General features: G+C 40.2%; 1 long non-coding RNA gene across 1 annotated transcript; it reads left to right on the top strand.

Moving 5' to 3' along the window:
• Positions 1-48,909: 48,909 nt before the first annotated feature.
• Positions 48,910-50,361, top strand: LOC131229213 (uncharacterized). Its single transcript, XR_009163216.1, has 2 exons — positions 48,910-48,986; positions 50,122-50,361. It is a non-coding gene; the product is annotated as an uncharacterized LOC131229213 (long non-coding RNA).
• Positions 50,362-72,089: the final 21,728 nt, after the last annotated feature.

Below are 72,089 nucleotides of genomic sequence, written 5' to 3'. Positions count from 1 at the left end.
TGGGGATGGCTTTTTTTTTGTAATCTTTTTTCGAATGGATGAGATTATATATGTAAATGAAATGAATTTTTTTGTGTCATATATGTTTGTGTGTGCTTGTGTCTGAACTTATGCTTGGATGGTGGAATCAGAACATTGAACTCAACCCATGTCGAATCCGGTATTCTGAGTTGTTTACCAGGTATCTCTGTTCCCTGAGAGTAGTACATATTAGGATCATGCCCCTTGGATTTGGGTAGAGTCTGACAGAATTCTAATCCAAGACTTATCTCTTCCTTATGCTTCTTCACTTTGCTCGTTGCCTTGGCTTCTTCTATACCTACACTTTTTTTTATTTCTTTTCTAGACATTTTTGCCCATAGTGCCTTTCAGGTTTTCACCACGACCGACTTTCTCATCATTTTTGCCCATGACGCCCTTTTGGATTTTCACCATGTCCCGAGTTTTTGTTCTTGCCTGCCCCTTGGCAGTTGTGCTCTTTTTACCCTTTGTGCCTTTTTAGGTTTTCATCAAGTCTGCTACATGCCCGCTGTTTTTACTCGAGGCGCCCTTTCAGGTTTTCACCTTGCCCGTTTTGCTTAGACATGTTATTTTTCTTTTGATTTTTCTTTTTCTTTTAAAGTAGCAGAGGTGGGAGGCTAGACTCCATTCATTGTCGGCCGATTGGTGAGCTACCTGACTTTGTCTTCAATTATGATCATAAATCTGTTGACATTAGGTTAAACTATCTTGAGGGGAAATGGGTTGGTGACTTGTGTTCTTACTCATTGGGTTCGACTCTTCTTTCTTTTTCTTTTTCCTTTTTTTTCTTTTTTTTAGACTGCGCACTTTATTCATCCATTTTTTAATTTCTTTATCTTTTTTTTGAACCCTTTATTTTCTGGAACACTTATTGGAGGGAAGGAATGATGATGGAGTGTACCTTAGGATGCTAACCTTTTGTTGTTTGACTTTAGCTTTACGATTGTGGTTGTTGACATAGTTAGGTAGGATTACCCATGATAGATATTCATGTTGTCGGCATTGATGGGATCTGGAAGATCTTTGCCCCTAGTGATGGTGAGATGAAGGGAACCACCCAGAAGAATCTTTATAAATGATTAGTGAATCATCCAGGATGACTTGGACTTGCCCCTAGATCTAGTAGGTGCAATGATAAGATGTGCATTGTTACCATGTTGCTAACCTTTCTTTCAGACTTGCTTGTCATTGGTTCTAACGATCGCCATGTGCTTTATGTCTACAAGATGTAGTTGGTTGTATCGAGATTACCACCAATCATTTTCCTTAACTTCTCTCTTCATTTGTACCAATGATGTAGGATGTTATCGCCGCTCGCTTTTGTCGGCCACGAGAATATACTCATGACCATTAGATGCCTTTGGGTTCATTCTTTCGATGATGTCCACTCCTCATAATGAACAAGGGCTAGAGTGTTGTCAGGTTATAAAGACTCGAAGCATGCACATGGATCCTTTATGTAAACTTTGAATACTTAAAGCATTTCTTGACACGCTACAATAGCTTATCTCCATCATTCATCACAAGTTCTTCTTGGACTTTCAATGTTCCTTTACGCGCAAGTTGTGGACTCCATTGTAGACTTCACACATGATCTTGATAGCTTTACTTGATGGGCTTGACTTTAGGCTTCATAACAGATGGTGTATGATTGCTTCTTCATTTGATCTGAGTAAGGCTCCATAGGAGAACCTAAAGTTAGATAGCCCTGGGCCTTAGGAATTCTGTCATTATCTGCTTATATTTAGGAGGCAAGGATCTCTTGATGTGTACTATTCTAGCGATCTCAAGGGATCCGAAGTTCACAATTTCAAAATCATCCGTGATGACATTGGCCAAGCGAATCCTCTAGCTCGAGAGTCAGATCATCATTTTCCCCATCCTGGGCTTCGTCCAAATCCTTGACTTTGAAGTCTAACTCTAGATCGAAATCATATAAGTCGACTTTAAACTCGGGTGTTGTAACAGATGCATTTGGCACATTATTGCTTGTGAGTTTTAAAAGATTTTCTATTATTTTTGTGTTTTGAGAAATTTTCATCGTTTTTGGATTTTGGCAAATATATGATTTTTGGCATTTTGACAAGTATATGAATTTTTTTAGCATTTTGAAAATATTTAAAGTTTTTACCTTTTAAGAATTTTCTGTTTTTTTTTTTTTGGATTATGATAAGTATCTGAATTTTTTGGCCTTTCAAAAATATTTAATGTTTTTGGCTTTTGGGAATTTTCTGATTTATTTTTAAAGATTTTGATAAGTATATGATTTTTTTGGTCTTTCAAAAATATCTAGTGTTTTTGAGATGTGAATTAGGGATTACCTTATTCGACTTAAGGAGTCAAATACTATTTTCTTTTATTGTGTCATCTTAGGGATTGCGAACCAACTATCACCCTGCACTCCCTCCCCTCAGGAGGCAGGGCTAGACGGATCAATAGGTGGGCCCTCATGGTCGTGCCCAAATGTCGTGATGAATTCATGATTGAACTTTGAGTTGGTCTTGGATTTCACTTTTCTCAGCTCATCCCCGATGCATTGTGACTCTTTGAATTCTTCTAACTCGGGTGGGATCCAGATTGTAATCCAGTCAATCAGGGGAAATTCTTACCCCTTACCTGAGTCATTTTTAAGTAGGTTAGTTAGGCTCATTCTGCTGATTTGATCCCCTGCGGTGGATCTCGGCCTGCTAACCAGATAGATGATCCATTCTCTGATGGATTTGATTGATGTGTGGCTGAAGGGATCATCCTCCTCTTGCCTATTTTGCCCTCCTCCAGTACATTTGTGCTTTAGTACCTCACCCTTAAGAGGCTGATATCCCAGTCCTGTCATACCTGCATTTTCTTGATATTCGAGTTGATAATAAAAATGTTGATGCCCAACTGAAGGGAAGACATATTTTGATCTGATGGGACATGCAAGAAGCATGCAATTCACAGTCTCGAACTCAAGACTATGGTATGGGATATCCTCATTGGAGCATTTTATGTCTATGATCAGGATATCTAGCTCTTGATGGTTGGCTGCTTTTATTAGAAAGGTTTGTTCGGGATCATCCAAAATGGCCAGTGCCTTGTCTCTGAACATGTACTTTGCTTTTTGGTGAAGAGTCGGAGAGAGATCCTTGACTTCATGGATCTAAGACCGATCAAGGAGGAGATGAAATGAAGCTGTGATGTTAAAGACATGAAAGGTGACTATTGATGTTTTGGGACTAACTAGAATCTCGACATTAATCCCTCCCTCGACCTGTTTCGTAAAGGCGGGAATCACTCATCCTAGGCTCTTCTCTAGAAGGATCGAAGACTGAGTAGAGCTAGGAAAATCACTTTGAGTATTAGAATGGCCTTCTTGGAAAGTTACCACATAATTGAAGTTAGGCCCTAATTTTGCTAGGGCATGCGATATGTTGATCGAGGAAGGAGCTTTTCCTTGGATCATGAGGATTGGAGTAGGGGCTGGATAGGCAGGTGGTGCCCCTTGCGAGACAAATGATGTATGGACTAGATTGATCGGTGGTGGCTCCTGTAAACTTAAGGGCATGAAGATTAGACTAGATGGAGATGCCCCTTGCATATTTAAGAGCGAAGAGATTGGACTAGCAGGGTGTGCCCCTCGTAGACTTCGGGGCATGGAGACTGGACCGACTGGAGAAGCCCCTTGCATATTTAAGAGCGAAGAGATTGTATTGGCAGGGTGTGCCCCTTATAAAGTTGTGGGTATTGTTGTTGGGCTAGCAGTAATTGAATGGATGCATTGGACTGGATTGACTGGGGGTGGCTTTCCTTAACTGATATTATTAGTAGAGGTTCATGATGAGCTAGGGCATACTTGATACGGTGGCAGAGAATTCTGGAGGATGTTAGCTTAAGCTGTAGTGTTAGCCTGCGGGGTGATTGCAATCTTCTGGCTTTCAATCAAATCCTGAACCATGTGTTTCGAGGCGAAACAACAGTCAGTTAGATGGCCAGGAGACTGATGATATGCGCAATACTTGTTTTCATTGTAGCTTGCGGGTATGGGATTTGGCGGAAGTTGAGGTTGGAGTGGTGTCAGAAGTTGCTTTTGCACCAACATTGTCATGATCTGACTGTATGTTTGTGCCAAAGGAGTGAACTTCATGTCCAGCATTACTTGCTTGTATGGGTTTTACGCATTTCCCTTAGGTTGTTGTTGTTGTTGTAACCATTGTCCCTCTTGAGGAGCGAATTGAGCACCTTAGGTAGAGGCGACGAGATTGTCTTCTCTTGTTGGATGGAGGTCGAGAACATTTCTGTTATCGTTCTCGTATCCAGTAGACATTCCTCCCACTATCCGTTGTACTGCAGAGGCCTGATGTGGCCACCAAGGGAAGATTGTCCCAGCCCTTATTTCGGCTTCGACTTGTTCCCCAGCACGAATGAGTTGGGTAAAGTTGGCATATGGATAGGAGACGAGGTATCCAAAGATACTCGGGTTTGCCGAGTGGATGATCATGTACATTTGCTCCTTGTCATCAATGGGTGTTTTCATTCTGGCGGCTATTACCCGTCATCGTCTAACATAAGTTGATAATGACTCGTCATTCCTCTGCCTTAAGGCAATAAGATCCGCCCTTTTGGGCACTACATTAAGATTGTATACAAAATGATTAATGAAAGCTTAGGAAAGTTGTTCCCAAGTTTTAATTCGATGGTAGTTTAATGATGTGTAATCCAACACATCGCCTTTCAAGGATTTTTTAAACAAATGGATCAACGCTCCATCATTACCTGCCATATTATTAAGCTCTCCACAAAATACACTTAAATGGTCCATATGGCACCCCATACCATCATACCTTTTGAATTTTGGTACCTCGAAGTTTTGAGGTACCATTGGATCAGGGAAGGGACAAAGATCCTTGAACTTGGTGGATGGGAGATCCACCCCCTGCTGCTTTCGTAGCTTCCTCTGCATATCTTGCAATTGCTCTCAGAGCTCTTCACTTTCGGAGGGACCAGTTAAGAGGTGTTTTACCTCATGAATTTGATTGGATCTCCTATTAGGAGGAAGATGTGCGGGAGGGTTGCTCCCATTTGTATGTTAGGCTGATTCTGCAGGAAGAGGGAGAACATGATTTACTGGAGGAATGATGGAGAAAGTAAAAGGAGTTTGTGGGATTAAGCTATTTTGTACACTAGGCTATGTTGCCGGCATGTTTGGTATGACACCTGGCACTAGGTGAAGCAACATCTCTTGCAATGCATGGAAACTTTGGGCCATCTCATTCATGGCTGCAGTAGTTGGTGAGTCTGTTAGAGCTGTGGGAGGTGTCAGTGCCGGTGTCAGTGCTGATGCTGATGCTTCAGGAGTTGGCAGAGATGTCGGCTCTTCTTCATGGGTAGACATAGCTGAATGGGATCGTGTAGTCGTGACTAAGATTGATGCCCAAACAAGTGTAAGCCAAAGATTGATGTTTTTTTTAGTTAGTTTGTTTCTTTGTCTCATGACTGTTATGTATTTATTTTATGAATGTAATGATCAATGTCCCTTGAGATTGGAATACCACATACATTCGAGTCGGGTCTTAAGTAGTGCGCTCTAGCATGTCCCCAGTGGAGTTGTTATTCTGTGAATGCTAGAAATTGGTGCCCATGCTGACTTGTATGTTTGTTTTGGTGGTGTGAGTGATTAGGCTGATTCGTGGATGTTAGAGTCACCACTAGACAATTAATCTTAGAATCATGTAATCGACTAGAACCCATGGAATATTCAAGGTTAGAGAAATCTAAAGACTCTCCTACCTTAAATTGACTCTTGGTCTGCAATCTGCAATTCCGGGTAAGGGACCTTAGTTATAAAGAGGGAAGGTGTCAGGCACCCTCTCTGCCCATACAAATGTACGGTCTCTACTTAGTATGATAAAAAATCTCAAGGGACGAATGATATGGTTGGATTAGGACTAGGTACACACGGATTTTTTATGTGGCAAGATTTGGGATTTCGGCAAGCCACAGAGCATATGTCCAATGATGTGTCTAGAGGATGGATGTGATGATGCTTATGTAAAAAGGTAAAGAAAAGTGAATTAGATCACTAGGAATTTCCGATGTACGACAAGTAACAAATCATACGTTCACTAGAGATCTAGAGAAGCAAGGGGGTTGAGAAGGGAATAGATGTCATGATGAATGCTTGTATGTAAAATGAAAAGATCTTTGGCTTGAAACTGAATAGGCTAAGACATGGGTTGCACCATGATCAATTTAGGCTAGACTTGGGGTTTGAGATGGTTGGGAGGAGGCTAAGGGGTAGCTGAAAAATTTGAACTTTAAGGCTTGGGAGCTCCTTCTCACCCTCACTCTCTTCCTCTCTCTCTCTCTCCCTCTCTCTCTCTCTCTCTCTCTCTCTCCCTCACTTGGATTTTGGAAATGAGAAGTGGTTGTGAAATGTGAAGAGGAGGGCTATTTATAGCTTTCTCCAATGACAATGTGGTTATTGTTGGGTTTGAGAGGGGTAAATGCTGACATGACAGCTTGAGATTGGTTGAGGGGAGAGGAATGCCACATGACATGCTCTTATTGGCTCTTTGTGGTTGGTGAGGTTGGTAAAAATGGTAAATAGAGTGACCTACAGGGGTAAATCCATATGAAAGTTGACTTTGGCTTGGTAGGATGGTAAATAAAGTGAACTACAGGGGTAATTTGATATGAAAGTTAACTTTTGGCTTTGTAGGATGGTAAATAGGGTGAACTACAGGGGTAATTTCATATGAAAGTTGACATGTGGCTTGTGTGATGGTTTAGGGTTTGGATTAGGGTTTAAGTTGGAGTTAGGCTGGGTTTAGGGTTTAGGCTGGGTTTAAGGTTAAGGTTAGGGTTTAGGTTAGGGTTAGCTGATTTTTGGTTTACGGTTCGGATTAGGGTTTAAGCTGGGATTAGGGTTTCGTTTAGGAAATGATCATGTTTCCCGGATTGTCTTAGATTTCTCAAGATACTAGCCTGGGTGGGTGTCTATAGGCTTGTATCTGCACCGTCCATCCATGGACGGTGCAACCCACTTGTAGATTGTGTTGTATATCCTTGTTGTCCACACATGGATAGTGTGACCCACCACAATGTATTATCTACAACGTCCACCTATGGGGCCCATTCGTGATGTGCATGCTTCACCCATGTTGTCCACACATGGACAGTGGGACCTACATGATGTAGGTGTTGTATTCACACCGTCTGTCCATCTACTGGACTTGGGGCACCCACCGAGGGCTGCCTTGTGAGGCTCACCATGGTGTGTGTCATATACACACTGTTCAACCATTTTTTAAGGTTATGGGCCCCATTGCCTTATGCGGCCCACCGTGATGTGTGTGTTTTATACACACTATCCACCTGATTCTCTGGACCATGCGCTGCCCCATCAAGCCCACTATGCATGCGTGAGGCCCACTTGTCGTTTATGAGGCCCATTGTGATGTATTTGAGGCCCATGGATATGGCCCATTATGAGGCCCGATGTGATGTATTCGAGGCCCATGTGTTGTGGCCCATTGTGGTATATTTGAGGCCCATGGGATGTGGCCCATTATGATATATTTGAGGCACATGGGTTGTGGCCCATTGTGATGTATTTGAGACCCATGCGTTGTGGCCCATTATGATGTATTTGAGGCCCATGGGATGTGGCCCATTTCGATGTATGTGAGGCTCATGAGTGAGGCCCAATGTGATGTATATGAGGCCATTGTATGAGGCCCAATGTGATGCATGTGAGGCCCCTATATGAGGCCCAATGTTTTGTATATGAGGCTTAATGTGATGCATGTGAGGCCCTTGTGATGTGTGACCCAATGTGATGTATACGAGGCCCATTGTGATGTGTGATTCCACCATGATGTATGTAATGATGTTTATGATGCCCATCTATCTTCCTAGTTGGTTCTAAAGGGGCCATGCCTTGGAAGCAATGATGGTTTAATGTCCACATTGTAAGAGCAATGATGGCTAAATATCCACATTGTAATTCTCCCTAGGGCCTATTATTTGGCCCATTCTCATCTCCCCTTAGTGGGCTAACCCAAACCGTTGTGCCCCCATAATTGTTAGGCCCATTCTTGATATGAGTAAGTCATCTAAGCCCATCCTTGATATGAGGAGAGTACATCATCATCGTAGAGCGTGCTTAGTATAGCTCCATGATACATACCCATACACATCATATGTACACTTGTTATGGGGAGTGATTGATCATATCATATGCCATTGGGTTGGTTTAGTATGGGACTCCTTGTGAGACAGAGTTGCTCCACATGATCGCACAGTATGTGCAGGATTGTTGCATGACTGGATAGTATAATTCATGCATCTCGCATTGTGTGACATCACTACTGTACGCCCTGGCAATATCAGGGCCGTAACCTCCACAGGCATATCGTGGATGTAGGATTGAGAATCGGAAATCTTTTTCTACATGGGGTGCTATAGATGTCCCTGGGTGAAATTCCTTAAACCCTCTTGGTACCAGAGGATGCTCCAACGTCTAGACCAAATGGATACATGAGTGTCGAGTGCCGAATACCAATAGGCCACATGTCCCACTGTGTCATGGTCGGTTGTGAGAGGGGTATGGCCTTACCTGCCCAAGGGAGTAGGCAATGACTAGGCTGAGTCTGACCCAACTTGAGGAATGGTTCCACTATTGGTGAGCCGGGCTGATATTGGCAGGTGGATAGTGGTCTCTTCCACTTACCTAGTTATGCGCTTGTTGGGTCGGCAAGCTAGCGTAGAGTGACTAGACCCCAGTGATGATCCTAAAGATGTACGGTACTGATATGTGGACTTATTGAGTTGGAGTTACGTACTCAGTATTTGATTGCTTCATTCATTCATTCACTATCCACTCGAGCTGGTGGTGCGCAACTAATTCATTATGTGTACCTTCACAATGGCCAAGATTTCAGTTGGGGCGTGCGACTAACCTGAGATCTGGAGTTTACCATATTGAGTCTGGCTATCAAAATTTAGGTATGAGGCTAGTTTGGATAGAAGTTCCTTGTGATGAACCCCACAGCTTGAGATACCACATACTATCATCCCGATTACACACTCTAACTTTATCATTTCTTTCGCATTTGCATATTACATTGCACCTCTTAGCTTATGACATTTAACTTACTATGACTTAGATATGACTGATAGGAACTTTTGTCCTTTTCTATAGACCATGTCGCTTAGCCAAGGCACCTGAAGCACCTGAGCGGCTCCTGCTCGACCACCTGCAGCTCCCGTTCCCCCACCCGAGACTCCTGCAGATCCTTCGCCCTCGTCTGAGACTAGAGTAGCCCCTACTGTATCAGTTAGCACCGATCAGTTATAGCAGATGCTCCAGGCTATGATAGCCGCCCTCCCTGGGCAGGGCAAGCACCCCGTTGAGACCTTGGAGCAGGCAGAGCAGGAGTGCATAAGCGCCCTGTTGCGAGACTTCCTTCGGCTCAATCCCCTACGATTCTGAGGAGAGCCCGATCTGACTATAGCCGAGAGCTGGTGCTCCCGAGTGGAGAAGATGTTTGAGATCATGAGGTGCACGACCAAGCGGTGGGTCCCTTTAGCCACGTATTTGCTCGAGGGTGAGGCCGAGCATTGGTGGACTTCCATCACCCGTGCTGCAGGAGTTAACTTTGTAGGACATGGGAGGATTTCATTCACCGATTTGATCGGAGTACTTCCTCGAGCACATTCGATGGTAGCAAGCATTGGAGTTTGAGACCCTTATGCAGGGAGATATGTCCATGGCGTAGTACGCAGCTCGTTTTGTTGGGCTACCGAGGTTTGTGTCGTACTTGATTGATGATGAGGGGCGGAAGGCCCCCATTTCCAGAACGGACTGCGTTACAGTCTATGAGGCCGTGTTGTTGGGAACGAGCTCCTGACATTTAAGGTGGTAGTACGGAGAGGCCAAATTTGTGAGGTTAAGTGGGTCGGCAAGCAGAGTGACCATGATCAGAGGAGAGATCGGAAGAGGCAGCCCCCTCAGATGACTCCCAGTGGCATTAGTATTGACCACATAGTATTGACCGCATAGAGAAGCACGGACCGCCCAGCCTTCTAAGCACCAGCAACACCCCCAGCACCAGCTCTGAGGTTATTTGCCGGTGTCTGTCATGGATGCGATGAGATGGGACATAGTTGGCGGGAGTGTCCCCGCCTTCAACTCCAGTAGCAGTAGTCGAGAATACCATAGTAGCTGAGGTAGCAGTTCCTGCCGTAGCCACAACAACAGTAGCAGGGACCTCAGAGGGGACAGGCACCTCCCCAGCTGGCTCAAGCTAGATTCTATGTAGCTCGATAGGACCCGCAGTCTTTAGGTGGAGTCACTGACAATTCGCACAACCAGGCCTTAAGACCGTCTTGTTAGATTAGTTGTTGATGAGATTCTAAGGTTGCAAGGTATCCCAGTTTTGATCATTTTAGACCGGGATCTGAGGTACAGTAGGGTCACCATTCAGTTGAGGAGGTGTCTTGGGAGTGCGAGGCTGAGATTCGCGAGCGTTATCCCCCATCTCTTTGATGATAGATTATATATTATATCCTGTGCGTTGTTTTCGATTTTATATGATGATTCTATGTTTCCTCTTCCCTTATGAGTTATGTCTAGTTGTTATGTTAGTGTAAATTTCAAGGATAAAATTTTTATTAGGAGGGGAGAGTTGTAAGGCATGTTTCCTAATTTGTACCACTCCTTAGAACCCGTGATCCTCCTTGTTGAATTTCGACAAGCCGCGACCTATAATCGGTAATTACCTATAGATCTGAGTCGACTCAAGTCGAGACTTGTACCATTACGACCGCGTCGTCGCCGTGGTTCTAGTGTCATGTCTTGCACACCGATGCGATACCCAGGCCAGGAGTTGTGGGCCCACGTCTATTTTGAGGAAAATACTGCGCATTGCAAATCCCAACAGAATCTCTACCCAAACATCACATTAATTAATCAATCACTAGTCAAGTACACAACCCATCACTCCACCCATCAAACCTATCCCTCTCTTACACAAGCCATCCCCTCAGTCAACTCTTCCTTACAACAACCCATCCCTCTCTCCTTACATCTCATCTGTCTCTCATTTTCTCCTCCATTTTCGAAGCACCAAAGAGAGTGGACATCCAAGCTTCCCAAGAAGAGAAGTGTGACCCACTTCCTATCCCCTCATCTCTCATCCCAACCCTTTAATCTTCATCATCCTCCATTAAAGTTAAAGCCAAGAAGCTTAGCATTTAAAGGAGCCTAGAAGATTAGCTATCGGTGGGTGATTTGTAGGATTAGATTGTGTTTTGATGATGGGCCAAGTGGGGCCTACCGATTAATGGAATGGATCTCACTTTGGACCCTATGTGTGGCCGATGGCCCATCATGATTCATATGATCATCTCATGATGGAGCCATCCTCCATGGACCCCATCACGATGTTTACTTTTCCATTATGCATAGGTCATCTAGACCTTGCATTTTTAGTGGGAAAGGGATCTCCACCATTGATTTTTTTGGATTAAGGCCCACATGATTTGGGACCCATTTTGATGTATGTATTGTATTTACATGGCCCACCTAGGGAGGGCTCATAGTGGCGGAGCCCCTCCCCTCCATTGTCGTCGTCTCTCTCTCTCTCTCTCTCTCTCTCCCCTCTGTTGTGGCCCACCTTGATGAATGGATTAGATCCAGACCATCCGTGCATAGAACATGTGGCCCACACACACATGGGACACTACCATGATTTAAGTGTTTCATCCATCCGTCAAGTGACCTGGACTGACCGTCCAGTGGACGGGCCTGGATGTAGGGAGAACACAAATATTAGTTAATCCAAACCGGGTGGGCCACGCTGACGTGGACCCCACCGGGACGTATGTTATATCCAGACCATCCGTCAGGCGAACGTCCAAGGCCTGGACATTAGCTACAAGCCAAAGAAAATAAAAAAATAATATAATAGATAATAATAATATATAATATTATGGTGGGCCCCACGTGGGACCCACCTACCATGGTAGTCGATTGGCTGGTGTACCTTAACAGCTATATAGCTGTTGTATGGATGTCAGCAAGTTTTGTGGGCTTGATCATGAGGTACGTGTTATATCCAAACCGTCCATCCTCTTTTTGGGCGTGGGACCCACCCACATGTGCTTCACGTGTGGGGTGGGGCCCACCTTGTAGTATGGGTTATATCTGCACTGTCCATCTGTGGACGATGTAACCCACTTATAGATTGTGTTATATATCCTCATTGTCCACACGTGGACAGTGCGACCCACCACGATGTATTATCTACACCGTCCACCTATGGGGCCCATTTGTGATGTGCGTGCTCCACCCACATTGTCCACACATGGACAGTGGGACCTGCATGATGTAGGTGTTGTATTCACACCGTCCGTCCATCTGCTGGACTTGGGGCGCCCACTGATGGTTGCCTTGTGAGGCCCACCATGATGTGTGTCATATACACACGATTTAACCATTTTTTCAGGGCTGTGGGCCACATTACCTTATGCAGCCCACCGTGATGTGTGTGTTATGTACACATTGTCCACCTGATTTTCTAGAACATGGACTGCCCTATCAGGCCCACTATGAGGCCCACTGTGATGTATTTAAGGCCCATGGATGTGGCCCATTATGAGGCCTGATGTGATGTATTTGATGCCCATGGATGTGGCCTATTGTGATGTATTTGAGGCCCAGGTATTAGGCCCAACATGATGTATTTGAGGCCTAGGCATGAGGCACTTTGTGATGTATTTGAGGCCCATGGGTTGTGGCCCATTGTGATATATTTGAGGCCCATGGGATGTGGCCCATTGTGATATATTTTAGGCCCATGGGTTATGGCCCATTGTGATGTATTTGAGGCCCATAGGTTGTGACCCATTGCGATATATTTGAGGCCCATGAGTTGTGGCCCATTGTGATGTATTTGAGGCCCATGGGATGTGGCCCATTGTGATGTATGTGAGGCCCATTAGTGAGGCCTAATGTGATGTATATATGGCCCTTATATGAGGCCCAATGTGATGTATATGATGTCCAATGTCATGCATGTGAGGCCCTTGTGTGAGGCCCAATGTGATGTATACGAGGCCCATTGTGATGTGTGATTCCACCATGATGTATGTAATGATGTTTATGATGCCCATCCATCTTCCTAGTTAGTTCTAAACGGGCCATGCCTTGGAAGCAATGATGGTTTAATGTCCACATTGAAAGAGCAGTGATAGTTAAAAGTCCACATTGTAACTCTCCCTAGGGCCCATTTTTAGGCCCATTCTTATATCCCCTTAGTGGGCTAACCCAAACTATTGGGCTCCCATAATTGTTAGGTCCATTCTTGATGTGAGTAGGTCGTCTAGGCCCATCCTTGATATGAGGAGAGTACATCATCATCGCAGAGCATGTTTAGTATAGCTCCATGATACATGCCTATATGCATCATTTTTATGCTTATTATGAGGAGTGATTGATCATAGCATATGTCATTGGGTTGGTTTATTATGAGACTCCTTGTGAGACAGAGTTGACCCATATGATCGCGTGGTACACGCAGGATTATTACATGACTGGATAATGTAATTAATGCATCTCGCATTGTGTGACATGATTATTGTATGCCTTGGTGATATCAGGGTCGTAGCCTCCACAGGCGTATCGTGGATGGCAGGATTGGGCACTGAAAATATTTTTCTACAAGGGGTGCTATAGATGTCGACTGGTCGAGGCCAGAAAACTGAGCTCGCTAGACTTTGAGTCGAGTGAACCTCGACTAGTCGAGCGGCTCCCTCGACTGGTCTAACAGAGCAGCGCAGTGAAACACTCTGATTTTCAACTGGCTGTACTATCTTTCCTTTGAATTGAGGAGGAAAATCCCATCACATCTCCCCCTTTCCGACTCAGGAGGAATTCTCTTTCTTCAAGCCATCCAGGTTTCTACAAACCTCAAACTTGACCTTGAGCAAAGACTTGGTCGTCATGTCTGACATGTTATCGTCCGTGTCGACCTTCTCAAGCTGTAACACCTTCTGTTCCAAAGTATCCCTGATCCAGTGATAGCAAATCTCTATATGCTTCGACTTGGAGTGCTGACTTGGATTCTTACTCAAGTGTATAACACTTTGATTATCGCAATAGACCACGTGTTACTCCTGCTTCAGGCTAAGTTCCTGTAGGAACCTCTTCATCCAAAGCATCTCTTTACATGCCTCTGTAACCGCAATGTACTTGGCCTCTGTCGTTGACAATCCTACGACCTTCTGTAGCTTGCTCTGCCAAGAGACCGCTCCCCCCACAAACGTGAACAAGAACTCCGATATAGACTCTTGAAGTCTATGTCACCTGCCATATCTGCATCTGTGTAGCCCTCTAACACAGGTTTTCCATCACCATAGCATAGGCTCAACCTAGATGAGCTTCTTAAATACCGCAGAATCCATTTTACCGCTGTCTAATGTTCTTTGCTAGGATTGGCAAGATATCGGCTGACAACACCAACCACATATGCTATGTCTGGGCACGTACACACCATATGTCGCACCCCAGACCTAGGAATCGGGGACACAAACTTCCCAATCGTCAAATCTGGCGGCGACAGCCTCCGTAGTACCCCATTCTTGGCTTTTGGTGCCCATACACCAAGTTTCGATCTTGGCATCCTACAAGGAGGATGTCAATAATACAAGTCTGATTCAAAATGAGCATACCCAAGATCATAGCATCATAACCACAGATAAATAACCGTAGGAATATCATCATAAAATCCACTAGAAATTTTAACTTTTACAATACAGAGTTCCGAAAGGGGAAATACAATTATAACAAGAAGAAAGCTCTAAGAAGATCAACGACTGGCCCCTGCTCCTACTCCACTTACAAGCCTGAGATCAGCTACAAGCATCAATCGTGCATAAGCTTATAGAAAGCTTAGAGGGCAGTGTAAGTATGTGTAGGATAAACGCCGTGAATGCAATGATAGAATGTGAAAGATATGCGATAAGAATCATAAACACCACCAGCCATAACAAGGCTATAAAATATAATGCAGGGATACTGACAGCCTTCCCAAGGCTAACAATGCAATGCAAGGCTTATGGAGCTAATGCCCCATGCAATATGCAATTTGATCAAACTCATCTTCATATCAATCCAACGTATCAGTATAGTTCTGCTCTGGGAATCCACCGGGATCAAATGCACTACAGATGAACTGTCGTTCTCTTAGCCGCACAGCCCAACGAGAGTAAGAGACCTCACTACTTGCATGTGGACAGCCAATCACCAACAAGACTCGACGGTAGCAGACCCATTTACGAGCTGGTCAGACTTAACCTAGCTATTGCCCCCTCACTCAAGCAGGTAAGGCCACACCCATTTCCATCCAACCACGACATAGTGGGAGACGTAGCCTCATGTTAGTAGACATTGATGCTCATGTTTTCCACTTAGTCTCGGCGCTGGAGCGTCTCCTGGTACCACGAAGGTTCTGAGACTTTCACCCAAGGACATACACGTGCCTTAAGTGGTCAAACAACATTTTCGGTGTCCAAAACTTAGCCATCCATGATATGTTTATGGAGACTATGGCCCTGATGAAGCTAGGGCAGATAACTACGTGCTATGATAATGTCAGATGCATAAACCACACTAGTCAAACATGCATTGACCCTGCGCATCTAGTGCACTCAAGAGGGGCAACTCCATTACCCATGGAGTCCCACAAAATAATCTGCCCAACGGCATAAGTCATGACCAATCATACCATGCTCCAAGCATACATATGATGCATATGGATGAATCATAAAGCTTACTAGGTATCACATGTGACAATGTTATACTCTCCTTCTATTAAGATTAAGTTAGATACTTAGACAATTCCTCAAAATGTGAAAGATACATACTACTAGTGGGGGCCCTGTAAGTGCTATGTTTTCTAGCTCCTATGATTGTCAAATTTTTTAGTGCCAAAACCTCTTGGAATCTACGTCTTGTGTAGTGCATTTACATTTTCAAGACTACATCTCATGTACATGATCAAAGGTCTTTACCTCAAGAACTTCAAATGCAAGATCAAGAGATATACAAGTTCAAGTACATAGTTCACTCCTTCAAACTTCAAAGTTCAAGTTGGAATACAAGTCAAGTACTTCAATTTCAAGCTTCAAAAGGTCTCAAGTTCAAGCTTCATCATATGTCAAGATCTCAAGCTTCGTGAACTTCAAAGAACGATTATCAACTGAAGCAAAAGAAGATTCAATGTTCATATAATGCTTATAAGGTATGAATGACCCTAGATTGACCATAGGATAGGTCATTTTAAATACAAAATTTAATTAGGTCACTTTATAAGTGCATAGTCTATTTTTTGACTAGTCTTAAACTATGTTCGACTAGTCCTAGCACTAGTTCGACTAGTCCAAGAAATCCTCGACCAGTCCTAAGTTTGTTACTTATTTTTGAGATTTTTTGTTAAAGCCTCGACCAGTCCTGAAGACTGCTCACCCGGTCGTGTGAACAGTGCTCAACTAGTCCTGTAGGCTCGACTCAAAGTCCATCAATTAATTTGAGTTCCACATGACTAGTCGTGGACAAGACTTGATCGGTCAAGCAAGTCTTTTGACGGGTCGTGGAACTATCTGATCTAATTGTGCCTAAATATTTAAAAGTTTATTGGTCCTTCAACCAGTCGAGCTGACCTCAGGACCAGCCGAAGATGCGATTTCTACACTTATAAATAGAGCATGAATTTTAGAGTTTGATATCCAATTCAAGCAAAATTAATACGCCACTCTGAGAGATAAGTTAGTGATATTCCTAAGCTATTTAGTGCCATTTTATATTCTCTTTAATTAGCTTTCTTTGCATTTGATTTTGAGTTTCTACATTCCAATCTTATTTGAAAGAGGGATTGGAGTTTCTCCATTTCTTGGAATCAAAATCAAATCAAGCTAGCCCAAGGTGATTTAATTTAAAAATTAATTTAGAACTTAGAACCATTTCATAAGTGAGTGTGAACATTGAACATCTACGTTGAACTTCTACTCCGAATTGGTTCTTCCGGGCTGCATCAAAAGGTGAATATCTAGATAAGTATTTTACTATTTTGTAAATTCATTCTTTTAGTTTCATTGAGATTGTGCCAGAAAAATCTCTTTCTTTTGGTTTGTCTGAGGTGATCCAAAAAACTTAGAGTGTGGGGTTTTTGAATTGTGTAAGCCTACTTAAAAGACACAATTGTGTGGGCTTTAGGTGAACCTTTAAAAAACTATTTTCATAGTCAACGCTAATATCCACTGTGTGAGGATATTAAGAGTGGAGTAGTTGTGTGGCTGTTTTTCTAAATAGTTGGTGTACACACAAGTGAACCACTATAATTTCTGCCCTTGTGGTGATTGATTGATTATTTCATTTTGTGGATGTTGTAATTTCCCTTTATGCATTTGTGGAGAATATTGTAATTTCTTTAATGCAAGTGTGGGAATGTTGTAATAGCTTAGTTATTTTCTTTTGCTATTTATTTCTTTGTTCCTCTGTATCAGTTTGAGATTTTGATACACAGACCGTTCCACGAATCAGGTTGTCCTACCATAAGCCATTGGTTTTTGGTGTAAGGTTGTCCTTAGAACAACATCTATATCAACCTCTCAATACTTATACACTTGAGGTTGTTTCACATTTCTGCATTATGGGATTGTTTAATTGCTACCTTTATTTATATTTATTTAAATTTTGCATTTAATTTTTAATTTAGCATAGTCCTATTCACCCCTCCCCCCCCCCCCCCCCTTCCTCTAGGACTCTTAGCTCGGTCTTTTCAGGCCCAATAGTTCGGGGTAGCCCACAAGACTAAGTAGACAAAGCTATGGGCCTAAATGATATAGATGGGCCTAACAAGAGTCTAAGGTGGGCATTCAACCACTCTTAGATGGAAATGGGCCCAGAGGGGTCCATAATGGGGACATTTAACCACCATTTCCCCAAAAGGCATTCCAATAATAAACTATATAGATACAAGGCCCAAGGCCCACAGTCAAGATAAAAATAGGTGGCCACTTACATATATCCCACATAATGGGCCATAAGAAAAATGGTCCAATCTACATACAACAATATGGGCCAAAAGAAGGGAATCAAAGCCCAAGTCTTAATGGTCACCGAATCCATGCATTAATTTGGACTTGGTGGGCAGCCCATGAACACAAGTACATGGCCCAAAATCAAGTCTAAGTTGGGTAAAACGGGCCTCACAACATCAGCCCAAGAATTGGTAATATAAGTGAGCAATCAAGGGCCCAATTTCACCCTTATCTCAGCCCACAAGTCTAGTAAAATGGTGGAAAACAACCCATACACATAGCTGGGACATCCCAGCCCAATCTGGGCCCGCGGAATGTCCCAAAAATTTGATTTAAGTTGGGCTCCTCATATGATCACTAAAGGTGACCCAAAAATGCACTAATTAAGCCCAAAAATTCTAAAAATATAAGCATGCAACATATACACAAGTTTTTCAATATGGTGGGCCCCACATCTAATAAATTTTCAGCCACAACAATGTACATTTAAGGCCCCTTACTGGACTTTCAACCCACCCAACTTCCTAGACCTGTTGAAGTCCGAAAATTGGTCAAACTATGTGGAAAATAATTTCATGAAGGCCAGCAATACTCACAGGGAGCCCCACCAGATGGAGAGTGTGTATACATCAAAAAAAATCATGTGGGCCTGCTGCTGGACTGCAAGTCCAGCGGCAGCCCAAGACAGTGGGTGTCCCCATGATTGGGCAGTCCAAGGCCTGGACGGCCTAGACCATACATACATTAAGGTGGGCTCCATATACATTAAGGTGAGTTCCACAGTGGATGTCCACCAGGGTTGGACACTCCCACATGGGCCACACCAAATGGGGGACAGCTGGATGAAACACATCATCATGATGGGCTAAGAGCTGAGGACGGCCATCCCATGCTGGACGTCAACCCAGCTGGGACGTCCGGCGAGGTTGTTGGCCTGGCTTGGTGGCCCCCAAAAATCATGGCCCGGTGGGCCAAAAAACATCAGAGGTGGACCCTAATAAGATGGTCATAATGAACAATGGATTGGGGGCCCAAAAACTTCTACAATGACATAATGGACAGCAAGGTCTTCTAAAAATATTCTATTACTACATATTGTTGTCCTCATCTTGTGCACTCCATTATAGTGGGTCCAGGACCTCCAATAATTTAGAAAATAGGGGGCCAAGATCCTCTAACATGTGTACATCAAGGTGGGGTCCAAAAAAGTGGCCTAATCATTCTAGAAAATTTTATGAATTTAAGTTTTCATCAGACAATATTGCTGGATTGTCCAGAAAAATCTGGACTGTCAACCCTCTTGGCCCACTCTTTTGGATGCCAAAATGAGGTCAGATGGAGGCGAAACTTGCATGCATCTAGGTGGGGTCCACACCTCCAAAAATATCTTATTAATGAGGATCAAACACCCCTCAAAACATTCCAAAATCTAAGCGCAAGACAGCCCAAAAATCTGAACAAAAATTTTAGACAACAACATAGAGCTGAAATAAATTAAATATAAACACTACTAAAAGGGGAAATCACCCCATAAAAATTGTGATATGGACCACCTCAGTGGGCCCCACAAATATCCATACCCTTCCCACCACTAAAAACTCTTTGCATGTGCCCATTTTGGGGCAATTTGGGCACTAACATCCATGGAGTGGACTGCCATGGGCGTCCACTCTCCTTGGACGGTCTAGATGTTTCTGGGTCACAAGGTGGGCCACACATATAAAAAACAAAGAGATAAACAAATGAATAAAAAGGATCCAGCCACAAGGGAAGGGGCTCCACCACATTAAGGCACTTCCCCTCATCACACAACCACACACATTCACTATTTCATGATTTACATGGATTTACATGAGTATAACTCTTCCTACTCAAGATCTATGGTGGAGATGTCAAATCCACCAAGGCTCAAGGGTCTAGATGGTCCATGGAGGATGGCCCCAAGCATGGATCATGCATGCACAAAGGGGTGAGCCATTAGCCACACCCAAAAAGACATGGGGGCCTCCACCATCATTTGATGGGCCCCACATGCTTCTAAGATGGAAGAAGAGGGAAAGAGCATCTATGGAATCAAAGAAAATCAGAAAATCCTAACTACAAGAGCACCCACCTCAAGATTTTCTTTTCTTCAACACAATAACCTTCTAGCTCCAAGGAAAGGTTTTCAATGGTGGAGATGGGGTTGTAATGGGTGGATTAAGAGCGATTAGAGAGAAAGAGGGCTGGAGAATGGAGGAGAGGTGGGATGTCCAATGGGTGCTTGCTATGGAGGGAAGGAATAATGAGGGAGAAAGAGAGAGGGAGGGGGATTTTCTAGCAAAACAATGATGGTTTGTGGGGTAATGATGTGCTTAGGGAAGAAAAAGAAATGATGGCATGGGAGAGAGAGCTAGGATGCTTCTCTAGAAAAGAAAACCTATGATAGCTAGACTAGGCTAGCTAGGGGTTATGGTAGGCAAGGCTCTAGCTATGATGGATAGGGTGATGTCATCACCTAGGGATTTGTGCTCTAACACAAGGTGGGTCTATGATCATGACCAACGGCCTAAAAGATGTCTCGCCTACAACTTTTGATGTACTGCTCGGATTGCTGCATGAGACGCGGCGTTGGAACCATGACATCGATACAGATGCTATGGTGTTAATCTCAGGTTGATCAGGGTCAGGTTTTTATGATGGGACTTAAGGATCATCGCAAATGTAAACCGTAGGTCGTGGGTCGCCAGAATTCGACCAGTAGGACCGCGGGGACCAACGGAACAAAACGGCTATTAAGGCTATAGGTCTTACAACTCTCCCACCCTATAAAAGAAATTTCATCCTTCAAAGTTACCACATCTAAGACAAAACACAGAATGGAGATAAAAAGATCATCACACACACACACACACACACACACACATATATATCAATCTTCATACAACATCATAAAGTACAAAATAATTAATCAATCAACAAACAAATGTGGATAATGCTCCCTGATCTCTGCCTCTCACTCCCAAGATACCTCTGACTCTGAATGATGACCCCACTGAATGTTCACCAAGGGAATGACCTTGGTCCGGAGGTCCTGCTCCTTCAAATCAAGAATGTGAATAGGCTGCTCAATGTAAGAAACATCCTCATGGACCTCGAGGGGGTGCCAATGAATTAATGGAATAATGTCCGACCCACACTTCCACAACATCGATACATGAAACATGTCGTGGATACCGGACAACTCAGAAGGTAAGGCGAGCCTGTAGGCCACGGCGCCCACGCGCCCGATAATCTCAAAAGGTCCAATGAATCTCGGCACAAGCTTGCCCTTTGCTCCAAACCGAACTACACTCTTCATGGGCGAGACCTTAAGATATACCATGTCCCCAACTATAAAATCGAGGGGTCGACGCCGACGATTAGCAAAACTCTTTTAGCAGCTCTAAGTTGTGGGCATCCTCTGCCTAATAATATCAATAATCTCTGATGTCTACTGCATAAGCTCGGGACTTAGGAGACAACGCTCTCCAACCTCGGTCCAACAGATAGGAGATCTGCACGGTCTACTATATAGTGCCTTAAAAGGAGTCATGCCAATGGTCGCCTGATAACTGTTGTTGTACGCGAACTTGGCCAGATGCAAATGCTCATCCCAACTACCCACAAAGTCAATCACATAAGCTCTGAACATGTCCTCTAGGATTTGGTTGACCCTTTTAATCTGCCCGTCCGTCTGTGGGTGATAAGCGATGCTGAGCTGCAAGGTAGATCCCATCGCCTGCTAAAAGCTCCTTCAAAACTCAGACATGACTCTGGGGTCTCGGTCAGAAATGATTGAAACTGAAATGCCGTGCAGTCTCACTATCTCCTCAATGAATACCTTCGCAAGTCGATCCAATGTCCAGGTTGCACGCATCGGAATAAAATGTGACGACTTCATCCGATGATCGACAACAACCCAAATGGTGTCATGACTGCATTGAGTCCTCGACAAGCCCAGTCGACACGTGCTCCCACTTCCATAGTGGAATGCTCAATGGTTGTAAAGGTCTAGGGGGTCTCTGGTGGTCGGCCTTGACACGCTGGCAAGTGTCACACTCGACCACAAAACTAAGAATTTGGTGCTTCATCCTTGACCAGAAATACTGCCTCCTCATATCTCTGTACATCTTCGTGGAGCCTGGGTGGATCGTAAGTCTCGATCAGTGTGCCTCGGTCATCAGATCTTTGTCCAACTTTGGCATGTCCAGAACACACAATTGGCCTCTGTAGCGTAGTCCACCATCAGAACCAATCTGTCATTCTGACTACTCCATGGATGCTACCTCTGCTTGGTGTCCCTGTAACGACTCATTTATCTGCTAAGCCTCGATCACCCTTGCGACAAGAGAGGGTTGAATTGACAAACTCGAAAGCTGAACAATAGAGGACTATAGGCCAAACTCAAATTCGAACTCTGATACATCCTCGAGCATCTTCCATTCACGAACCATCATTTGTGCCATGAGGCCTCGTGGCTGATGGCTGAGTGTGTCCGCCACCGCGTTTGCCTTGCCTGGGTGGTACTGAAGGTCGAAATCATAATTCTTTAGGAGCTCCATCCATCGCCTCTGTCGCATATTCAGCTCCGACTGTGAAAACAAATACTTCAGACTCTTATGGTCCGAGAAGAGCTCGAACCTGACCCCATAGAGGTAATGTCTACATACCTTCAGTGTGAAGATAACAACTGCCAACTCCAGATCATGTGTGGGGTAGTTCAGCTCATGGACCTTAAGTTGGCGTGAGGCATATGACACTGGCCTCCCATGCTACATCAGAACAACACCCAAACCAACTATGGAGGCATCGGTGAAAACAACAAAACCATCACTCCCATTAGGAAGAGTGAGGATAGGAGCGGACGTGAGGCGGTCCTTCAAATCCATAAATGCCTCCTCAGAGGCGTCACTCTAAATGAACTTAACACCCTTCCGCGTCAACCTAGTTAGTGTTGCTATAATACGAGAGAAACCCTTGATGAATCGGTGATAATAACCGACTAGACTAAGGACGCTAAGGATCTCGAACACGTTCGTGGGCTGGCCCCACTGACGCATTGCATCAACCTTTGAGGGGTCCACAACGACACCCTCCCTCATCACCACGTGACCGAAGAACTTCACCTCCTCCTGCCAGAACTCACACTTCTCCAATTTCGCATATAGCTGGTGGGCACAGAGGGTCTTAAGCATAATCTGTAAATGCATCTCATGGTCCTCCCGGTTTCTCGAATACACCCGAATATCATTGATGAACAATACAACAAACTGGTTGAGGTAGGGTTGGAAGACCTCGTTCATCAGCTGCATGAACACAACAGGTGCATTGGTCAGCCTAAAAGACATGAGCAAAAACTCGAAATGACCGTAACGCATCGAGAAAGTTGTATTTGGAATGTCCTCCACTTAAAACTGAATCTGATGATAACCAGAGCGCAAGTTAATCTTGAAAAAGAACTAAGCAACCTGCAGCTGGTTGAACAAATCATCAATCCTGAGGAGTGGGTATCTGTTCTTAATAGTGACCTTGTTGAGCTCGCGGTAATCCGCGTAGAGCCTTAGCAAGCCATCCTTCTTCCTTACAAATAACACCGGGGCTCCCCATGACGAACTGCTAGGATGCATAAAACCCAACTCTCGGAGCCCATCTAACTACTCCTGCAGTTCCCGCAACTTCATCGGTGTCATACGGTAGGGAACCTTTAAAATAGGAGTGACACGGGCACCAAATCAATCTAAAACTCTATCTGTCAGCGCGGTGGCAAACTCAGGTTCTCCTGAAATACATCTGGGAACCTGCGAACTATTGGTAGCTACTCAAAACACCCTGCCACTGACTCCTCAATAACATAAGCCAATAAGCTCAACAGCAGCTCTCCTCTGGGCTCGGTAATGAATTGGAATATCGGTAAGCCGAGAATATGAAACGTGACTATCCTCGCGGCACAATCCAAGATAGCATGGTACTCGGCAAGCCAGTTCATACCTAGGACAACATCATACTCAGCCATTGGCAACATAAACAAGTCAGCGGACAGGAACATCTCACCAACCAAAATAGGACAAGATGAACAGAGGTGACTCAAAACTGTAGAGTTCCCCAAGGGAGTCGAAAATGATAGGGCCTCATGCGCAGACTCCGACGGAAGACCGGTCGATCGGCAAAACTCCTTGGCCTGAATGAATGAGATGCTCCAGAATCAAACAGCACATAGGCAATACAAGCAGAGATAGAAAGAATACCCTCGACTACTCCTCCAAAAGATGACTGCAGTCCTACTGGGGTGGCATAGAATCTGCCCTGAGCTGGCAAGGGAAGCAAGCTAGAAGACTGCGGATCCTGACCCTTCACCTGTTGTGTGGTATATACTCGGCTCTAGGTCTGCGGGGGATGTGCTTGTCCCCTCTACTGTGGTCACTACTGCTACTACGGTCGCTGCGGGGCCTACCCTGCTGCCCTGTTGCTACGAAGGAGGCTTAGGAACAGGAGTCTGATATTGGGGTCGTTGCTGCTGTGGAGGATGGTGTGAGGGCTGCTGCTAGGGATGAGGACACTCGCACCTACGGTGCCCAAATTGCCCACAACAATAACATACTCCAGAGAATGGCCCAGATGAAGAAGCTTGCTGCGATGAGGATGAAGCTGGTTATGTTACAGGCGGTCTGAATCTAGAAATGCCCAATGTTGTCGGTGTTGGTGCTGACAGGAGCTACCAGAAGGTGCCTTCCTCTTTTGATCTCCACTGGAACTCTGCTATTCAGACCTACGTGTCAAGGCCCAGTCCTCCTCATAAACTAAGGCCCTATGCATAACCTCATCTGTGAGGCATGTATCCTAGCCCGTACTATTCTGTAGGCTTCTGCGTCCTCTTTGTCGAATTCTTGTGACTTGTGACGTGTAGATAGTAGTTGCATACATCCATGAGTTACATACTATTGATCTGAGTTGGCTTGACCCGAGACTTGTACCAGTGTGACCGTGTCGTCACCGCGGTTCTGACGCCGCATTTCGCACGCTGATGCGATACCCGAGCTAGGAGATGTGGGCCCGCGTTCAGTTTGAGGAAAACGCCATGCATTTGCAATCCCAATAGAATCTTTACAACATGTCCCATCAATCAAGTATACATCAATCACATCTCATGTCAAGTACACATCACCTCTCACCCCATCCCCAAGCAACCCCAAAGTCAACTCTTCTCTTGCAACCCATACATGTAAGTACACCAATCACCCATCACTCACTTACTCATCCCTCTCTCTCTCTCTTTACATACCATCCTCTTTCTCTCTCATTTCTCCATTTTTTTTCAAGGAAACAACCCATGTCCAAGCTCCTTCAATCTCCATGAGAGAGCTTGGTGTGGCCCACCTTCCTACCACCTAATCCCACCATCCAAAGTCCATCTCGACCGTTGAATCGCACCCCTTGGAGCTCTAGATTACATTGGCGAAAGAAGGAAGAGAAGATCAAAGGTGGGTGTTCATATATTTGATTTTGATCGATTGAGGGCCCACTTATGATGGGACCCACTTGATGTATGCATTGTATAGGGAGGGCCCATAGTGGTGGGGTCCCTCCCCTCCATCACTTTCTCTCTCTCTCTCTCTCTCTCTCTCTCTCTCTTTCTTTTATGGTAAGGATGAGGTGTGTGGCCCACATGTGGACCCACCTTAACATGTATATTAGATCCACGCCGTCCCACATTTTCTAAACAGTGGAGCCCACTGACACGTGTGATTTGCACACCGTCTATATCTCGTGGGATGTGTTATATCATAGTCGTTCCTCTGATGGACGGCCCTGCACCAGTAGTAGTGTGATGCTGTGCTTGATGTCACCAAATGGTGGGACCCACTTTGATGGATATGTCCAGATCGTCCAATCACGTGGAGCCCTCTATGATGCTTGTGTGGCGCTCGCCTGCCACGTGTGTGGAGCACACCTTGAAGTATGTGTTTTATCCTTACTATCCAGATAAGCTGGACGATGAGACCCGCTGAGATGTATCTGTGGCATCCACCGGCCACGTGTGTGTGGGACGCAGGTGTGATGCATGGGCATTATTCCGACTGTCCATCCATGGACCCCATTGGTGCACATTGTCCAGGCCATCTAGGCCTGGACGCTGACCTATTTTGTTTTAATAATAATAATAATAATAATAATAATAATAATAATAATAAAAAATAGATAGATATATAAATATATGTATATCTGGTGGGCCCCACTTGGGACCCACCTTTAATGCATGTACCCTATATTTAGCACCGTTCATCTGGACGGTGCCACGAGGGCCCTGTTGTAATGCATACGCGTGCATCCTCACCATCCAGACAATTGGGATGGTGGGACCACATGATATATGTATTATATTAGTAGTCCATCCATGTGCGGCCAATGTGATATATGTGTTTTATTCACGACGTCCATCTATTTTACACCCAAGCCATCCACCTATTTTACTTTCACACCATTCATCAAGGATGGTGGACCACCCAGATATAAGTGCTCTCTAGCATGTGGACCACCTTGATTGCATTTACTTTATATTCCTACCGTCCATCACATCCGGTGGACGCACCCTGATGTATGAGGCCTGCCTTGATGAATGTGTTGTATTCACACCGTCTGTCCATTTTGATGGACGTATGACCCATCTTTATGCATGTGTTTTAGCGATGCCATCCAGTCTAGCTAGGACGTGGCCCCCACCTTGAATGTATGTGCCTTGCATCCACGTCATCCTCGTGGGGCCACCTTGATTTTGTGGTCCATCCACACTATCCATCCATGACCCCACAATGATGTATGTATTTTAGTCACACTATCCATCTCTTTCATTTGCATCGTACCCAGCCTCGTGGGACATCATGATATATGTATCCATGTTGTTCATTTAGTGGGCCCATATGGAAGGTGCAGGCCCACTTGTTAGCTGTGCAAGGTCCACCTTATTATGATGTAATTATGGCTCATTTGCTGCATGTACGAGGCCCACCCATTGGCCATTGCTGCGGCCCATTGATGCGGCCCACTTGATGTCTATGAGGCCCATTAGTGCGGCCCATTGATGTAGCCCACTTGATGTGTATGAGGTCCATTAGTGCGGCCCATTGATATAGCCCACATGATGTGTATGAGGTCTATGTGATGAGGCCTACTGTGATGCATTTGAGGGCTAAGCAATGGAGCTCATTGTGATGTATATTAGACCCATGTAAGAGGCCCATCGTGATGTGTATTAAGCCCTTGAGTGAGGCCCATGGGGTTATATATATTAGGCCCTTATGTAAGGCCATGGGTTCACTATATGTTAGGCTTTATGTGGGCCATTCCTTGGGGGCAATGTTGGTTAAATGTCTACATTGTCGAGGTCGATTGTCAATGTCGGTTATTGATTTCGATTATGAGTACGTGACAGCATAGCATCATGATACATGACCATACACATAATCTGCATTTTTATTATGAGATATGATTAACCATTACATATGCCATAGTGCCAGTGGTTTATAGGACTACCTAATAGGCGGAGTTATCCCACATGAGCGCACGGTATGCAGAGGATTGATGCATGATTGGATTGCATGACTCATACATCTTACATTGTGTGATGGTGATTACTTTATGCCCTAGCGACATCAAGGCCGTAGCCTCCACAGGCATATTGTGGATGGGCAGATGGGACACCGAAAATATGTTATTAGTATCGGGCTACCATAGACGACCCTGGGTGAAAATCTCTAAACCCTCTTAGTACCAGAGGACACCCCAACATCGAGATCGAGTGGATATATATGAGCGCATGAGGGTCGTATACCAGTAGGCCGCGTCTCCGACTGTTTCATGGTCGATTGGGAGGGGATGTGGCCTTACCCACCCGAGGGAGTAGGCATAGCTAGGCTGAGTTTGACCAGCTCAAGGAATGGGTCTTCTATCGACGATCCGGGTAGGTATTGGCAGACTACTGGCCAGGCGGATAGTGAGGTCTCTTCTACTTACCCAGTTGTGCACTTGATGGGGTGGCAGGTAACGTTGAGTGTACTAAACCCCGGTGATGATCCCAAAGAGGAACCGTACTGATATGTGGGCTTATTAAGCAGGAGTTGCATACTCATTCATTCATTCACTATCCACTTGGGATGGCAGTGCACAACTATTTAGTACGTGTACCTTCACAACGGCCAACATTTTGGTTAGGGTGGGCGATTACCCTAAGATCAGGAGTTTACCATATTGAGTTTGACATCCAAATATAGGTATGGGACTGGTTTGGATAAAAGTCCCTTGTGGTTGACCCTGTAACCTGTGATACTGATAAAAGTCCCTTGTGGTTGACCCTGTAACCTGTGATACTACGTACTATCATCCCGACTTCACACTCTAGCTTGGTCATTTCATTCGCATCGCATATTGCATTACATCCATAGGCATATGGCATTTTGGGTTGCTATTTTTCTGCACCTATATGAACTAGACAGACTTAACTGGATTTACATATTGCATTATATACTCGGCATCTGACATTTGGCTCTTTATAACTCCTCATTTGCATAGCTGATCTGTATTATATACTTTGATATTGTATGATTTATAGACTTGTAGTATTTCCACTTACTCTGATATCGATGATTCATGATCTTGCCAGTAATTCTGATATTGTATGATTAAGGGATTGTATTGAATACTTGGCACTTATCTTGTGCACACACTTACACCTCCCTCTAAGCTTTCTATAAGCTTATGCACGATAGATGCATGCAGGTGGCATTAGGTTACAGCAGCGTCGAGCTTAGAATGTGCAACTGACTTCTGGAGCTTTAATTTTGACATATGTATTTCCCTTTCAGCACTGTATTCAACTGTTTATATTAGTGGATATGTGATGATGATGTTTCCTTTGTGATTTAGGTAAAGTTGTGGTTATGCTTATTACGAGTTAAATATACATTGAAAAATTCTCCTTGTAGGATCCTAGGATCAGAATTTGGCATATGGACATTGGAAGGCAAAAATGGGGTACTACGGAGGCTTTCGGCACCGAATTTGGCGATCGAGAATTTTGTGTGCCCAGTTTCTGGGTTTGGGGCGTAACAGAAGTTGGTATCAGAGCATAACTTGGGAATACCTGAAGATAACATCACATATCTACTGATAGCTACCCTTCACTCTATGATTGTTGAGAACCTAGAATGATTAGATAACCGAGTTCGAATAACTTAGAAACTTTCTGAAAAAGCTCCTTACCGTTGAGATCGTGAGGCTGCATAGCATTCCAATTTTCACTGTCTCTGATCCCGGGTCTGACGATCAGTTGGATCACCATAGTGTTGATGATGCATCCTGGGAGCGTGAGGTTCATATTAGAGAGCGCTATTTGTTCATAGATTTATTATAAATCGATGCTTCCTTGTAAGTGCTATGATTTCTAGCTCCTACTTTTGTAGTGTCAAAACCTCTTGGAATCTGTGTCTTGTGTAGTGCATCTACATATACAAGCTAGTGCATCTCATGTACAAGGGCAAAGGTCTTTACTTCAAGAACTTCAAATGCAAGATTACATGTACAACACCAAGTGTGATTTCAATCTTTCAAGCTTTAAAGTTCAAGTTTTCAAAGCTTCGTCCGACTTAAGACAATGTTTGTTTACTTTGATCTCCAAGCTCAAGCTTCAATGTTAGTCATATTTAAGCCTCAAAAGTCTCAAGCTCAAGATTCATCATATGACAAGATACCAAGCTTCGTGAACTTCAAAGATCATCTATCAACTAAAGTAAAAGAAGATTCAATGTTCATACATCATGTATAAGGCATGAATGACCCTAGATTGACCATAGGGTAGGTCATTTTAAATACATAATTTAAATTGGGTCACTTTATAAGTGCATTGAATGTTTCTCAACTAGTCTTGGACTAAGTTCAACTAGTTCTAGCACTGGCTTGACTAGTCCAAGAAATCCTCGACTGGTCCTAAGTTTGTTACTAATTTTTGAGAATTTTTGTTAAAGCCTCGACCAGTCCTGGAGACTGATTGACCGGTCGTGTGAACAGTATTCAACCTATCCTTGACCAATCCTGCAGGCTCGACTCAAAGTCCAGCAACTAAATTGGGTCGCACACGACCAGTCGTGGACAGGACTCGACCGGTCGTGGAGGCCACTCAACCGGTCGAGCAGACCCTACGACCAGTCGTGGATAGGACTCGACCAGTCGTGGAGGCCACTGACCGGTCGAGCAGACCCTACGACTAGTAGTGGAACGGCCTTATCTTATCATGCCCAAACTTTCAAAAGTTTGTTGGTCCTACGACCAGTCGTGCCGACCTCAGGACCAGTCGAGAGTGCGATTTCTGTAATTATAAATAGAGTACGAATTTCAGAGTTTGATATTCAATTCAAGCAAAATCAATATACCACTTTGAGAGATAAGTTAGTGATATTCTTAAGTTATTTAGTGCTCATTTTATATTCTCTTTAATTAGCTTTCTGCATTTGATTTTGTATTATGCATTCCAATTTTATTTTAAAAAGGGATTGAAGTATTCCCGTTTCTTGGAATCAAAATCAAATCAAGCTAGCCTAAGGTGTTTTAATTTAAAATCTATTTAGAACCTAGAACCATTTCATAAGAGAGTGTGAACATTGAACTTCTACGTTGAACTTCTACTCCAATTTGGTTCTACCGGGCTGCATCAAAAGGAGAATATCTAAATAAGTATTTTACAGTTTTGTAAATTCATTATTTTGGTTTCATTGAGATTGTGCTAGAAAAATCTCTTTGTTTTCGTTTGTTTGTGGTTATCCAGAAAACTCAGAGTGTAGGGTTTTTGAATTGTGTAAGCCCACTTGAAAAATACAATTGTGAGGGTTTTAGGTGAACCTTAAAAAACCTAATTTCATAGTGAACGCTAATATCCACTGTATGAGGATATTGGGAGTGCAGTAGTTGTGTGGCTATTTTTCTAAACAGTTGGTGCACATACAAGCGAACCACTATAATTTCTAATCTTATGGTTGATTGATTATTTCTTTTTGTGGATGTTTGTAATTTCCCTTTTTGCATTTATGGAGAATGTTGTAATTTATTTTATGCAAGTGTGGGAATGTTGTAATAGCTTAGTTATTTCCTTTTCTATTTATTTCTTTATTCCTTTGTATCAGTTTAAGTTTTTGATACACAGACCGCTCTAGGAATTAGCATGTCCTACCATAAACCTTTGGTTTTTGGTGTAAGGTTTTCCTTAAAACAACATCTGTATCAACCTCTTAATGCTTGTACTCTTGAGGTTGTTTTACATTTCTGTATTATGGGATTGTTTATTGCTATCAGTATTTATATTTGTTTAAATTCCACTATTAATTTTTTAATTTGGCATAGTCCTATTCACCCCCCCTATAGGACTTAATAGGTCGGCCTTTTCAAGTGGTATTAAAGCTTAATAGCTCGTTTTAATTATTATTTCTTTTGGGTTAATTTCCTCAGCTAATCGATCTGAGCTTTGTAAGATGTTAAATTTTGATGTCCTTTCAGTCACTAGGCCTCCACCATTTGATGGTTCCAACTATGCCTATTGGAAAGACAGGATGAGGATTTTCTTAAAATCCATGGATGAAAGCGTGTGGCAAGCCACAGTGACTAATTGGACCCCTCCTACCACTGAAGTAACTGGTATCGACGGATCTAAATCTATGAAAGTCACACCTTATTTTTCTTAGACCACTCATCAGAAAGGTGAGAGTAGTACCAATGCAAAGGCTCTAAATGTAATCACTTGCACAGGAACAGCAATTGTCAAGAAATCTAAAGTCCAAATCCTCATAACCAAATTTGAATAAATTTGTATAGAAGAAAGTGAAATTTCATGGACTTCTATGCAAGATTGAATGACATTGTGAACTCTATATGGGGTCTTAGTGATAGAATCCCAGAAAGTAAAGTCTATGCAAAGATACTACGCTCACTCCCTGAACGGTTCAATTCAAAGGTGACTGCGATCCAGGAACTTTGTGACACGGATAATATGAGGGTAGAAGAATTAGTTGGCTCATTACAGACTTATGAGTTGACTTTTAAAGCTACTAAAGGTAAATTTATCGCTCTTAAATCTTTTAAATGTATTTCTCAAGAAAATAGTAGTAATTTTGATTTAAAAAATTTTGAAGATGATATGGCCCTTTTAGCTAAAAATTTTTATAAGATTTTCAAAATTAAAAAGAGGGTTGATTCGTAAAAACCTAATGGAAAGAAAAAATCTAAATCTAAATCCTGAAAATATTTAAAAGATAATCAATGTTACAACTACCATGAATATGGGCATCTAGCAAACAAGTGTCCTAAAAAGGACAAACCTAAAAAGAAAGGTATGTTGGCTACTTGGGATGAATATTCTGGCTCTAAAGCCTCTTCTAAATCAGAAGATTCTAAAACCGAGTCGGGTAATGAAGTCAAAGCCCTTATGACTCTGGCCAAGTTTACTTTTTCAGATAATGATGATTCAACTAGTGAAGAAAATCTAAATAGTGATCATGAAAATGAAGAAGATCTTCAAGATGCTTATAATGCCCTTTACAAAGAGAGCTGTAAAATTGTTGTTAAACTTAAACTTCAGAAAGAGAAGTTTTCAAAACTTAATGAAAATTTTGATTCTCCTATTTTAGAAAAATCTCACATTTCAGACTGTTTTGAAAAAAGTAAGGGTGACTTAAAATTCAAAACCTCCCAAGTTGAAAACTTAAAATCTGAAAAGGAAAAGTTAAAACTTGAAGTCTCTTCACTCTTTAGTTTAAAGGACACATGGAAGTATGCCTAAGGTGATATTAAGTTAGAAAAACTATTATCAGGATACAAAAAATGTGGCGACCGATCTGGATTGTGCTACCAAAAAGAGTATTCCTCCCAAATATAAGAATACTCCTCCGAAGTTTGTGAAAGGAGAGTCTTCAAACTCAAAAGAGAAATGTCTAAATCAAAATTATCCTAAAAATTCTAAAACTTTTCAATCCTTAAAACCTAAAAGCAACCATATCAACTTTAAAAATCAGAATCGTAATCCTTTAGTAGAGAAAATTATTGATTTACTTAAGAAGCTGTTAAAATCTAACTCAGTGGGTCGGTCTTATAACAACTACAAATATAAGAAGACCAACTATACTCCTAAACCCAAGATTGTAATGAAATGGGTTCCTAAGGTTACTTACTTAGTTGCTCACACCGCTTTCAATGCTTCAAGTCATTCAAAGTGGTACCTAGACAGTAGTTTCTCTAGACATATGACAGGTGACAGGGTCTGTTCACCAATCTTAAAGACATGACTGATGGTTCAGTCACATTCGATGATGGTGACAATTGCAGGATTGTTGGCCAAGGTACGGTTCAACTCTTTAACCTTCCTTTATTTAAGAATGTTTTATATGTAGAAGGGTTAAAACACAACTTATTAAGCATTTCTCAAATATGCGGTAATAATCATAGTATAAAATTTACTAAACTAGGGTGTGAAATTTTAAATAAAAATGATTCTATAATATTAACTAGTCGCAGAACTTCTGAAAAATGTTACCTTGTAAGTGATTCAAGCTCATCTAATCTAATGTGCTACATGGTCCATACCGATGAGACCGAGTTATGGCATAAATGCCTCGGACATGTATACTACCGTAACTTGTATAGATTGATCAAAAGAGAGTTAGTAAGAGGCCTACCCAAAATATAGAAAATAAATAAAATATGTGGAGAATGTCAGATTGGCAAACAAACTAGGAGTACTCAGAAAAAGGTGGACTCCAATGCCATATCTAAACCGCTCGAACTCCTTCATATGGATCTTATTGGACTAACTAGAAATAAGAGTCAAGGGGGCAAGAAGTATATCCTGGTAATTGTTGATAACTTTACCAGATATACGTGGGTAGTTTTCTTAAGGGACAAAATAAAAACTCTCGATGAAGTAAAAAGGGTACTTAGATGTATCCAAATTGAAAAAGAGTCTCAAGTTTGTAAGATCCGTAGTGATCATGGATCATAATTTTAGAATATCGATTTTGAGAAGTTTTGCAGTGATCAGGGAATATCACATGAATTCTCTATGCCCAAAACACTACAACAAAATAGTATAGTAGAAAGAAAAAATAGAGTGCTTCAAGAAATGGCTAATGTAATGTTAAATAGTATGAAGCTCCCCAAAAATCTTCGAGCCGAGCCGTAAATGCTACTTGTTATATAATTAACCATGTTTATATTAGAAAATCAAGTGGTAAAATAGCTTATGAAATGTGGTTTGATAAGAAGCCTACTGTCAAATACTTTCAAGTTTTTGGCAGCAAGTGCTACATTTTACGTGACTAGAAAATCTAGGTAAGTTTGACACCAAAAGTGATGAGGGGGTATTTTTAGGGTATGCTTTAAATAGTCGAGCGTATCGGGTTCTTAATATGAGGACCGGTGTTATTCAAGAGTCCATTAATGTACTTATTAACGATCACTTGAATACACCTGTCTCATGTTCAGAAAAAGATGAAGTACTTCCAATTGATAAACCAAATGCTTCATCAAGTCAAAATAACTCTGAAATGAGGACTGTTAAAGACCATCCAATTAATCAGATTCTTGGAAACTCTCTCACTGGTGTGCGCACTTATAGACAACAAGAAGATATGTGTAATTACGTGTGCTTTACATCTCAGATAGAACCAGCTAACGTAAAAGAAGCTCCTACTGACGAAAACTGGATAGTTGCAATGCAAGAAGAGCTCAATCAATTTGTTAGAAATGATGTTTGGTACTTAGTTTTAAGACCTAAAGATAAACACATTATTGGAACAAAATAGATTTTTAAAAATAAGTCTGATGAACTTCGTAATATCATTAGAAACAAGGCTATGCTAGTTGTATAACGGTACACTCAAATTGAAGGCATCGATTATGATGAGACCTTTGCCCTAGTAGCTCGTCTTGAATCAATCAGACTATTTATATACATTACATCCTTTAGAAAGTTCAAAATCTACCAAATGGATGTAAAGAGTGCTTTTTTAAATGTTGATTTACATGAAGAAGTGTATGTTGAATAACCAACGGGTTTTGAAGACCCTAAGAATGTTGATCATGTCTATCACCTAAAAAAGGCTCTCTATGATTTAAAACAAGCTCCCAGGGCATGGTATGAAAAGTTGACTAAGCTTTTGCTAAGTAATAATTTTCTAATGGGACATAATGATCACATTTTAATAGTGCAAATTTATGCTGATGATATAATTTATGGATCTACCTGTGCTAACATGACTGTTAAGTTTGCAGATCTTATGAAATCTAAGTTCGAAATAAGCATGGTTAGAGAATTGAATTATTTTCTTGGGTTGCAAGTTAAACAACAACCTGATGGTTTTTTATTTATCAAACCAAATATGCTCTGAACTTAGTTAAAAAGTTCAGATTTGAGAATGGGAAAAATTTTAATACTCCTATGAGTACTACTTTGAAACTCTCAAAGGACTCTATAAGTAATAGTGTGGATCCTAAACTATATTGCAGTATGATTAGAAGTTTACTTTATTTAACTACAAGTAGACTTGATATTGCATTTAGCGTAGGAATTTGCGCTAGATATCAATCTGATCATAAAGAGTCACATTTAACTGTTGTTAAGCGGATTATGCGATATGTTGCAAGTTCAACAAATCTGGGTCTCTGGTATCCACATGATACTAGTGTTCAATTAGCTGATTACACGGATGCTGATTGGGTTGGTAATGTTGATGATAAGAAATCAACCAGTGGTGGTTTGTATATTGGGAATTGTTTAGTTTCCTTGTTAAGTAAGAAACAAAGTTCCATATCGCTTTCAGCTGCTGAAGCTGAATACATTGCAACAGGTAATGCATGTACTCGGCTTGTATGGATGAAAAGGATGTTAAGTGATTACGGAATTGCACAGGACTCTATAGTTCTATATTGTGATAATTTCACTGCTATTGCTATATCTAAAAATCCAATAGAGCATTCATGAACCAAGCACATTGACATTGGATATCACTACATTCGTGAATTAGTGGAAGAAAAGATAATTTCTTTACAATATATTCCGACCGAGTCTCAACTTGCTGACATATTCACAAAATTGCTCGACAAGAGCAAGTTTGCTAAATTAAAATTTGATCTTGGTATGTGCAATTTGAATTGATAAATTATGTATTTCTATATCATAATGTATATATTTGTTAGTTTAAATGTTTAAATTTCAAAATTTTGTAAATATTGCATATTTTGGGCTGTGTACGACCAATCAAGTGCATACTCGACCAGTCATGGCACGACTGGTGGAGCATTTACTCGACCAGTCATGTAACGAGGGTTAGTGCTTTATTTCGGGGGAAAATCTCTTTTTCCTCATTTTGGGTTTCTTCTCTTATGGGTCTTAGGTCGACTGGTTGAACCCATCTCCTATTTCTATAAGGTTAGTGCTTTTTTTTTCATTTTCTTTGTAGATTCAAGTTCTTAGCACTCCTTTTTTCATTATCGGTGTGATTTATTTCTTAATTCATAGTGGTTTTTGGGGTTTTCTTTTCAAAAATTTGATCTAGTGAAAACCCACTCTACTTCTTTTGTAATCTCTTTGTTCTTTGATTTCTTTGTTGCAAATGGAAGGTAGAGCCAGAAAGAAAAGTTCTCGTGGTCCTTCAAATTCTAGGTCGACTCCTATCACAGTTTTCCACCTTTGGTCACCCAAAGATGATCCCTATTATGTGTGGGATATTAGGTTGCGCAATGTTACAATTGAACGACCTGTTCACAATGATCATCTAGCTCCAATTGATATCGTTCCTCTCCTCCAATCTGTAGGATGGGATAACATTTTACATTGGAGTGGGCCGGTATATCGGTCCATTACACAAGCTATGTATGCATGTAGTTCTAATTTTTCTACTAAAAATCTGACGTTCATTATTACAGCTAGAGAAGGTCCTATTGAAATAGACCGACATCTTATTTCTGGTCTAATGGACATACCTGTCAATGATGAAGGTATTCCCATTAACACTCTAATGGTAAAACCATTTGAATCTGAGAAGCGTAGGCTTACTAGATCTTTGTGCAATATATATGCGGAATGGAATACTTTCGAAAATGCGCTTAGCTCAAAGTATTTGTTACTCAGTTACAGAGTCCTTCATAGGATATTCATTTCGAATGTCTATCCTTGTTCTGGTAAAAAAACCAAATCACTACTTTCATGGTTCAGATTCTACATTCCATCATCTCTGGTACCTCTGTATGTCTTCCTTCCTTAATTTGTCATTGCATCATTCAATTCCATCTCCATACAGGACACAGTGACATTTCATTCGCGTATCTTATGATTGTGTTGTCCTCCCATATTTTAGTGGCTATGCCTGTTGGAGAAGCTCCGATTCAACACCTAATCTTCAATAATTCCAATATAAACAAAATGAATCTAAGGTTGGTCGTAGGCCAAGTGAATGTGGGAGTTAGTGGAGCTGATGCTGCAAATGAAGAAGAAGGTGATTTACCACCCGATGACATCAATATGAATGATATTTTTGATGAGATCGAATCCGATTCAGCAGATGATCCTGATTATCAGCCAACTGACTTTGATGTGCGGTTGCACTCACTTGAAGAGAAGGTAGAGAATATGAATGAGTCCCATGATTTGCAGTTCAAATATATGCCCAAATATCTTAGGCACCTTAACAAGGGACTTCATCAACTTAATCCTACCATACTTGCTCCTTCTTCGGTTTTTAATTAGTATTTTTTCATATGGTTTGTAATAACTTTTATGATACTTGGCTTTGTTCTGTTTTATGGGGTTGAACTTGATTGAACTTGGTTGAACATGGTTAATCATGCTTGAACAGTACTTGTTTTAATATCTTAACCATTTTATTCCTCATTACTCTTCTTATTCTTCCTTATTTATCTACTTCTTATTCCCTTTGTTGGTTCCTTCATTTGTCATATTGTGACAAAAAGGGGGAGAATTTTTGTCATCCTTATGATATATGGCATGTGGATTGTGGATAGGTACATTTTTTTATGTCAAAGAGACTAAGTAGTTTTGTTGGGGGAGTAGATGCGAATTGTTGTGACCTATTGATAACTAGTGCATGATTCTTTATTGTGCGTTTATTATGCGTATAATGCTTATGTTATGAAGTGTGATTTGTCACTAATTTGACAAAGGGGGAGATTGTAAGTGATATGGTTTCTAGCTCCTATTATTATCAAATTTTGTAGTGTCAAAGCCTCGGGGAATCTGTGTCTTGTGTAGCGCATCTACATATACAAGACAGTGAATCTCATGTACAAGGACAAAGGTCTTTACTTCAAGAACTTCAAATGCAAGATTACATGTTCAAGTTTAAGTACAACACCATGTGTGATTTCAATCTTTCAAGCTTTAAAGTTCAAGTTTTCAAAGCTTCATCCAACTTAAGACAATGTTTCTTTACTTTGATCTCCAAGCTCAAGCTTCAATGTTAGTCATATTCAAGCCTCAAAAGTCTAAAGCTTAAGAGTCATCATATGACAAGATACCAAGCTTCGTGAACTTCAAAGATCATCTATCAACTGAAGCAATGTTCACTCCCCAAGTATAGGGTTGTGATGTAGTAATAAACTCGGTGAGACCGAAGTCCAATCCCAAGGGACTGAAACCTGTACATTATTGTAAGTGCTATAGTTTATATCCCTGTTTGTTGTCAAATTTGTGGTTATAAGCTCTCTCAAGGATCAACGTTCATAAAAAAGCAAAGCTCACAAGTACAAGGATCAATCTTGAATGCAAGAACTGCTCACAAGACAAGACTCAAGCTGTACTTCAAGAAGAGTACAAGGCAGTTTGTAAAGAACTCAAGACTCTTTCAAGGTTGAGCTTCATCAAGATTTCAACTACATCAAGACTTCAAGGCTCATACTTCAAGGTCACTTGTTCCTAATGTTTCAATGTCCATACTTCATGGTTGAGGTTTGACTGACCATAGGTTGACCTTAGAAGTAGGTCATTTTGGATACATAAGTCGAATGTTATTTTACATGAGTTTGGTCTGTTCTTCGACTAGTCCTAGGCCTTCTTCGACTAGTCCTAGACTTGCTTCGACCAGTCTAAGAAATTCCTCGATCAGTCGTGAGTTTGTTACAAATTCCGGATGAAATCTGTTAGGCTTCGACTAGTCCAGGAATCTATTCGACCAATCGTAGGAACAGTGTCGACTGCATCTTCGACCTGTCAAAAATCTTCGATTCGAAATCCAGCGATGTGTTATAGGTTCTTCGACCAGTCGAAGGAAACTTACGACCAGTCGTAGGTGACCTACGACCAGTCGTAGGTGACCTACGACCAGTCGTAGGTGACCTACGACCAGTCGAAGGTGACCTTCGACCAGTCGTAGAACGGTCAGAGCTTATCACGTCGGATCTTTCAAATATCTGTTATTGCTTCGACTAGTCGAAAAGTTCCCTAGACCAGTCGAAGACACGATCTGCTCACCTATAAATAGTGCACGAATCTCAGAAGAAATCATCGAATTAATTAATCTATTCAAGCCAATCTTCGTCGAACGTCTGAGAGATAATTCTGTGCTCCATCTACGCTAAGTGTGCTTATTTAATATTCTCTTTCCTTAGCTTTATTTAATTGATTTTGTTTCTGCTATTCCAATCTAATTTGATAAGAGGAATTATTATTCCCTTTCTTTAGAATCAAAATCAATTACGGCAAGCCCTATTCGGTTTAATTTAAAATCTATTAGAATTAGAACCATTGTAATTGAGTACTGGACATTGAACTTGGACATTCAATCATCTACTCTGATTTGGTTCTACCGGGCTGCTACAACGAAGGAGATAATCAGGTATTTTACATTTAATTGTAAATTCCTTTTTGTTTTGGTTTCTTTCAAGATTTGCCAGAAAAATCTTGTTGTATTGGTTATCTGAGGAGAGCCAAGAAAACTCAGAAGTGGGGTTTTTTTAATTGTGTAAGCCCACATACAAAGACACAATTGTAAAGGTTTTGGGTGAACCCGGGAAAACCTATTTTTAGTGAACGCTAATATCCCCTGTGTGAGGATATTAGGAGTGGAGTAGCATTTTCTGTGGCTGTTGTTTAACAGTTGGTGAACACACAGGCGAACCACTATAATCCCTTATGTTGTGGTTGAATGATTTATTCTTCTGATTTTTAATTATTCTTTTGTGGGATGTATGTATGGTGGTGAATGTTGTAATCATTTAATTCAAGCATTGTGAGAATGTTGTAATAGTTTAGAATTTATTTTTTGCTATTCCTTTATCGCTTGATATTTTAATTTCTTTTGAAAGTTGTTCCGGTAAGGTTGCCCTGCCATTTTTATGGTGTATGGCTGTCCCTAGAACAATACATTTGTGATTCAATTTATTTTAATTCAGTTTGTATTTATTTCTGTATTCCTCTTCGATTTGAGATTTGATACAAAGATCTTTCTAGAAATAAGGTTGTCCTACCATAAACTCTGGTTTTTGGTGTAAGGTTGTCCTTAGAACAACATTTGTATCAACCTCTCAAGATCTGAATTTTGAGGTTATTTTACTTTCCTGCATTGTGATTTACTTTGGCTATCATATTCTTTTTAATTCCGCTGTTTTAAGTTTTATTTGGCATTGTCCTATTCACCCCCTCTAGGACATATAGCTAGGCCTTTCAAGTGGTATCAAAGCCTAATAGCTCTTTTTAATTCTTGAATTTAATTCCTGAGCTAACGATTTAAGCTATTTAAGATGTCAAATTTTGATAGCCTTTCAGTCACAAGGCCTCCACCCTTTGATGGCTCCAACTATGCCTATTGGAAAGCCAGAATGAGGATCTTCCTCAAATCAATGGATGAAAATGTGTGGCAAGCCATAGTGACTGAATGGAATCCTCCTATCATGGAAGTTATTGGGGTTGATGGTTCAAAGTCTATGATAGCCACACTATATTACCAATGGACCACTCTTCAGAAAAGTGAGAGTAGTGCAAATGCTAAAGCACTAAATGCAATTACCTGCGCACTATCACCGGATGAGTTCAAAAGAATCATTTCCTGTGATACTGCAAAGCAAGCTTGGGATATATTAGAAATGACACATGAGGGTACTATAATTGTCAAAAAATCTAAAGTCCAACTCCTCATAACCAGATTTGAAGAAATTCATATGGAGGAAAATGAAATGTTTATGGACTTTTACACTAGATTGAATGACATTGTAAACTCAATGTGGGGTCTTGGCGATAAAATCCTAGAAAATAAAGTGTGTGCAAAAATATTACGCTTACTTCCTGAACGGTTCAATTCTAAAGTAACCGCGATCCAGGAACTTCGTGATATGGATAATATGAGGGTAGAAGAACTAGTTGGTTCTCTACAAACCTATGAGTTAAACTTTAAAGCTCCTAAAGGTAAATCTATCACACTAAAATCTTCTAAATGTAATTCAGAAGAAAATTCTGATTCAGAAGATGATATGGCTCTTTTAGCTAAGAAATTTTATAAGATTTTCAAAAGCAAGAAAAGGGTTGATTTTCAAAAGTCAAATGATAAAAAGAAGTTTAGACCCAAATCTCAAAAATCTTTGAAAGATAGTCAATGTTACAACTGTCAAGAATATGGGCACTTAGCAAATAGATGTCCTAAAAGGGACAAACGTAAGAAGAAGGGTATGTTGGCTACATGGGATGAATCATCTGATTCTGAAGGTTCTTCTGAATCAGAAGATTCTGAAACTTAGTTAGGCAATGAGGTTAAAGCTCTTATGACTCTAGCCAAATTCACATTTTCAGATAATGACTCTACAAGTGAAGAAAATCTGAATAGTGAATGTGAAAATGAAGATGATCTTCAAGACGCTTACAATGCCCTATATAAGGAAAGTTGTAAAATTGCTGTCAAACTTAAACTTCAAAAAGAAAAGTTTTCTAAACTCAAAAATTGTTTTGAATCACTTGTCTTAGAAAAATCACAAATTTCAGATTGTTTTGAAAAATCAAAATGCGATTTGAAATTCAAAAACTCCCTAATTATTAATTTAAAATCTGAAATTGAGAAACTTAAAACTGAAGTATCTTCTCTTTTGAGTTTAAAGGACACATGGAAATATGCCCAAGGTGATCCAAAGTTAGAGAAACTTTTATTCGGATCAAGAAAAAGTGGCGATCGATCCGGGTTAGGCTATGATAAAAATCTACCTCCTAAACAAAAGTATACTCCTCCTATGTTTGTTAAAGGAGAGTCCTCAAACTCAAAAGAGAAAAGTACTTATCAAGATTTTTCTAGAAATTCAAAAACTTTTCAAAAACCTAGAAGTAGCCATGTCAACTTTAATCAGAAATGAAATCCACTAGCTGAAAAGATAGTTGATTTACTCAAGGAGCTCTTAAAATCTAACTCTATAGGTCATTCATACAAATATGCACAAAAGAAGACCAACTATGTTCCTAAACCTAAAACAGTTATGAAATGGGTTCCTAAAGTTACCTGCTTGGTTGCTCACACTGCTTTCAAAGCAACAAGTCATTCAAAGTGGTACTTAGACAGTGGATGCTCCAGGCATATGACAGGTGACAAAGCTTTATTCACGGATCTGAAAGATATGACTAATGGTTCAGTCACATTTGGTATTGGTAGCAACTGCAAGATTATAGGCCAAGGTACGGTTCAACTTTTTAATCTTCCTGTGTTTAAAAATGTTTTATACGTTGAAGGCTTAAAATATAACTTGCTTAGTATATCTCAAATATGTGATAATAACCATAATGTTCGGTTTTCTAATCAAAGCTGTGAGATTCTAAACAATAAGGGTTCTGTAATATTAACTGGACGTAGAACGTCTGAAAATTGCTATATTATTAGCGAATCCAGCTCATCTAATCAAACATGTTACATGGTCCATACAGACGAGACTGATTTATGGCACAAACGTCTTGGACATGTACATTATCAAAATTTATATAGATTGAGCAAACGAGAACTTGTAAGAGGTTTACCCAAACTTCATAAATTAGATAAAATATGTGGTGAGTGCCAGATAGGCAAACAGACAAAGAACTCACACAAAAAGATGAATTCAAATACCACATCAAGACCACTCGAACTTCTCCACATGGATCTGATAGGACCTACCAGAACAGAAAGTCGTGGTGGGAAAAAGTATATCTTGGTAATAGTTGATGACTTTATCAGATTCACTTGGGTAGTCTTCTTAAGGGATAAATCTGAAACCCTTGAAGAAGTAAGAAAAGTTCTCAAAAGGATTCAAACTGAAAAATCTTCTCAAATTAGTAAAATTCGTAGTGATCATGGATCTGAATTTGAGAATAGCAATTTTGAGAAGTTCTGTACCGACCAAGGAATATTACATGAATTCTCTGCTCCCAAAACTCCACAACAAAATGGAATTGTAGAAAGAAAGAATAGGGTGCTTCAAGAAATGGCTAATGTCATGTTGAATAGCATGAAGCTCTCTAAAAATCTTTGGGCTGAAGCAGTCAACACAGCTTGCTATATTATTAACCAAGTCTACACTAGCAGAGATAATAATAAAACGGCTTACGAATTGTGGTTCAATAAAAAGCCTACTGTTAAATACTTTCAAGTTTTTGGCAGCAAGTGCTATATTTTACGTGATCATGAAAATTTAGGAAAATTCGATACGAAGAGTGATGAAGGGATTTTTCTAGGATATTCCTTAAACAGTCGAGCTTATAGGGTCCTGAACAAAAGGACTGGTGTGATTCAAGAATCCATTAATGTTGTCATTGATGATCACTTAAACACACCAATTTCTAATTCAGATAATGATGAAGTACTAATCATTGATAAACCCGATACTTCATCGAATCAGACTGATTCTGAGTTGAGGACTGTTAAAGATCATCCAACCACACAAATTCTTGGAAACCCTCTCATCGGTGTTCGCACCCATAGACAACTTGAAGATACATGTAATTATGTATGTTTTACATCCGAAATAGAACCATCTAACGTAAAAGAAGCTCTTGCTGATGAGAACTGGATCGTTGAGATGCAAGAAGAACTCAACCAATTCGTAAGAAATGATGTTTGGTATCTCGTACCAAGACCTAAAGATAGACACATCATTGGAACAAAATGGATTTTCAAAAATAAATCTGACGAGTGTGGAAATATAATTAGAAACAAGGCTAGACTAGTGGTACAAGGTTATACTCAAATTGAAGGGATTGATTTTGATGAAACTTTTGCACCAGTAACACGTCTTGAATCTATTAGACTATTTATATCCATTGCATGTTTTAGAAAGATAAAGATCTATCAGATGGATGTGAAAAGTGCTTTTCTAAATGGCGATTTACATGAAGAAGTCTATGTTGAACAGCCAATGGGTTTCGAAGATTTCAAAAATACTGATTATGTATATCGGCTTAAAAAGGCACTTTATGGATTAAAACAAGCACCTAGGGCATGGTATGAGAAACTAACGAAATTTCTTTTAAGTCATAATTTTCAAATGAGATCTGTCGATAAAACTTTGTTTGTTAAAAAACATAATGATTATATCTTAATGGTACAGATTTATGTTGATGATATCATTTATGGATCAACTTGTACTGACTTGACTACTGAGTTTGCAGATTTGATGAAATCACAGTTCGAAATGAGTATGGTTGGGGAATTGACTTATTTCCTTGGATTGCAAGTAAAGCAACAACCTGAAGGAATATTCATTTCTCAATCTAAGTATGCTTTGCATCTAATCAAGAGATTTGGATTTGAGAATGGCAAGAATTTTGATACTCCTATGAGTACTACCCTGAAACTCTCAAAAGACTCCAATGGTAAAAATGTTGACTCAAAACTTTATCGGAGTATGATTGGTAGTTTGTTATATTTAACTGCTAGTAGACCTAATATTTCTCTAAGTGTTGGTATTTGCGCAAGATATCAATCTGATTCAAAAGAATCTCACTTGATTGCTGTCAAGCGAATTATTAGATATGTCGCAAGTACTGTAAATCTCGGTCTCTGGTATCCTTATGAGACTAGTGTCCAATTAGTTGGGTACTCGGATGCTGACTGGGCTGGTAATTTAGATGATAGAAAATCAACCAGTGGTGGTTGTTTTTACATTGAAAAGTGTCTAGTTTCCTGGTTTAGTAAGAAACAAAATTCTATATCACTTTCAACAGCTGAAGCAGAGTATATCGTAGCTGGTAATGCATGTACACAGCTTATTTGGATGCAACGAATGTTAAGTGATTATGGAATTAAACAGGATTTTATGTTATTACATTGTGATAATTCCATTGCAATAAATATTTCAAAAAATCCTATTCAGCATTCTCGTACTAAGCACATTGACATTAGATTTCATTATATAAGGGAATTAGTAGAAGAAAAAGTTATATCTCTAGAATATATTCCTACTGAAGATCAACATGCTGACATTTTCACAAAACCTCTCGATAAAAGCAAGTTCAAAAAGATGAAATTTGATCTTGGCATGTGCATTTTAAATTGATTATTTATGCCTTCTTGTATTATAGTGTATATATTTGTGTAACACCCCGTACTTTTCAGTACTCGGGTGTTACCATATAACCAAACTTAGTATAAAGATAAGCTAGACTTATGTAAACATTTACGTGCATCCTAATTTAAATCTAATCGTTAAAACAATTTCCATCCATATGTTAACCCATTTGTCCGTTGGCGCTCCAATGATATTTAATAAGCATATTTATTTTATTTATTATATTTTACACAAACATAGATCAGGGAAAATTTTAGATGTATCTTGATAAATTACTTATCATATAAAAGTGTATGAAAATGTATTGATATGTATATATATTTAATGAAAATAAAATATTATGGAAGTAACATTACATTACAAAAGTTTTACAATGTATGAATGAATTATAAATACTGATGTAGTACTAAATATCTTCTATGAATATGAGTACTAAATTTATTAGATATTTTAATAAGATTTTATATGACTTAACAATATTGAGGAAGACAAAGATGATTTTAATTAAATATATATTAATATTATATATTGTGAATTATATACTAAAAAACATGTAATCCATAGCACATATATGATGATATATTAATATTAAAATTTATGTATCAATTGAATAAAAGCATATGATGGTGTGCTTAGACACATAAGTGATCCCTTAAGATATTTAAACCATTGATAGTAGAAATCACAATCAATGATAAACAACTTAGAAAAATAATAATAATAATAATAACAATAATAATATTAATGATATGAAAAGCATTGAAAATAAATAGCTCATGCTATAAGTGTGTATTAGGCCATATGATTCATAGAACAACTACTAAATTCTAGCTTAAGTAGTCCCTAGGACTCTTTTAGCCGTTGACATCCAAATTCAAGATCATCCGACTAGCGGATCAGCGAGGATCCGTACTTAAGGCCAAGAATCACTTGGTATGGCTCACCTAGGCTTTGGATCCACCTCATCTTTAGCCTAAGGTCCTAATTGGACCTGTGAAACTAAATGAATGGAGTGGATTTCATCCAAACACCATTGTGGACCCCAACCGAATTGTGCATGTGCACATTTCACGTGCACCCAGCTCGGTCAGCAGTGGGCTGACCCGTTATTTCCTTAAGTAGAAGGAGATTTCTCTCTCCTTGCCTTAGACAGCCGACGGACGAGCGTCCGTTTTGGTTGATCCGTGGTCCACCCACACTACCCAGACGAAAGATCCAAACCGCCCATCGTGTGCGAACCTCAGCCCTGACCAAAACCATAAAACCTCCACCTGCTAGGTGCACCTACGTGCACTCGTGAACTAGCGCAACAAGGACCCGAAAACACAACATTTCCAAAAATGGAAACTGTTTCCACTCCACATTAGCGATCCATGTGAGGGGTCTTCTGCTGATCTAGGTCGTTCATTAAGGTAAAATCCCAGCCGTCCGATGGGTCTCCGCGTGGGAGAGAGTTTCTGCCCACAGGAAGCTAAAACCGCTGTCGGTTTTGGTTTTGCTAGACGTTGGGGGCTGCTGCCATCCGGTTTTCAATCCAGGCCATCTGTTACAGATCCAACGGCCTGGGATCTTTTAGGGCAACCCTAGGAAAGGGAAATAAAGCTAACTGCAGCGCCCTCCTTCCATTGCTTGCGGCTGTTGGAGGAAAAATAGCCATCTCCTTCATCCTTCGAACTCAACAGTCAAACGAAGGCGAAGCTTCAAAACCTTCATTCTACAAGCTCTAATACATCCCTAGAAATCGTTCCACGCTGTCAGATTGAAGATAGGAGCTGAGGGAGAGAATCTCCCATTAATGGCGGAGCTTCTTCCTCGTTTAAGGGGACACCAAACCGAGCCGATTCGGATCGAATGCGGCGGCCCAGTGACTCCGCTGGACCTGCAGCAGATGAAAGGAAAAGAAGAAAGAAAGAAGAAAGAAGAGAAATGGAAAAATTAAGAGAGAGAAGGGAGAACGAGGGGTGGCTGTTGCACCAACCCGACCTAGTTGTGGTGTGTGAATTAGGCAGGGCCGTTAGCGTCGTTGGATCTGTAGCAGATGAAGAACGAGGAAAAGTATGAGAGTAGAAGGTAGAAAAGTAAAGAGAAGAGAAACAGAGGAGAAGGAATGAGAGGCTGTCATGTGCATCAGCTTGAACCGAGTCAAGTCTGACTCGCTGCCTTTTTTTTTATGCAGGTGCTGTGTCGACTCAGCTCGACCAGGCTGAGTCAGGCCAGCTTGCCGACCATTGCCAGGTATCTCCAGCAACAAGGAGAGAAGATATTTGTGAGGAATAGAGCAAGAGGAAAGAGAGAAAGGAAAGACAGAGAAAAGGGGAGAGAAGGAGTAGGGGTGAGTGAGTTGAGTAGTTGGCGAGTCGACTCGACTCACCTGTGCTGAGTTAGGCCATCCTTGAGTCGAGTCCAGCCACCTCTGGACTTCCTAGAAGCAGAAATGAAAAAGGATAGGAGAAGAAGAAGGAGAGAGAATGTAGGGGTGATGGTTGTGTTGGACCGAGTCAACTCGACTCGAACTGAGTCATCAAGGTGAGTCAACCTTTCCTCCCCATTCTAGCCTTGTTTCGATGCACTGTTATTATTTGTTACCATTGTTATTATTAGGATTATTAATATTAGCAAAGATTAGCCATTAGTAGATCATTATGTTAAACAAGTTATTATAAACAAAATGTAATTATTAAATAGTAGCATCTTATCTATCATTCTTAAATATTCATTTTGGATGGTCATTGCTGTCACCATAATGACTACCTTACTACATTAACTAGTAATTAATTGTAACGCTAATATTAACAGTTATTCTCTAATTATTAGGTTAACATTGTCACCATTTCCATTGTTAATAGGATTATTAAATATAAGGATGCATGACCATTAGTAAATTATCTATTCTAGTAATAGTTATTATATAAAATAAATTACAATGATATCATTATTAGATGCTAATGCATTATCTAATCGTAAATAGTATATCATAATATTAATTATCATCATAATGATTATTAACTAATAATAACTATAATACTAATGTTAGTAAATATTTTATAACTATTAAATTAACATTTGTAAACTATTACACATCAACTACAATTCAAACCCTAGAGTTAAGGCTGCGACTAAGCTCTAAGATAAAACCCTAAATTTTACACGAAAATCCCAAAAATAAGTAATTCAAACCCTAGATTATAATCACAATCATAAACAGTACATAGAACATGGATCTAACCTTACAGCTTACAATTCGTGATAGGGTCCAAGTCTAAGGGCGTGCTCTCTTCCTAATAACATTGGAAGGCGAGTCGACAAATAAGGTGATGATTCTTCCTCTTGAGCTTTCCATCTTTTCATTAGCTTAAGTTATAGTTTTTATTAAAAATTATGATTGATATCTCTCTCTTATAATCACATGTATTAGCTGGTGGAAATTGAATTGTTATATTGCCTGCTTAATGTTCATCCTGTATATTTGTTCATGCTTGTGGATTATTTGTGTATTGCTTATGGACTTTAAACTGGTACATTAGTGGGAAACCCCCACCTATAAATGTACACCCATACTTAGAATGTAACCCGACTGGTTGTGATTAAAATGGACCTTCGACTTAGTGGTTATAGAGTAGTGGTCTAAATGGATCATTAATGTGGGCCTACCATCCAGGGTTGTTGAGTCCAATAGTTTTCAAGGATGGTCTTTTATCGTATAGTTTTGATACTCGTCCTATGAGGCCTATTTTGATAATTGCCCTATGTGGCTTGTTTGATATAGCCCTATGTGGTTTTGTTTTGGTATTTTTCCTATATGGGTTCGATGTTTTATACCATGCAACCACGCGATGGTAAGCCCCATATACTATAATATGATTGGCCACTAGTCGATGGGTTTCCATTAAACATCCTAAGATGGTAGCCTCATGAGCCGGGGATGGTGGCAATGGGACACTATGCCCGAGCTGTCGGCCTACGCTGGGCCATGTACTTCCCGTAGTGACCTTTGAGCTTATCTAAATTGGCTGGTTGTAAATGGACTAATAATGACCTGGCTAATCATGCATGCATGGCATACTACGACAACTTGGATCATTATGCCCATGCGATTACGCTGCGAGTTGCGCTAATGACCAGCCGATCGATTTATGATGATGACTTGGATCACTCATGCCCATACGATTACGCTGCGTGTTGCGCTGATGACCACTCACATCTTTGGGTGACCACCCCATTGCCTATCTGGATATTTTCTTGGGGCTCCGACCGTCCAGATGATTTACCCAGGTCGATGATTGCATTCATGCATCCATGCACCTAATAAGACTGCATTTACTCTGTTTTGGTTGTCTGGATGTTTTATACTATCTCTTACCTAATGCGGCGGTGTGTAATCTCGAGGGGAATTCACACTGAGTTGGTCACTCATCCATCAAATATAAAACCGTACAGGTAGTACAGGTGGCTTAAGTGATATGCATGTTCAGACTTGATAAGAAGCAGGGTACGATCACCAGGAATGCTTGACTGTATACTTGGAGGAGCTGTGTGATCTTGCGGCTTATACTTATATGCTTTTTATTATTTCTCATGTATTAGATCATGTAATTCTTGTACTTGTTAAATTCAGAGACATTGGTTTGTATAAGTCATTATGGGTAGCTTCTTGTAAATTTGAATGATAATGAAATTTTCCTTTAATTCGATTTGTCCACACTACGCTCATTTGCTTACTCTGATGAAGGAAAAAAAATGTACACTCGAATTCAACCATCCTTTAAAGCTAACACTCGGGTTTTTGGGACACGGGTCATATACTCGGGTCCTGAAAACCGGGGCGTTACAAGTTGGTATCAGAGCATAGTTTGAACAAACTTGGCCTTGGGAAATGTACTTATACAAACTTTAAATGCCTCAAATTTGGATGTTTGAAACTAGTAATTTGAACTTAGGTAAATCTCCCCTAGACTTAGGGAAATTTGGAGAACGTAGAAACCCAAACTTAGGTCCCTTTAACAATTATTAGAGTAACCATTTGAACTTCTGTGAATTTCCCCCCTGTAGCTAGGAGAAATTTGAGAATATAGTAATTCAAAATTTTAGGCCCCTTAGAAATTGTTGGAGGACTGAAGAACTTAGAAATAAGTTTAGGCATTATGGAAAATTTTAGGTTTAGCCATTCAAACTTAGAAATGAAGACTTTAGTTCCCTTGTAAATTGCCAAAATAGTTGTTTGGACATAGGAATTAAACATGTGTACAAAATACTCATTATGGTGTACATAAGAGTAGATGAGGACATTCCTTCTGCTTGACTTCCAAATGAAATTTTTCTAGAAATCTAGGATATGAACTTTCCTATGAATTTCATAGCTTTGAATCACACTCTTGTAATAATCAGCAAATGGATTGAACTTAGGCTTATAGAAATTTCCTTAACCACCATATTGAACACTGGACTGAAAACAAATGTTTTCTGAACTTATGGAATCGTACTAAGAATCATAACATGAACTTCCTGACACATCTCTTTGCTTAGGAATGATATTTCCCACAAATTTCAGCACGTAAGAATTAATTAGAGGCGAAGTTACACGATCTTAGGTAAAATTTCAACCCTAGGCTAAGCATATTCAAATTATATTAGAAGTCTTAAACGGACTTGACAACTTTTAAACCTAGGTTTTAGGTAGAAATCCTTGCCTTGAAATTTCCAAATAGTACTTAGATAATCAGAGTGCGTGCTGGAAGCGTGATGGTCGCTCGCGTCTATTCACATAAATTTTGGGCACTTTCATTAGATGATTACAGGATGCTCCCCATGAGTCTAGAATAATCGGGATCAAGGACTGATGCAATCATGTGTATGCGACGTGTACGCGGTTTGATCCGAACCCCATATCCTAGCAAATTCTAATGATCTCAATGCCCTGATCAGGCAGAAGATTGAGATTTACTAGGATTAGGGATTGATACAGAAAATCCTTTATTTTACATAGGCGAAGGATCGATGTATTGGACTCAAACCCACTACAACCATTGTCCGTGATAGCTCGAGCACAGGAAACCATGGGATTGGTAGGCATGAAAATAAATTGCTAATTTTGGTGGGTACTGAGAAGAGTTGTAAGTTCTCATGGAACCCATACGCCTTAACTCATTGACTAGCCTAGAGACTTGATAAATTAGAGATCTGTTGATGGAAGTTGTGATTTCACGCTCAGACACATACGAGATAGGAGGCATGATTAGGATAACTCTTCTACTTATACCATTAACGATTAGGGCAAGTATTATCAAATCTCGGGGGTAAAACCTTTTCTAAGGGGGGTAGTTAGAATGATTCATGTTCTAGTAGTAAGTCACAGGCGCTTGCGCACACAAATGAACCTAGTGGGAAAACTATCAGACACAGTAGAATAAATTACCCTAACAATCATTGTTGAAATAATGAATTTCGGGACGAAATTCTCTTTAAGGGGGGTAGTTTGTAACACCCCGTACTTTTCAGTACTCGGGTGTTACCATATAACCAAACTTAGTATAAAGATAAGCTAGACTTATGTAAACATTTACGTGCATCCTAATTTAAATCTAATCGTTAAAACAATTTCCATCCATATGTTAACCCATTTGTCCGTTGGCGCTCCAATGATATTTAATAAGTATATTTATTTTATTTATTATATTTTACACAAACATAGATCAGGGAAAATTTTAGATGTATCTTGATAAATTACTTATCATATAGAAGTGTATGAAAATGTATTGATATGTATATATATTTAATGAAAATAAAATATTATGGAAGTAACATTACATTACAAAAGTTTTACAATGTATGAATGAATTATAAATACTGATGTAGTACTAAATATCTTCTATGAATATGAGTACTAAATTTATTAGATATTTTAATAAGATTTTATATGACTTAACAATATTGAGGAAGACAAAGATGATTTTAATTAAATATATATTAATATTATATATTGTGAATTATATACTAATAAACATGTGATCCATAGCATGTATATGATGATATATTAATATTAAAATTTATGTATTATTTGAATAAAAGCATATGATGGTGTGCTTAGACACATAAGTGATCCCTTAAGATATTTAAACCATTGATAGTAGAAATCACAATCAATGATAAACAACTTAGAAAAATAATAATAATAATAATAGCAATAATAATATTAATGATATGAAAAGCATTGAAAATAAATAGCTCATGCTATAAGTGTGTATTAGGCCATATGATTCATAGAACAACTACTAAATTCTAGCTTAAGTAGTCCCTAGGACTCTTTTAGCCGTTGACATCCAAATTCAAGATCATCCGACTAGCAGATCAGCGAGGATCCGTACTTAAGGCCGAGAATCACTTGGTATGGCCCACCTAGGATTTGGATCCACCTCATCTTTAGCCTAAGGTCCTAATTGGACCTGTGAAACCTAATGAATGGAGTGGATTTCATCCAAACACGACTGTGGGCCCCGCCCTGATGGTGCATGTGCACAATTGACGAGCACTCGCTGTGTACCGAGCACCCCAGCTCGGTCAGCAGTGGGCTGACCCGTTATTTCCTTAAGTAGAAGGAGATTTCTCTCTCCTTGCCTTAGACAGCCGACGGACGAGCGTCCGTTTTAGTTGATCCGTGGTCCACCCACACTACCCAGAAGAAAGATCCAAACCGTCCATCGTGTGCGAACCTCAGCCCTGACCAAAACCCTAAAACCTCCACCTGCTAGGTGCACCTACGTGCACTCGTGAGCTGGCACAACAAGGACCCGGAAACACAACATTTCCAAAAATGGAAACTGTTTCCACTCCACATCAGCGATCCATGTGAGGGGTCTTCTGCTGATCTAGGTCGTTCATTAAGGTAAAATCCCAGCCGTCCGATGGGTCTCCGCGTGGGAGAGAGTTTCTGCCCACAGGAAGCTAAAACCGCTGTCGGTTTTGGTTTTGCTAGACGTTGGGGGCTGCTGCCATCCGGTTTTCAATCCAGGCCATCTATTACAGATCCAACGGCCTGGGATCTTTTAGGGCAACCCTGGGAAAGGGAAATAAAGCTAACTGCAGCGCCCTCCTTCCATTGCTTGCGGCTGTTGGAGGAAAAATAGCCGTCTCCTTCATCCTTCGAACCCACCAGTCAAACGAAGGCGAAGCTTCAAAACCTTCGTTCTACAAGCTCTAATACATCCCTAGAAATCGTTCCACGCTGTCAGATTGAAGATAGGAGCTGAGGGAGAGAATCTGCCATTAATGGCGGAGCTTCTTCCTCGTTTAAGGGGACACCAAACCGAGCCGATTCGGATCGAATGCGGCGGCCCAGTGACTCCGCTGGACCTGCAGCAGATGAAAGGAAAAGAAGAAAGAAAGAAGAAAGAAGAGAAATGGAAAAATTAAGAGAGAGAAGGGAGAATGAGGGGTGGTTGTTGCACCAACCCGACCCAGTTGTGGTGTGTGAATCAGGCAGGGCCGTTAGTGTCGTTGGATCTGTAGCAGATGAAGAACGAGGAAAAGTATGAGATTAGAAGGTAGAAAAGTAAAGAGAAGAGAAACAGAGGAGAAGGAATGAGAGGCTGCCATGTGCATCAGCTTGAACCGAGTCAAGTCTGACTCGCTGCCTTTTTTTTTTTATGCAGGTGCTGTGTCGACTCAGCTCGACCAGGCTGAGTCAGGCCAGCTCGCCGACCATTGCCAGGTATCTCCAGCAGCAAGGAGAGAAGATATTTGTGAGGAAGAGAGCAAGAGGAAAGAGAGAAAGGAAAGACAGAGAAAAGGGGAGAGAAGGAGTAGGGGTGAGTGAGTTGAGTAGCTGGCGAGTCGACTCGACTCACCTGTGCTGAGTTGGGCCATCCTTGAGTCGAGTCCAGCCACCTCTGGACTTCCTAGAAGCAGAAATGAAAAAGGATAGGAGAAGAAGAAGGAGAGAGAATGTAGGGGTGATGGTTGTGTTGGACCGAGTCAACTCGACTCGAACTGAGTCATCAAGGTGAGTCAACCTTTCCTCCCCATTCTAGCCTTGTTTCGATGCACTGTTATTATTTGTTACCATTGTTATTATTAGGATTATTAATATTAGCAAAGATTAGCCATTAGTAGATCATTATGTTAAACAAGTTATTATAAACAAAATGTAATTATTAAATAGTAGCATCTTATCTATCATTCTTAAATATTCATTTTGGATGGTCATTGCTGTCACCATAATGACTACCTTACTACATTAACTAGTAATTAATTGTAACGCTAATATTAACAGTTATTCTCTAATTATTAGGTTAACATTGTTACCATTTCCATTGTTAATAGGATTATTAAATATTAGGATGCATGACCATTAGTAAATTATCTATTCTAGTAATAGTTATTATATAAAATAAATTACAATGATATCATTATTAGATGCTAATGCATTGTCTAATCGTAAATAGTATATCATAATATTAATTATCATCATAATGATTATTAACTAATAATAACTATAATACTAATGTTAGTAAATATTTTATAACTATTAAATTAACATTTGTAAACTATTACACATCAACTACAATTCAAACCCTAGAGTTAAGGCTGCAACTAAGCTCTAGGATAAAACCCTAATTTTTACACGAAAATCCCAAAAATAAGTAATTCAAACCCTAGGTTATAATCACAACCATAAACAGTACATAGAACATGGATCTAACCTTACAACTTACAATTCGTGATAGGGTCCAAGTCTAAGGGCGTGCGCTCTTCCTAATAACATTGGAAGGCGAGTCGACAAATAAGGTGATGATTCTTCCCCTTGAGCTTTCCATCTTCTCATTAGCTTAAGTTATAGTTTTTATTAAAAATTATAATTGACATCTCTCTCTTATAATCACATGTATTAGCTGGTAGAAATTGAATTGTTATATTGCCTGCTTAATGTTCATCCTGTATATTTGTTCATGCTTGTGGATTATTTGTGTATTGCTTATGGACTTTAAACTGGTACATTAGTGGGAAACCCCCACCTATAAATGTACACCCATACTTGGAATGTAACCCGACTGGTTGTGATTAAAATGGACCTTCGACTTAGTGGTTATAGAGTAGTGGTCTAAATGGATCATTAATGTGGGCCTACCATCCAGGGTTGTTGAGTCCAATAGTTTTCAAGGATGGTCTTTTATCGCATAGTTTTGATACTCGCCGTATGAGGCCTATTTTGATAATTGCCCCATGTGGCTTGTTTGATATCGCCCTATGTGGTTTTGTTTTGGTATTTTTCCTATATGGGTTCGATCTTTTATACCGTGCAACCACGCGATGGTAAGCCCCATATACTATAATATGATTGGCCACTAGTCGATGGGTTTCCATTAAACATCTAAGATGGTAGCCTCATGCGGGGATGGTGGTAATAGGACACTATGCCCGAGCTGTCGGCCTACGCTGGGCCATGTGCTCCCCGTAGTGACCTTTGAGCTTATCTAAATTGGCTGGTTGTAAATGGACTAATAATGACTTGGCTAATCATGCATGCATGACATACTACGACGGCTTGGATCATTATGCCCATGCGATTACGCTGCGAGTTGCGCTAATGACCAGCCGATCGATTTATGATGATGACTTGGATCACTCATGCCCATACGATTACGCTGTGTGTTGCACTGATGACCACTCACATCTTTGGGTGACCACCCCATTGCCTGTCTGGATGTTTTTCCTGGGGCTCCGACCGTCCGGATGATTTACCCGGGTCGATGATTGCATTCATGCATCCATGCACCTAATAAGACTGCATTTACTCTGTTTTGGTTGTCTGGATGTTTTATACTATCTCTTACCTAATGCGGCGGTGTGTAATCTTGAGAGGAATTCACACTGAATTGGCCACTCATCCATCAAATATAAAACCGTACAGGTAGTACAGGTGGCTTAATTGATATGCATGATCAGACTTGATAAGAAGCAGGGTACGATCACCAGGAATGCTTGACTGTATACTTGGAGGAGCTGTGTGATCTTGCGGCTTATACTTATATGCTTTTTATTATTTCTCATGTATTAGATCATGTAATTCTTGTACTTGTTAAATTCAGAGACATTGGTTTGTATAAGTCATTATGGGCAGCTTCTTGTAAATTTGAATGATAATGAAATTTTCCTTTATGTCGATTTGTCCACACTACGCTCATTTGCTTACTCTGAGGAAGGAAAAAAAAATGTACACTAGAATTCGACCATCCTTTAAAGTTAACACTCAGGTTTTTGGGACACGGGTCATATACTTGGGTCCTGAAAATCGGGGCGTTACAATTTGCTAGATTATATTCCAAATTTTGTATAAATTGCAAGATATATGAATTTTTTGGGCATTCTTCGACCAATCGTGAGTATACACGACCAGTCGTCCTACGACCGGTCGTAGATACACACGACCAGTCGTAGAACTCGGTATTCACTTAAAATTGGAGATTTTTTACTTTCTTCCTCATTTCATTTTTGTTCTCCTTGAAGCCAAGCTTCGACTTGTCGAACCCATCTTTTTTGTTCTTCAAGGTTAGTGTTCCAAATAACTTTTTCTTACAGATTTGTGTCTAGATTGCTTTCTTTTCAAGCATTAAGCTTTCTATTTTGAATTTCATTGAGATTTGGGGTTTGGATTTTAAAAAATCTATTTTGAGTAAACCCACTTCTCAATCCTTTGCAACTTCTTTATTCCTTGAAATCCTTGTTACAAATGGATTCTAGAGGTAGAAAAACTACTTCACGTGGTCCTTCTTCTTCCTCCAGATCGACCGCTATCTCTAAGCATCATCTTCTTGTTCCCAATGATGATCCATCATATGTTAGGGACATTAGATTACGTAATGTTATTGTTAAGCATCCTGTTGATGTTAATCATATTGCACCTTTTGACATCCTTCCCATGCTTGAAGCTGTAGGTTGGGTTAACTTATTACATTGGGGTGGGCCTGCATACCCGTCCATTGCCCAATCCATGTTTACATGTATTAGTGCTTTCTCACAGGATGATTTAACTTTTAAAATTTCTACTAGAGAAGGGCCTTTTGATGTTGATCGTCATTTAATTTCAGCCCTTATGGACATTCCTGTGAATGATGAGGGTATTCCTATTCATAACTTAACTGATAAACCCTCAATGTCTGAAAAATGCATGCTCACTAGAGACTTGTGCAACATGGATGTTCAATGGACTCAAAAAGGGAATGCGCTTCCCGCAAGGTATTTGTTACCCAAGTACAGAATTCTCCACAGAATCCTTGTGTCTAATCTGTATCCTCGTTCGGGTAATAAATCTGACTTGATTTCGTTTATGGTTCGTGTTATCCATGCTATTTCCAATGGTACTCAGATTTGTTTGCCATCCTTAATCTGTCATTTCATTCTTCAATTTAGACTCCATCTTGGTCATAATGATATTCCTTTTGCCTATTTAATGACTGTATTGGCTACTCATATGTTAGTCGATATGCCGGTTGATGAGGCACCAATCCATCATCTGATCTTCAACAATACTAATATCAATAAGATGAAGCTGGATCTACTTCCTGAACAAGGTGGTAGTGGTGGTGGTGGTCATGAAGAAGTTGGTGATGACATTAATATGGATGACATTTTTGAAGAACTGGATTCTGACTTAGCAAATTATCCAGATTTTGAACCATCTGATGTTAATGCACGTCTGAGTGCATTAGAGGGTAAAGTTGAGAATATAAATGTAAAGTTGGAAAACATGTCTGTTGCTCATAATTTACATTTCAAGTACATGCGCAAATATCTTAGGCGCTTGAACAAAGGCATGCACCAACTTGATCCCTCTATTCTTGCTCCATCATCTGGTTCTGGTTCTGAGTAGTTTATATGAGACTTCTGGTCTGTAATAACTTTATTACTTAGCACTTGATTGACTGATTTTGAGTTTGATACTATCTATGTTTTATGCTCGATATTTATTTTATGTGAAGCAATGCTGGGTATCTCTATCACTATTTTGCTATACTCTCATAACTCCTCATGTTTACTCTCATATATTCCTTTATTTAGTTCTCCTTTGTCATATTGTGACAAAAAAGGGGAGAATGGTTTGTTCTTAACGATGTGATTGTGAAAGGAGTAGCATTGATTATGTTACTCAGGGGGAGTATGTTTGAACTGGTTGAATGTTGAATGTTGAATGTTGAATATTGAATATTGAATATTGATCTGCAGGTAAGCCAGTTGATAACCAGTTGTTTTTACTTTATGTTTATCTTGGTTATGTGTTTTGTCACTAATTTGACAAAGGGGGAGATTGTAAGTGCTATAGTTTATATCCCTATTTGTTGTCAAATTTGTGGTGCCAAATCACTATTATACTCTGTTATAAGCTCTCTCAAGGATCAACGTTCATAAACAAGCAAAGCTCACAAGTACAAGGATCAATCTTAAATGCAAGAACTGCTCACAAGACAGGACTCAAGCTGTACTTCAAGAAGAGTACAAGGCAATTTGTAAAGAACTCAAGACTCTTTCAAGGTTGAGCTTCATCAAGATTTCAACTACATCAAGACTTCAAGGCTCATACTTCAAGGTCACTTGTTCCTAATGTTTCAATGTCCATACTTCATGGTTGAGGTTTGACTGACCATAGGTTGACCTTAGAAGTAGGTCATTTTGGATACATAAGTCGAATGTTATTTTACATGAGTTTGGTCTGTTCTTCGACTAGTCCTAGACTTGCTTCGACCAGTCTAAGAAATTCCTCGATCAGTCGTGAGTTTGTTACAAATTCCGGATGAAATCTGTTAGGTTTCGACTAGTCCAGGAATCTGTTCGACTAGTCGTAGAAATAGTGTCGACTGCATCTTCGACCTGTCGAAAATCTTCGACTTGAAATCCAGTGATGTGTTATAGGTTCTTCGACCAGTCGAAGGAAACTTACGACCAGTCGTAGGTGACCTACGGCCAGTCGAAGGTGACCTTCGACCAGTCGTAGAACGGTCAAAGCTTATCCCGCCGGATCTTTCAAATATTTGTTATTGCTTCGATTAGTCGAAGAGTTTCCTAGACCAGTCGAAGACACGATCTGCTCACCTATAAATAGTGCACGAATATCAGAAGAAATCATCAAATTAATTAATCTATTCAAGCCAATCTTCGTCGAACTTCTGAGAGATAATTCTGTGCTCCATCTAAGCTAAGTGTGCTTATTTAATATTCTCTTTCCTTAGCTTTATTTAATTGATTTTGTTTCTGCTATTCCAATCTAATTTGATAAGAGGAATTATTATTCCCTTTCTTTGGAATCAAAATCAATTAAGGCAAGCCCTATTCGGTTTAATTTAAAATCTATTAGAATTAGAACCATTGTAATTGAGTACTGGACATTGAACTTGGACATTCAATCATCTACTCTGATTTGGTTCTACCGGGCTGCTACAACGAAGGAGATAATCAGGTATTTTACATTTAATTGTAAATTCCTTTTTGTTTTGGTTTCTTTCAAGATTTGCCAGAAAAATCTTGTTGTATTGGTTTTCTGAGGAGAGCCAGGAAAACTCAGAAGTGGGGTTTTTTTAATTGTGTAAGCCCACATACAAAGACACAATTGTAAAGGTTTTGGGTGAACCTGGGAAAACCTATTTTTAGTGAACGCTAATATCCCCTGTGTGAGGATATTAGGAGTGGAGTAGCATTTTGTGTGGCTGTTGTTTAACAGTTGGTGAACACACAAACGAACCACTATAATCCCTTGTGTTGTGGTTGAATGATTTATTCTTCTGATTTTTAATTATTCTTTTGTGGGATGTATGTATGGTGGTGAATGTTGTAATCATTTAATTCAAGCATTGTGAGAATGTTGTAATAGTTTAGAATTTATTTTCTGCTATTCCTTTATCGCTTGATATTTTAATTTCTTTTGAAAGTTGTTCCAGCAAGGTTGCCCTGCCATTTTTATGGTGTATGGCTGTCCCTAGAACAATACATTTGTGATTCAATTTATTTTAATTCAGTTTGTATTTATTTCTGTATTCCTCTTCGATTTGAGATTTGATACAAAGATCTTTCTAGAAATAAGGTTGTCCTACCATAAACTCTGGTTTTTGGTGTAAGGTTGTCCTTAGAACAACATTTGTATCAACCTCTCAAGATCTGAATTTTGAGGTTATTTTACTTTTCTGCATTGTGATTTACTTTGGCTATCATATTCTTTTTAATTCCGCTGTTTTAAGTTTTATTTGGCATTGTCCTATTCAACCCCCCCCCCCCTTTAGGACATATAGCTAGGCTAAAACGAAATCTAAATTAAATAAATTTAAGGAATAATGGTGAGATAATTATCTAAAACTTAAAAAATCCAGGGAAAGGAAGCTAGGGATTAAGAGGATCCACTTGTAGAGATCAGAGAGATCTTATGCCTGCATCAAGGACTCAACTAGACTTAGAGTCCCATCTTCATCCAGTTGAAGAATGTAACCATGAAAATCAAGACTAAACTTCCTTTAATATAGTTTTCAAGAGATGAAAGGTGTATGAATTAGAATGGATTCCATCACCAAACCATGCACAGGAGACAAAGTAAACAACAGAATTAAACTAATTACCAACTAATCAACAATGTATGAGGGTTAGGAAGGGCACCGTCATCCAACCATGCCCAGGAGACAATGGTGAACAACAAGGCTTCCTGACGTCATAAACATATAAAGAAAGGAACATGCTCAAAGCTATTGCAGAACCATTGTAATTTTAGTCACAACAGACCATTAAAAACTAAAAGCATTCCCTTAATTAAACTAAAATCAACATCAGTTCAATCTAAACAAAAGGCATAAGCTAAGAGTCTCCCATCATGCTACAAGCTTCACCTCTTAGCCCTAGCTAAGAGGTTTAGCCCATCATAGACATGGTGGGGCTAAAAGACTCTCTAAAGGAAAGAAATAAACAAAAAATAGAAAAGGAAGAAAAACACTCTTGATGCCGACCTGTTCCACGCCTCCACAGTTGCTCACGTCTCCAGATCCCCCTATGCTCTCTCTCCTTTCTCCTTTTTATAACAGCCAAGTAGGGTCGGTGGAGGAAAACTTCATGCGGACGTTTTTACGCAGCTGGCAACGCATCTTATTTCACAGCCAAAAGACAATGCCCAATAACTCCCACTTTCCCTGCATTTTGTCCACAAGATCAATGTCCCTTGGGAGGTTTTGGACAGATACACATGATAGACGGTCCAGATCAACCGTCCGATTATCATAATGGGCCTACAATATCCCTGAAACCAGTCAGCGCCAGGCACGAAAAACAGGGTCTACATAAGATAGGTTCGTTGTTGAAGTCGGTGGGCCCCTGATCAGCGTCAAATGGAAAATCCAGTCCGTCCATTGAAAGAGGCTCGAAAAACTGGTCAGGGAGGACGTGTTGCAACTCAGGTTCGGTGTGGCCCACGAAAGCTTTCCTTGCACCGTCTATTTTTCGTTTGGACGATTGGAAATCGTTCTCTGCTACCTTCTGGGATCTGTCACGTAGGCTATGATAATAGGATTGGTGAGATTCCAATGGACGGTCTAGATCGAACCTTCGATGCACGGTGGTGGCCCACAAGATTTCTCCGCAAGCTCTGTTGCGAAACAGAGATTACGGACGTGGCTATGATGATTGGTGGGCCCCTTTATCTGCTTCTACGGATAAATCCACTCCATTCATTGTGATCCTCTTGAAAAACCAGTAAGAAATGGGTGATTTTGGATTAAATTCTGTGTGGGGCACTGATGTTTTGCTTCCGCCATCCATCTTGCGTTTAATGGTAATCTATGCAAGTCCACGTACATAGAAGAAAAAGGTAAGCTTACCAAAGGTTATGGCCACCCCCCCACCCCGAGTGAATGGACGGTTCGGATCATCCATTTGGATGATGTTTGGGGCCCACTGGCCAAAAAACGGTCGAACAGCGTTGGATGCTGTCTCCATGAGGAAGAAGGCCGGGCCAACCGACTTTGACCAAAATTTCTGGTCTGGTGCACAGCTTGAGCACCCACGCTATACATGTGCAATGCACATGTGGGTCCCACGGTGATGTATATGAGAGATCAGCTCCGTCCAACCTGATTGCCATATAATTTAAATGGTTGACACAAAAATTGAAGTATTTTAAGATGTCAGGCGGCCCCCAGATTGACAATTTGTAGGCTGATCTGTCCGTTGGGCCATTTTCACAAAGATCCAATGGTTGATTTTTGACGTGTGCAGTTAATTTCGAGCCGAACGGATGGTGGAAACCCTGTGATCTTGCATTCTTGACGGTTTTCAGTCCCGTTTAATGTGAGCGGCTTGATTTTCTCGGATATCTGGCATGTAAATCCTTTGATCTCGATCCCTTGGAGTTCGTCCCTTGCCTTGGTGACTTCGGAGAGTTAATTCTATACTTTTAGTACCCCTTTTCCGTCCAAGCTCCTAAACACACCTTGCAGCACAAACACGAATAAATCGGACCATTAAACAGTACCATGTTTATAAATTCAGGCAATAACTGGAGTCTAATATGCAATATTTGACCCTCAACACAACCCCCAACCAGCATCTTGCTAGTCCCGAGCAAAGTGTGCGAAAGATAAGTTGAGCATTACCGGATGATTTTTTAAAACCCGAGTGATTTTTTGAAAAACTATTCAAATCCTAGAATTTTAAGATTAATGAATATTAGGCTTTACTTTCTCGTGGACTCAAGCGCATGGTAAATTTCATAGTCAAGTTCAAAGCATTAATCCATCAATGAGAAAAATTCTGAACATTGAGTTCCATGGGTGTATAGTGTAATCTCGGCTTGTCATCATTAAAATTCATTTCTCTATTTTAGGATATCATTGGTAACCAACAAGAGAATTCATGATAACCAAAACTTAAACCAAACTTGCCTCGAAAATCATTTTTTCATTCTTTCAGCTTTTGATTTTTTATTAAAGTAACGCTAAGAAGGGGAATTAAATCCTCACCTATAGAGAGCAAACCTATGGTGAAAACCGTACACCCAACCCTCTTCACATATCATCCATGGGGAATTAAATCTACACCTATAGGGAGTAAACCTATGGTGAAGATTATTCACCCAAATCTTTCCAAAGGGTTTTTTTTTTTTTTTAGCTGGGCATTTTCTTTTTCTTCAATTGATCATGACGGGCAAATTTTTCAGGCTGGTTCCTTACACACTTAGTGATTACCAAGTTAACCCTTCAATATCAAACTGAAACCTTAATGTGAAAGCGAGATGTGACATGTGAAATCATGACTCAATCAATGTTTACAACTTCTAATTCTGGATTAACAATTCAATCTTGACTATGAAATCAATAGATAACTGAATCTAAGAGTCATAAATTACCAACATCACGTATCATGAAATTCTAAGTGCCCTAGATGGCTGTCAAAATCACTTTGAATTCACCAGAAATTACAAAAAATTTAAAAATTTTCACAAATTTTTTCTCAAGACCAAGAAAACACTGATTAAGATTCCTAATCTCCCACCCCCAACCTAAAATCTACATTGTCCTCAATGTAAAAGATATGAGCATGTAATGCACATGGGACAACGAAAGTAAAGGAAAAAGTGATGGGAAGATAGTACCTGGATGAAGGAGTCAAGAAAGACTTTTCAAGAGATCACGGCATGAAAGTCGGTCAGCACGAGAGTGAAGACACGAAAGAAAACTATCCTAAAACAATGCAGGAAGAAAACTAACCTAATGGCATAAAACCATCTATCCTAGAACAGCATAAAGCAAACTACCCTAGTCCTATGAAAGAAGGGAAAAACTACTCAATCATGCCGCAGGGCTCTTCTTCCGACCAATATCTTAATAAGTTTCTCAGTAAGTTCCTCAACAGGATCATCCAAAAGCCCTTTATGCAATAGGCTTGGATGCCCTGGAGCTTAATTTTCTATATATGATTTACATTCCGAAGTAACAGGCTTCAGTTCAATTTTCAGCTCCTCCTCCCCTAATGGTAAAGGTTCTTTTGGTTAGTAATGACTACCGAGATGTTGTCTTGCAAGGCATTCACTATGTCTCTTATCATGGGATCATTTGAATCTGTAAAGTGTGTCAAGCAATCATCCAAAGAGTTGGGAAATTCAGTTGAGCGTGACTTATGTTCCACATTAGAGCTCATGATGATCTACCCAAGGAACCCCTCATCTTTAAAGGTAAACGGAGGTGTGCTCTCTTACGCCAGCCCTACACAGACAAATTGAGGGTTAGTATACCAAGTAATGATGTGCGGACTCTATTTATTGATACTACTCAGAAGGGGCATTGAATCGTCAACATTCAACAGTTCAAATGGTGGCCTCAACTAAGTGGTTTCAAATTCCAGAGTCATATTGAGTAACTCGTCCATCTCCTGAATCATATTATCATTTAATTCAGGGGAGTGGTCCAAACATATGTCACGAGAGATAGAAGGGTCGGTTGTAAGGAGTTCATCCACTTTTAGATCAAACATGTCAGGTGAGTGGAGTAGCTCATTATGATCGTTCTCTTTATGTACTTCTCGATCATTGACCTGGACCAAACTTGAGATTAATTCTAGAGGAACTGTGGCTGTGCATTCAAGATCGTCATCCCAATAATCATCATATTCTAGTTCAGTGCAGTGCACATTTGGGATGGGATCACTTTCCCCACATTCTACACCTAGAATGGGTTGAGGTTCGCATAAACTAACCTTTTCTTCATCATTGGAACCTAGTGTGTCATGTGAGTGAAGTGTGTCATCATCATTATATTTAAAAAACACCCACGTATCTTGACCATTCTTTTGAACAGTCATCGAGATCGACTCATCGGAAAATTGAACTGTATGCTCATTAATGGAATCTAACTCCTCATTTGTAATTCCAAAGTTCTTTAAAAGCGAGTTAGGATCACTTTTCTCGCATTGTATTTCTGGAATGAATTGTGGCTGGGATAACCGTGCCTCCTCTATCTTATCGAGGCGCGAATTAAGTGCTTCCATCGCTTTTCTCATTTCCGCAAGACATTCCATGGTATACTGAATTGAATCCTCTTGGATTGCTTCTGGTTCGGTCTCAAAGGCAGGGTATCCAAGAGAATACTCATTATAACATGTTGTTGGTTCATCTTCCCAATTTTGCTGTTTTCACTGGTTATAGTTATACTGATCATACATGGGAGAATATGATGGTTGATAATAATCCTTATTCCCATAATTACGATTGTATACGGCCCTATTATCTGATGAAACATAATGTTCTAGTCAGTTCTCAATATCGGTTCTCGATAGAGAGAAATATTGAGGTATACGTTGAATTCCACAGCCCTCGGGCATTCCCCAATATCTCTTATCCATCTCGGCATATGCACATACCCATGCTTCCATGGTAGAACCCTAAATCTGAGTCTAATTCTAAAATAAAAGAAATGTCTTACAACAATATGGAAGGTAAGTAGAGGAGAAGTTAGAAGGATGTTACCAAATTAGAAGTTTCTATGTTAAGATCTTGCAAAACAAAACAAACCAAGTTAGTTTCTAGAAGATAAAACCGAATCTACAGGCTAGAGAAAGTAAGGAAATAAGGATAAGGTTACTAGATGAGAAGATCTATTAAAAATCTTACAAAATAGAAAAGTTAGTTCTAAAAACCAAATAGAAAGAAAAATCTAAAACTAAAGTTAGTAAATCCTAATCTTAATCTAACTCTAACGCCAATTAATTTCAGAGAATCGTAGCCGTCAGTCCCCGGCAACGGCCCCAAAAACTTGTTCACTCCCCAAGTATAGGTTTGTGATGTAGTAATAAACTCGGTGAGACCAAGGTCGAATCCCAAGGGACTGAAACCTGTACACTATCTGAAACTAAGTAGAACTAGAACTAAGCTAAGATGAAATCTAAATTAAATAAATTTAAGGAATAGTGGTGAGATAAATATCTAAAACTTAAAGAATCCAGGGAAAGGAAGCTAGGGATTCAGAGGATCTACTTGTAGAGATCAGAGAGATCTTATGCCTGCGTCAAGAACTCAACTGGACTTAAAGTCCCATCTTCATCCAGTTGAAGAATGTAACCATGGAAATCAAGACTAAACTTCCTTTGATATAGTTTTCAAGAGATGAAAGGTGTATGAATTAAAATGAATTCCTTCACCAAACCATGCCCAAGCGACAAAGTAAATAATAGAATTAAACTAATTACCAACCAATCAACAATGTATGTTGGTTAGGAAGGGTACCGTCATCCAACCATGCCCAGGAGACGATGGTGAATAATAGGGCTTCCTGACATCATAAACATATAAAGAAAGGAACATGCTCAAAGCTATTGTAGACCCATTGTAATTTTAGTCACAACAGACCATTAAAAACTAAAAACATTCCCTTAATTAAACTAAAATCAACATCAGTTTAGTCTAAACAAAAGGCATAAGCTAAGAGTCTCCCATCACGCTACAAGCTTCACCTCTTAGCCATAGCTAAGAGGTTTACCCATCATAGACATGATGGGTCTAAAAGACTCTCTAAAGGAATGAAATATACAAAAAAATAGAAAAGGAAGAAAAACACTCTTGATGCCGGCCTATTCCACGCCTCCACAGTTGCTCACGTCCCTAGATCCCCCTATGATCTCTCTCCTTTCACCTTTTTATAACAGCCAAGTAGGATCGGTGGAGGAAAACTTCATGCGGACATTTTTACACAGCTGGCAACGCATCCTGTTTCGCAGCCGAAAGACAATACCCAACAACTCCCACTTTCCCTGGATTTTGTCCACAAGATTAATGTCCCTTGGGACGTTTTGGACAGATACACACGATAGACGGTCCAGATCAGCCGTTTGATGATCATCATGGGCCTACAATGTCCCCGAAACCAGTCAGCACCAGACACGAAAAACAGGGCCTGCGTAAGATGGGTTCATTGTTGAAGTCAGTGGGCCCCTGATCAGCGTCAAATGGAAAATCCAGTCCGTCCATCAAAAAATGCTCGAAAAACTGGTCGGGGAGGACGTGTTGCAACTCAGGTTTGGTGTGGCCCACGAAAGCTTTCCTTGCACCGTCTATTTTTCGTTTGGACGATTGGAAATCGTTCTCCGCTGCCTTCTGGGATTCTGTCACCTAGGCTGTGATAATAGGATTGGTGAGATTCCAATGGACGGTCCAAATCGAACCTTCGATCCACGGTGGTGGCCCACAAGATTTCTCTGCAAGCTCTATTGCGAAACAGAGCTTACGGATGTGGCTGTGATGATCGGTGGGCCCCTTTATCGGCTTCTACGGATAAATCCACTTCGTTCATTGTGATCCTCTAGAAAAACCAATAAGAAATGGCTGATTTTGGATTAGATTCTATGTGGGCCACTAATGTTTTACTTCCGCCATCCATCCCGTGTTTAACGGTAATCTATGTATGTCCACGTACATCGAAGAAAAAGGTAAGCTTGTCGAAGGTTATGACCACCCCCCTGAGTGAATGGATGGTTCAGATCCTCCATTTGGATGATGTGTGGGGCCAACTGGCCAAAAAACGGTTGGACAGCGTTGGATGCTGTCTCCATGAGGAAGAAGGTCGGGCCAGCCAACTTTGACCAAAATTTCTGGTCTGGTGCACGGCTTGAGCACCCACGCTGTACATGTGCAATGCACATGTGGGTCACACGATGACGTATATGAGAGATCAGCTCCGTCCAACCTGGTTGCCATATAATTTAAATGGTTGACACCAAAATTGAAGTATTTCAAGATATCAGGCGGGCCCCAGATTGACAATTTATGGGATCTGTCTGTTGGGCCATTTCCACAAAGATCCAATGGCTGATTTTTGACCTGTATGGTTAATTTATGGTCCTCAGGCCATATATAAAGTTTCGAGCCGAACGGATGGTGGAAACCCTGTGATCTTGCGTTCTAGACGGTTTTCAGTCCTGTTTAATGTGAGCGGCTTGATTTTCTCGGATATCTGGCATGTAAATCCTTTGATCTCGATCCCTTAGAGTTCGTTTCTTGCCTTGGTGACTTCGGAGCATTAATTCCATACTTTTAGTACCCCTTTTCCGTCCAAGCTCCTAAACACACCCTGCAGCACAAACACGTTTAAATTGGACTGTTAAATAGTACCATGTTTATAAATTCAGGCAATAACTGGAGTCTAATATGCAATATTTGACCCTCAACATAGGCCCCAACTAGCATCTTGCTAGTCCCGAGCAAAGTGTGCGAAAGATAAGTTGAGTATTACAGAATGCTTTTTCTAAACCCGAGTGATTTTTTGAAAAACTATCCAGATCCTAGAATTTTAAGATTAATGAATATTAGGCATTACTTTCTCATAAACTCAAGCGCATGATAAATTTCATAGTCAAGTTCAAAGTATTAATCCATCAATTAGAAAAATTCTAAATATTGAGTTCCATGAGTGTATAGTGTAATATTGGCTTGTCATCATTAAAATTCACTTCTCTATTTCAGGATATCATTGGTAACCAACAAGAGAATTCATGATAACCAAAACTTAAACCAAACTTGCCTCGCAGATTATCTTTACATTCTTCCAGCTTTTGATCTTTTATTAAAGTAACGCCAAGAAGGGGAATCAAATCCTCACCTATAGAGAGCAAACCTACGGTGAAAACCGTACACCGAACCCTCCTCACATATCATCCATGGGGAATTAAATCTACACCTATAGGGAGAAAACCTATGGTGAAGATTATTCACCCGACTCTTTCCAAAGGTTTTTTTTTTAGCTGGGTATTTTCTTTTTCTTCAATTGATCATGACCAGCAAATTTTTCAAGCTGGTTCCTTACACGCTTAGTGATTCCAAGTTAACCCTTCAATATCAAATTGAAACCTTAATGTGAAAGCGAGACGTGACATGTGAAATCATGACTCAATCAATGTTTACAACTTCTAATTCTTGATTAACAATTCAATCTTGACTATGAAATCAATAGATAACTGAATCTAAGTGTCATAAATTACCAACATCATGTATCTTGAAACTCTAAGTGCCCTTGATGGCTGTCAAAATCACTTTGAATTCACCAGAAATTTCCAAAAATTTAAAAATTTTCACAATTTTTGCTCAAGACCAAGAAAACACTGATTAGGATTCCTAATCTCCCACCCCCAACCTAAAATCTATATTGTCCTCAATGTAAAAGATATGAGCATGCAATGCACATGGGACAACAAAAGTAAAGGAAAAAGTGATGGGATGATAGTACCTGGATGAAGGAGTCGAGAAAGACTTTTCAAGAGATCACAGCATGAAAGCCGGTCAGCACGAGAGTGAAGACGCGGAAGCAAACTATCCTAAAACAATGCAGGAAGAAAACTAGCCTAATGGCATAAAACCGTCTATCCTGGAACAGCATAAAGCAAACTACCCTAGTCCTATGAAAGAAGGGAAAAACTACTCGATCATGCCGCAGGGTTCCTCTTCCGGCCAATATCTTGATAAGTTTCTCAGTAAGTTCCTCAACAGGATCATCCAAAAGCCCTTTATGCAATAGTCTTGGATGCCCTGGAGCTTGATTTTCTAGAGAAACTTATGTACCTCATTAAAAATTTGTCGTTGATTCGCCTGAGGTATCCAAAGTATATATGATTTACATTCCGAAGTAGCAGGCTTCAGTTCAATTTTCAGCTCCTCCTCCCCTAATTGTAAACATTCAGGATCTATGAAAGAAGGGGCTTTAGAGTAAAGGTTCTTTCAGTTAGTAATGACTACCGAGATGTTGTCTTGCAAGGCATTCACTATTTCTCTTATCATGGGATCATTTGAATCTGTAAAGTGTGTCAAGCAATCATCCAAAGAGTTGAGAAATTCAATTGAGCGTGACTTATGTTCCACATTAGAGCTCATGATGATCTGCCCAAGGAACCCCTCATCTTTAAAGGTAAACGGAGGTGTGCTCTCTTCCTTCAGCCCTACACAGACAAATTGATGGTTAGTATACGAAGTATTGATGTGCAGACTCTATTTATTGATACTACTCAGAAGGGGCATTGAATCGTCAACATTCAACAGTTCAGATGGTGGCCTTAACTGAGTGGTGTCAAATTCTAGAGTCATATCGAGTAACTCGTCCATCTCCTGAATCATATTATCATTTAATTCAGGAGAGTGGTCCAAACATATATCATAAGAGATAGAAGGGTCGGTTGTAAGGAGCTCATCCACTTTTTGATCAGACATGTCAGGTGAGTAAAGTAGCTCATTTTGACCGTTCTCTTTGTGTACTTCTCAATCGTTGACCTGGACCAAACTTGAGATTAATTCTAGGGGAACTGTAGCTGCGCATTCAGGATCGTCATCCCAATACTCATCATATTCTAGTTCAGTGCAGTGCACATTTGGGATGGGATCACTTTCCTCACATTCTACACCTAAAATGGGTTGAGGTTCGCATAAACTAACGTTTTTCTTCATCATTGGAACCTAGTGTGTCATGTGAGTGAAGTGTGTCATCATCATTATATTTGAAAGACACCCATGTATCTTGACCATTCTTTTGAACAGTCATCGAGATCGACTCATCAAAAAATTGAACCGTATGCTCATTAATGGAATCTAACTCCTCATTTGTAGTTCCAGAGTTCTTCAAAAGCGAGTTAGGATCACTTTTCTCGCATTATATTTCTAGAATGAATTGTGGCTGGAATAACCGAGCCTCCTCTATCTTATCGAGGTGCGAATTAAGTGCTTCCATCGCTTTTCTCATTTTCGCAAGACATTCCATGGTATACTGAATTGAATTCTCTTAGATTGCTTCTGGTTCGGTCTCAAAGGCAGGGTATCCAAGAGAATACTCATTATAACATGTTGTTGGTTCATCTTCCCATTTTTGTTGTTTCCACTAGTTATAGTTATACTGATCATACATGGGAGAATATGATGGTTGATAATAATCCTCATTCCCATAATTACGATCGTATACGGCCCTATTAACCGATGGAACATAACGTTCTAGTCGGATCTCAATATTAGTTCTTGATGGAGAGAAATCTTGAGGTATACGTTGAATTCCACAACCCTCAGGCATTCCCCAATATCTCTTATCCATCTCGGCATATGCACGTACCCACGCTTCCATGGTAGAACCCTAACTCTGAGTCTAATTCTAAAATAAAAGAAATGTCCTATAACAATATGGAAGGTAAGTAGAGGAGAAGTTAGAAGGATTTTACCAAATTAGAAGTTTCTATGTTAAGATCTTGCAGAACAAAACAAACCAAGTAAGTTTCTAGAAGATAAAACCGAATTTATGGGCTAGAGAAAGTAAGGAAATAAGGATAAGGTTACCAGATGAGAAGATCTATTAAAAATCTTACAAAATAGGAAAGTTCTAAAAACCAAATAAAAAGAAAATTCTAAAACTAAAGTTAGCAAATCCTAATTTTAATCTAACTCT

The sequence above is a fragment of the Magnolia sinica genome, chromosome 2, assembly GCF_029962835.1.
Source record: "Magnolia sinica isolate HGM2019 chromosome 2, MsV1, whole genome shotgun sequence".
Classification (NCBI taxonomy): domain Eukaryota; kingdom Viridiplantae; phylum Streptophyta; class Magnoliopsida; order Magnoliales; family Magnoliaceae; genus Magnolia; species Magnolia sinica.
This window is presented reverse-complemented; position numbering and strand designations above follow the sequence as displayed.